Here is a 70,080-nt window from a genome sequence, read left to right as displayed (position 1 = left end):
TGAGGACTAGCAGGCGATTCATTCTGCTTATTGGTTGGACTGCTATTGCTTCCATCTGAAGCAACTGAACTGTGGTTCTTGTTATCCGCAGGAGCCTGAATCAGGAAGGTCTGGTTATTGCCTGCAGTTGCAGTTCCATTTCCTTCCCTGGCCGCTACTGCAACTGCACTCGCAGTCTGATTAAGGGATGAAACAGCAACGGTATTGCCTAAAGCTGCAGTTCCGCTTCTCAATTGGTGCGTGGAGCCGGCAGCATTCCTTGCACTCGCTCTCATTCCGTTGCCATCTCCGGCATCCGCGGAATTCGCGTTCGCGTAAGAGCCGTTGATCAGAATAGGCACTCTTCCTTTAGCCGATGTGCCATTCTGGGCTGAACCACCGCTCGGGCGTCCAGGACCAGGTCCAGACCCACCCTTCGCCTCGGCAGCGGCACTCCCCACGGAATGCTTGGCACCGGCACCGCCTTCGCCTTGCACATGATCATCGGGCGGCGCGCCGCTAGGCACCGCCGCAGTAGCATCCCCAGGAACTGGCGCTTCCTTGCCGCTGGGAGGTTCGCCGTTGCCCACTCTGCTGGGCGGAACTCCACCTCCGCTTCCCAACTGCTCGCCAGGCCGAACCGCGCTGGAGGTGGAGCCATTGCCTCGGGAACCGCTCGCCGCGAACCCGCCGCCGCTCGGCCCGGCACGCCTGGCCGCGACGCCACCACCAGGAGGCACCGTGGAGGACGAGTTGGCCGGGAACAGGGACGAGAGGAAGCCCGAGACCTGCGCGCGGTACGGCGACGCGGAGGCGATCAGGCCGTCGAACCACGCCGCGCCCGGAGACGAGGCTGGCGGCACGGGGAGGGAGGGCGCGAAGCAGAGGAACACCGCGAACCCGGCGAAGGTGAGCGCGAGGCCGTAGAGACAGAGGGTGACGGGCCGCGCGCGCCCGACGAACCCTGCTCCGCCGAGGTAGCCAAGTTGATCGGCCACGGCCACCACGCCGCTCTGCTTCCACGCGCCCTTCATCCGGTGGCGTGCGAAGGCGGGCGAGCGGGCGCTGCGGGAGTTTGTTAGGGCTTAGAGGAGGCGCAAGCGGTGCCGGTGTGAGGAGACGGCAGAAGCGAGGATGGCGAGACCGCCGTGCTGGGGGCGATCGATCAATCTGTTACACTGTAAACGCTTTTGTAGGAGGCAGTTGAGGAGGCGTCGGCGCCGGGCTAGTTGGAAGTAAAACAATATAGACTTCTATGCGGAGGCCAGAGTTGACAGAGCCGACATGGGCTACTAAAATGAACCAAATAATTTGATCTTTATTTGGAAAATCTCTTTATCCTAGGTAGTGGATGCTATTTGCTATGATTTATAAACTACTCCCTCCGTCTCAAAGAGCGAGTGGCTATGGGCTGGTACGGTTTTTTTTTAAAAAACTATATTTGCAAAAACAGTAATTTTTTTATCTCTAAATAAGCTTATAATAAAAACTATTTATAGATCTATATAGTTATAGTAATTTATACACTATTAATATTAATATTTTTTATATATTTAGTTAAAGTTAAAAATCGGACCAATGCATTCACCGTATTAAAGCTGGATAAGATACGTGTACAGTGTCTGGACTAAGGTACGAGCAAGTATGATAAAAGGTTATAATATATAAAAATCAAGACGATTTACAAGAAAGGCAAATGGAGTCCGACATGTTGAAGAGTTGAGCACTATAAGTATGCACTAAATGGTAATCTATAAGGATCTTTGCGATTGACTCTATTATTAAACTTTCTTTAAGCCGTCGTATTTAATAACACTATATATCTAATAATTCTAGGGATATCAATTGGTCGGATTTGGTGGAGCAAAAACCCGCCAGCGACTGTACCTGTAAAGTCTATCTAAACCCGCTCACAATCGCACCCGCAGGTGCAAATTTAAACCCACACCCGAACACGTAGGGTTTTAGGTACCCACGGGTTTATACTTTGTGTGCACTTTTAAATAACAATTAGCTACAAGCAATTAACTACCAACAATATTAAGTTATATCTGCATATTTTAAGCCTTCACAAATTGATTAGCAACAAAATATTTCATGAATCAATAGCCACGTTACTCATTCAAAATAATTACTGTTGTATCTTAATTTTTTTGTGCAAAATAAAGAATAAATTAAATTTCGGGTCAGATGTGGATCACCTACCGATTGAAATAAAAACTCGCACCTACACCGCAAAACTTCAGATCGAGTGCAGGTTGCACCACGTGTCAAAATCTTCACCCATACCCGCACCTGTCAGGTCGGGTACCGATGTACCGTTAGGTTTTAAGTTTGCGAGTTAAATTGCCAACCCTAAATAATTCTTTGTATAATAGTATCAATATTATATTAATATCATGCCATGTATTTATCTATATCTATATCTATATTAATTTATTAAGAATCTAATGTGGGCACATGGTGCTACCATGGCTTCACCCTCACCACGCTCAGCACCCGCACAAAAAAATAGTGTAATCATGAAAACCTAATATTTATCTATATCATGAAAAATAGTGTAATCATGAAAACCTAATATCATGCCTACAACAACTATCAAAACATCTATACCACCCAACACTTCTCCCTCGTCCCTCAGTCCCAAAAAGAATGCAAATCGTCAAATTTAGAAAAAAATGCTCATACACCCTATTAATTCTCGTTTTGGATAAAGTTTAAGTCAAACTTATAAAATTTTAATTATAAATAATTATTTTATTATTTAGTTTTGAAAACCTAATATTTATATGTGCGGATTTGTCATAACAAGTACTTTTATAAAGGTATAAATGTATTAAAAGTTTATTTAAAAAACATCAATCAAAGTGATATTTTGGAGACCGTGTTGCTGTACTAAACGACAACTAATAAGAAACCAGAGGGAATAGTACAAATAACCTCCATACCCCTCAATTAATGTTGTTTTGACCAAATCCCAAACATTCCATCATTACAATCACTCGTAATGCACATGTAGTTCTTGAAAGGGAATTAGGCTTACACCTATTTTCTAAATGATTTTGGTGGTTGAATTGCCCAACACAAATAATTGGACTAACTAGTTTGCTCTAGTCTATAAGTTCTACAGGTGCCAAAGGTTCACAATAAGTCAATAAAAAGACCAAGAAAAAGGTTCAAACAAAGAGAGCAAGGGACAACCGAAGTGTGTCCTGGTCTGGCGCACCGGACTGTCTGGTGTGCCACCGAACAGTGTCCGGTGCACCAGGGGACTCCAAGCTGAACACTTCACCTTTGGGAATTTTCAGAGGCGCTTCGCTATAATTCACCGGACTGTCCGGTGCACCACCGGACAGTGTCCGGTGCCCCAGGGGAGAGCGACTATGAACTTGCCAGCTTCGGGAATTCGCTCCGCTAAAATTCACCGGACATGTCCGGTGCACACCGGACTGTCCGGTGAGCCAGCGGAGCAACGGCTACTTCGCGCGCAATGGTCGACTGCAACGCATTAAATGCGCGCCTGCGCGCGCAGAGGAGCAGTGCATGCGCGGGTGGCACACCGGATAGTCTACAGGACTTGTCCGGTGCGCCACCGGACAGCCAGGCGGGCCCACACATCAGAGCTCCAACGGTCGGAACCCAACGACCTGGTGACGTGGCTGGCGCACCGGACTACTTATACCCCCAACCACCCCACATTCAAGCCATCCAAGTTTTCCACCTTCCAACTACTTACAAGAGCTCTAGCATTCAATTCTAGACACTCCCAAGTGATCAAATCCTCTCCCAATTCCACACAAAGCTTTAGTGATTAGTGAGAGAGATTTGTTGTGTTCTTTTGAGCTCTTGCTCTTGGATTACTTCCTTCTTTCATTCTTTCTTGCGAACAACTCAATTGTAACCAAGGCAAGAGACACCAATTGTGTGGTGGTCCTTGCGGGGAAGTTTGTTCCCGTTTGATTGAGAAGAGAAGCTCACTCGGTCCGAGGGACCGTTTGAGAGAGGGAAAGGGTTGAAATAGACCCGGTCTTTGTGACCACCTCAACGGGGAGTAGGTTTGCAAGAACCGAACCTCGGTAAAACAAATCCGCGTGTCACACTCTTTATTCGCTTACGATTTGTTTTGCACCCTCTCTCTCGGACTCGATTATATTTCTAACGCTAACCCAGCTTGTAGTTGTGATTAAGTTTGTAAATTTCAGATTCGCCCTATTCACCCCCCATCTAGACGACTTTCAATTGGTATCAGAGCCCGATGCTTCATTGGAGCTTAACCGCTCGAAGTGATGTCGGGAGATCACGCCAAGAAAGAGATGGGGACCGGCGAGAAGCCCATTACAAGCCACGGGAAGGCTCCATCAGGAGAGTCCTACAACAAAGGGAAGGGGAAGGAAAAGGAATCCCCTTCACACAAGTCGCGTCGGAGCGGTGACAAGAAGAAGAAGATGAGGAAGGTTGTCTACTACGAGACCGACTCCTCGTCGCCATCCACCTCCGGCTCCGACACGCCGTCCGTCACTTCTAAGCGCCATGAGCGCAAGAAGTTTAGTAAGATCCCCCTACGCTATCCTCGCATTCCTAAACATACGCCATTACTTTCCGTCCCATTGGGCAAACCACCAACATTTGATGGTGAAGATTATGCTAGGTGGAGTGATATGATGCGATATCACCTAACATCACTCCACAAAAGTATATGGGATATTGTTGAGTTTGGTGTACAGGTACCATCCGTAGGGGATGAAGACTATGATGAGGACGAAGTAGCCCAAATTGTGCACTTCAACTCCCAAGCCACCACTATACTCCTCGCCTCTCTAAGTCGATAGGAGTATAATAAGGTGCAAGGGTTGAAGAGCGCAAAAGAGATTTGGGACGTGCTAAAGACCGCGCATGAAGGAGACGGGGTGACCAAGATCATCAAGCGGGAGACGATCGAGGGGGAGCTCGGTCGCTTCCGACTTCGCCAAGGGGAGGAGCCACAAGACATGTACAACCGGCTCAAAACCTTGGTAAACCAAGTGCGCAACCTCGAGAGCAAAGAATGGGATGACCACGAAATGGTTAAGGTTATTCTTAGATCACTTGTTTTCCTTAACCCTACACAAGTTCAATTAATTCGTGGCAATCCTAGATATACACTAATGACTCCCGAGGAAGTAATCGGGAATTTTGTGAGCTTTGAATTGATGATCAAAGGCTCAAAGAAGATCAACGAGCTAGATGGCCCCTCCACATCCGAAGCACAACCGGTCGCATTCAAGGCGACGGAGGAAAAGAAGGAGGAGTCTACATCAAGTAGACAACCCATTGATGCCTCCAAGCTCGACAATGAGGAGATGTCGCTCATCATCAAGAGCTTCCGCCAAATCCTCAAGCAAAGGAGGGGGAAGGACTACAAATCCCGCTCCAAGAAAGTTTGCTGCAAGTGTGGTAAGCCCGGTCATTTCATTGCTAAATGTCCATTATCTAGTGATAGTGACAGGGGCGATGACAAGAAGGGGAGAAGAAAGGAGAAGAAGAGGTATTACAAGAAGAAGGGCGGCGATGCCCATGTGTGCCGCGAGTGGGACTCCGACGAGAGCTCCTCCTCCTCCTCCGACGACGAGGACGCCGCCAACATCGCCATCAACAAGGGTCTTCTCTTCCCCAACGTCGGCCACAAGTGCCTCATGGCAAATGACGGCAAAAAGAAGAAGGTTAAATCCAAATCCTCCACTAAGTATGAGTCCTCTAGTGATGATAATGCTAGTGATGAGGAGGATAATTTGCGTACTCTTTTTGCCAACCTAAACATGCAACAAAAAGAAAAATTGAATGAATTGATTAGTGCTATTCATGAGAAGGACGATCTCTTGGACTCCCAAGAGGACTTCCTTATTAAAGAAACAAGAAGCATGTTAAGGTTAAGAATGCTTATGCTCTAGAGGTAGAAAAATGTGAAAAATTATCTAGTGAGCTAAGTACTTGCCATGATACTATTGTCAACCTTAGAAATGAGAATGCTAATTTAATTGCTAAGGTTGATTCTAATGTTTGTAATGTTTCAATTCCCAATCTTAGAAATGATAATGTTGATCTGCTTGCTAAGATTGAAGAATTGAATATCTCTCTTGATAGCCTTAGGATTGAAAATGAAAAATTGCTTGCTAAGGCTAGATAATTAGATGTTTCCAATGCTTCCATTTCCAACCTTAAAAGTAAAAATGATATATTACATGCTAAGGTTGTAGAATTAAAATCTTGCAAACCCTCTACATCTACCGTTGAGCACACTTCTATTTGTACTAGATGTAGAGACATTAACATTGATGCTATTCATGATCACATGGCCTTAATTAAACAACAAAATGATCACATAGCTCAACTTAATGCCAAGATCAATGAGCATGACTTAGAAAATGAAAAGTTTAAATTTGCTAGAAGCGTGCTCTATAGTGGGAGACGCCCTGGCATCAAGGATGGCATTGGCTTCCAAAAGGGGGACAATGTCAAACTTAATGCCCTCCTAAAAGATTGTCTAATTTTGTTAAGGGCAAGGCTCCCATGCCTCAGGATAACGAGGGTTACATTTTGTACCCTGTCGGTTATCCCGAGAGCAAAATTAGGAGAATTCACTCTAGGAAGTCTCACTCTGGCCCTAATCATGCTTTTATGTATAAGGGTGAGACATCTAGTTCTAGGCAATCAACCCATGCAAAATTGCCTAAGAAGAAAACTCCTAAGGCATCAAATGATTCTAACATTTCATTTAAGACCTTTGATGCCTCTCATGTTTTAACTAACAAATCCGGCAAGGTAGTTGCCAAATATGTTGGGGGCAAGCACAAGGGGTCAAAGCCTTGTGTTTGGGTACCCAAAGTTCTTGTGTCTAATGTCAAAGGACCCAAAACCATTTGGGTACCTAAAACCAAGAACTAAACTTGTTTTGTAGGTTTATGCATCCGGGGGCTCAAGTTGGATCATCGATAGCGGGTGCACAAACCACATGACAGGGGAGAAGAAGATGTTCTCCTCCTATGAGAAAAACCAAGATCCCCAACGAGCTATCACATTCGGGAATGGAAATCAAGGTTTGGTCAAAGGTTTGGGTAAAATTGCTATATCACCTGACCATTCCATTTCAAATGTTTTTCTTGTAGATTCTTTAGATTATAACTTGCTTTCCGTTTCACAATTATGTCAAATGGGCTACAACTGTCTTTTTACTGATGTAGGTGTCACTGTCTTTAGAAGAAGTGATGATTCAATAGCATTTAAGGGAGTGGTAGAGGGTCAGCTATACTTTGTAGATTTTGATAGAGCTGAACTCGACACTTGCTTAATTGCTAAGACTAACATGGGTTGGCTCTGGCACCGCCGACTAGCCCATGTTGGGATGAAGAATCTTCACAAGCTTCTAAAGGGAGAACACATTTTGGGACTAACAAATGTTCATTTTGAGAAAGACAGGATTTGTAGCGCATGCCAGGCAGGGAAGCAAGTTGGTGTTCATCATCCACACAAGAACATCATGATGACTGACAGGCCACTTGAGCTCCTACACATGGACCTATTCGGCTCGATCGCTTACATAAGCATCGGCGGGAGTAAGTACTGTCTAGTTATTGCGGATGATTATTCTCGCTTCACTTGGGTATTCTTTTTGCAGGAAAAATCTCATACCCAAGAGACCCTAAAAGGATTCTTGAGACGGGCTCAAAATGAGTTCGGCTTAAGGATCAAGAAAATTAGAAGCGACAACTGTTGGGGACTTAAATGCTAAGAGTTAAGAACAAGGCAACATAAAAAGTGTTAAGTGTTAAAGTCCTTCGTCCTTCGAAGCATTATGTCCCTTCGGGAAATAATGAGTTTCGGACGAAGGTCATAAGAGACATACCTTCGTAAACATAACAAGTAATGACGAAGGATTCATATAAAGCATGAAATATAATATAAGCATCATCATAGAATCATTTCTATTTTATTAACATGGAAAAATAGAAATGATTTCAAATTACAAATGTACCTTCGGTCCTGAGAGAAGGTAAAAAGTACAAGCGTGACGCAAAAGCAAATGCCAAGTCAGCGTGAACAGTACGGGGATACTGTTCACCTATTTATAGACACGGGACACAGCCCTTACAAAATTACATTTATGCCCTTTACATCTGACAATAACTCTATAGTAATCCATCGAGGTCCGAATAGCCTTTTCATCTTTAAGTCGGTTTCCTTTCCTGCCACCATGCCGAAGCTTTTCTGCTCACAGCTTCGGTGCTGTATCAACCTTCGTATGCTTTGAGCTTCTCCCTCTGTGATACCGATTCGAGTCCGAAGATACCTGTTTGCACATTATACTCCAGAAACACTATTAAATCATGTTTTTGAGGACCTTCGGACGCCGAAGGTCCCCAACAGTAGCCCCTCGCAATATTAATTTGTTTGAAATAATAAATTCAGATTGCGATATGAACGAAGGCTTTATGCCGAAGGTCCGAAAAAACACCTTCCCTTTGCTAGAATAGCAACATTCAATGACAAGTGGGGTCTTTCAACTTTCAACGCATCAAGCGTATAAATACGGCCATACCGCAAACTTATTTTGCACGCTTTCTGGCCAACCACTCCTGCTCACTGATTTTTTAGCTCTTGTGCACTGTGATCTGCTAAGCTTTTAGCTTTGAAGCTTCGGCTTTGAAAATAGTTTTTTAGTGTTTCCGAAGATGTCTGAAGCTGCTAAGAAGGCTGCTGCTGAGATGAAGCTGAGTCTTGATGAAGAGAAGAACTTAGGGTTTCTTATAGCAATGTCGAAGACCAACACAGAAAAGATCACCAGGGAAATTCTGGAAGGGCTGTCTGAAGATACTGGTGACAGTGACAGTTTTGATGTGGACAGCGGTGGCGAAGACTCCGAAGATCGCCCCTGGCGACCAAGCCATTCAGTTTATGGTAAATCAACTATCAAAGAGAATCATCTTGTTAATATGAGAGGAAGGTATTTCCGGGATCTGTCCATTGTGAGGGCGGACGAAGGGGAAAAGACTTGCCCAGACCCCGAAGAAAATGAAGTCGTGGTATTCCGAAGCTTTTTGAAGGCTGGGCTGCGATTGCCCTTGAGCAGCTTCGTCGTGGAAGTGCTGAAGATCTTTGAAGTCTATCTTCACCAACTTACCCCCGAGGCAATTATAAGGCTGAATATCTTCGTGTGGGCCGTGCGAAGCCAGGGTCTGAAGCCTGATGCAAGAAGCTTCTGCAATATTCACGAATTATCATACGAGACAATACCTTGGGGTAAGGAACAGTATCACAATAACTTTGGCTGCTACAAATTTGTTTCTCGGTCTGGGTCAAGCTGCCCCGTGCCAACTTTTCGGAAAAAATGGCCCAGCGGCTGGATGACAGAGTGGTTTTATGTAAAAAATGATCTGAAAACACGAGAAGACATCAAAGGTATAATCATGCGTCCTATTTGGCAAAGCTTCGGCCTTCGGAGGCCGAAGGTTGAAATGAATGAAGCCGCCGAAGAGTGCCAAAGAGCCTTCGGCGTTGTCTGCTCTTTTATGGGAACAAGGGACTTAGTACAAGAGCATATTGCCTTCAGGGTGTGGCCGCTTGCGGAGAAATGGGAAATGCCACAAGAAACCATTAAAGAGGCCGACGAAGGTGGACTTGTCAGGTTTAAGTACACCTTTAAATTTGGAGATAAATTTATTGAGCCAGATGATGAGTGGTTGAAAAGCATTGACAATTTAAGTGATGAGCTGCTTGGGACCTACTCGAAGGCCGAAGATACTGCAATGTCAGCAGCCTTCGGAGGCCGAAAAAAGAAAAGGCTGAATCGGGTATTTGATGCCATCGGGTTTGTCTACCCTGACTATTGCTACCCCATTCGAAGGCAGAAGAGAAAAAATACAACCTCTGCAAAAGAAGAAACTGCAGCTGCTCCTAGCGAGCCAGAACCAAAAAGGAAGAAGATAAAGGTTCTTACGCATCGGCCGCGTTATATTGAACCAGCTTCGGTGCCTGAGTTTACCGGAGAGACTTCTTCGGCCACCGAAGCTGAAAAACCAGCCGAGCCAACTTTGCTGCCAGAAGTCGCAGAAACAGCCGAAGTACCAACGAAGACAAAATTGGAGCAATCAAAAATTTTGTTACCGGAAACGAAAGAGAAGGCCGAAGCGCCATTCACAGAAAAAATGGAAGAGGTAAAGGAAGCAACCGAGGACTCCAAAACATCAGAAGTTTTGAGTCCTTCAGCAATTATTGGGACATCAAAAAATGAAAAAGTGCCAGCTGCAACTCCGAAGAGAAAAAGAATGGCTAATGTGCTAGATGTACTGGAAACGATCATATCTTCGAGCACACCTCCGAAGAAGGCTGCTATTACTTTTGAAACAACAGCTGAAATTTCTGGTTCTGCAGCTCCAGAGCAAGAAATTGAAGCCGAAGCTGGGCCCTCAGAGCCCACAAAGGCAAAAACCTTGGAAAGTGAGGCAGAAAAAATAACAAAGCCAACTTTTGCTGAAGAAACTGGTGTTGTTACCCCCGAAGCATCCCCCAAAATTCGTGATTATATTTTTCGTCATGCTTCGGGGAAAAAATTATCAGAAAAAGAAGAACAAGAGGCCCAACACTATGCCCAAAGGTTGAAATATCCAAAGGGGGCGTTGATATTTAATGGCAGTGGAGAAGAAGATTTCTTGTATTGCCTCCCCGACAGCAAGGAAATTTCTGTCTGTCGGGAGATGAGCAGAAGCTTCGGATTCCCAACTTTAGAAGACGGACTTTCGGTGCTGTCAAAGAACGATCTGGCTGACAGCCTAGCTTACAACAGTTTAAAGGTGCGACAAATAGAATTCTTATATTTTTGTTGAGTTCAAGATTTTTCGTTTGTTTAAAACTATTGACACAGACATATTCCTGTCTGCAGGGCCTGATACTCAGCAATGCCCTCAGAGCACAGAAAGATGCTGAGGACGAAGGATGTACTATAGCCCTGAGCAACCTTCGTTCCGAAGTAATTGAACTGAGGAACGAAGGTCTCGAAAAAGACAAAATATTGCATTCCTTAATAAATAAAATAAAAGAAGACGAAGCTATTTTCAAAGGTCAGGCCGAAGCTCAGAAGCGTGAAATTGAAAACCTTCGTAAACAATTAGCCAGAGCTAAAGAGGAATGCATACTTGAAGAAACAAGGCGAGAACTCAGCGACCAATGGGCAAATCATTTAGAAGAAACTGTTAAAGAGCTTCGGTCAGCCAAGAAGAAATGCTTCGAGAAATCTATGGAGTGTGTCAAGAAAATAAAAACTAGCTTCGCCAGCGTTGGCGCATTTTCGCAAGAAGAAAACTTTATAAGAGGTAACCCCGAAGGTCCCCTGGAATGGATCAATCATGAGGCGGAGGCCTTTGAAGAAATTTTAAATAGTCGCGGAGACATCTGCGCTTTTTCTGGTGCCAGAGGGATTGCCACCATTTTGGAGGGGAAAGGATGTGAACATGTAAAGATTTTATCGTGGTCCGAAGCCACCTTGTCCACTGAAGATATAAAAGATCCTTCAGCCGAAGCTAACGCGGTTGGGGGAAAATTTTTCACCGACATCTGGGACAACGGTGGTAGAGAAATGGCCCAAGAAATCATTCAGAAAAGCGAGAAAGGGATTCATGAGGCTAGAAAAGTAGCCGAGGCTGCTGAGAAAAACGCAGAGCCTGAAGGGCAAATAGGTACTAACGAATAGTTTTCATTGCGTTATAACTTTTAATTTTATAGTTCGTTCGCGATCTGCAATAGTGATGTAATAATATCCCGTCCTCACTCAGATCCTACTAAAGCATCTTCGGGCCCTCAGCCTAAAGATGACGACGAAATTAAAAAGATGGCCGAAGCTATCATGGATCAGGTTGTCGATCGACTGCTGAACGAAGCTGCAGAGATAGTACTTAGGGAAGACTAAGTGCTATTGCAAAAAACATTTGATATATGATTTGTGTAATATTCTGTAATCCTGTATGTAATATACTTGTTTTATGATTCAATTCTTTACGATGCATGAAACTTTAAGCACGTACCATTTTTGAGTCTTCGACGAAAAAACACCTTCCCTTCTTTTCATGCTTCGTGAAGAAGAATTTATCATTTATCACGACAATATCCATAGTGTTCTGATAAGAAATATCCAAGCTTCGTAAAAATAATCCCCGAAGCTATGCCTCGAAGATCAATATTGTTTCTCCCTGTAACTTGGCATGATTTGCCCTTTCTCAAAGCATTTTCCGAAGATCGATAACATGCCCCCTTCTTGTGCCACATGCAGCATGATGTATGATGATTATGCTATGCAAAATGATGTGATGATGTTATATTATGCAAAATAATATTTTGTGCCGAAGATACGCACATTCCTGCAATGGAGCACAATCTTTTGTATCAATACTGACTTTTTCATTATAAGCCTCCCTTAGGAGCTTCTTCGCCTTTTACTTTAGCGGAATCAGCGTTTATTTTTCGCTGTAAGTTCTGCATCCCCTTAGGAACGTCTTTGGAACTTCTTCGCCTTTTACTTTCGGCGGTATCAGCGTTGACTTTTCGCTGTAAGTTCTGCATTCCCTTAGGAACGTCTTTGGAACTTCTTCGCCTTTTACTTTCGGCGGTATTTAGCTCTGCGTTCCCTTAGGAACGACTTTGGAGCAGAAAACCTACGCTGCGCTCCCTTAGGAACGACTTCTTGTAGCTTCGGCAAGCTTACTCTGCGTCCCTTAGAACGACTTTTTGTAGCTTCGGCAAGCTTACTCTGCGTCCCTTAGAACGACTTTTTCCTTGCTCCGAAAAATACATATCGTGGTGGAGGCAAGCTTATTCGCCCTTCTCTTGCAAATTCTTACAATTTGAACCTGTGAAAAAGATTTACTTTCCTCGTGGCAAACGACAAAACCATTACATGAAGTTTAAAAAGTGTTCTTTATTACATGAAAAATGAAACTTGAATAGAGAAGACTTCTATCAAAGTAGGATACTTGTCAATAGATGTGCTTTGACTCTGGCACAGTGCTATTAACTGTGCGAGCTTCGGACTGTTCTCTGAAATCCCGTTGATTTTGAGTATATTGGCCCCCTTCTGGCTGCTGGCCTTGTTGTAGCGGTGGTGGAGGCGGAGGTTGTTGCCAGGAAGCCTGAGGCTGACTCGCCGAAGCAACAGAAGCTGCAGGGTGATTGCCTACATATTCTGGGATGTAAGGCGAATGATACGAAGCAGTGTGCATGACCTGCTTCGGCTGAGCCTGTTGCGCGGCAGCTTCGGCTATCTCTTTTTGCTTCTGAATGGTAACATGGCACATCCTGGTAGTATGACCTTTGTTTTCACCACAGAATAAGCAAAATATTCTTCTGGGTTGATCCCCGAATCTTCCGCCGAAGCCCCTGGCGCCTCTGCCTCTTGGAGCTGGTGGTCGGAAGGAGCTTTGCTGTTGCCCCGAAGCCTGTGAGGAGTACTGTGGCCTTTGCTGCTGGCTCCCCTTATCATCATTTTGATTGGAATTATGAATTGATCTGACATGCCTCGGATAGAATCTTCCTCCGAAGCCCCTGGTCATCTCAGAAAATCTGAAGGCCTCCTCCCTTCTTTGGCGAAAATCATTGTCAGCTCGAATATATTCATCCATCTTCTGGAGCAGCTTCTCCAGCGTTTGTGGTGGCTTCCTGGCAAAATACTGCGCTGATGGCCCTGGCCGAAGCCCCTTGATCATGGCCTCAATGACAATCTCATTGGGCACTGTCGGCGCCTGTGCTCTTAAACGCAGAAACCTTCGGACATATGCCTGAAGGTATTCTTCGTGGTCCTGGGTGCACTGGAAAAGGGCCTGAGCAGTGACCGGCTTTGTTTGAAACCCTTGGAAACTAGTTATGAGCATATCTTTCAGTTTCTGCCAAGAAGTGATTGTCCCTGGCCGAAGAGAAGAGTACCAGGTCTGAGCAACACTTCTGACGGCCATGACGAAGGATTTTGCCATGACTGCCGTATTGCCACCGTATGAAGATATTGTTGCCTCGTAGCTCATTAGGAATTGCTTCGGGTCTGAGTGACCGTCATATATGGGAAGCTGAGGTGGCTTGTAAGTCTGTGGCCAAGGTGTAGCCTGCAATTCTGTTGAAAGAGGAGAAGCATCATCAAAAGCAAAGTTTCCATGATGGAGATTTTCATACCAGTCGTCCTCATTGCGGAAATTTTCCTGATGAAGCTCTCTGCGTGGAGGCCTTCGGGTTTGATCATCTTGAACGAAATGACGGACCTCTTCCGAAGCTTCATCTATCTGTCTCTGAAGATCAGCTAGACGAGCCATCTTTTCCTTCCTGCGCTGAACTTGTTGCTGAAGGATCTCCAAATTTTGAATTTCCTGATCAAGATCATCATCCGGAGGTGTTGGACTGACAGCCTTCCTTTTCTGGCTTCGGGCTTCTCTAAGAGAAATAACATCCTGATTGGGATCCAGCGACTGCAGTGTGCCAGCTCCTGTTGTTGAAGCCTTCTTCGGCGGCATGACGAAGGTGACGCTCGCCGAAGGTATTCAAAGCTCAAGAAATGGAAGTGAGTTCACCGGAGGTGGGCGCCAATGTTGGGGACTTGTTCTCAAATGCTAAGAGTTAAGAACAAGGCAACATAAAAAGTGTTAAGTGTTAAAGTCCTTCGTCCTTCGAAGCATTATGTCCCTTCGGGAAATAATGAGTTTCGGACGAAGGTCATAAGAGACATACCTTCGTAAACATAACAAGTAATGACGAAGGATTCATATAAAGCATGAAATATAATATAAGCATCATCATAGAATCATTTCTATTTTATTAACATGGAAAAATAGAAATGATTTCAAATTACAAATGTACCTTCGGTCCTGAGAGAAGGTAAAAAGTACAAGCGTGACGCAAAAGCAAATGCCAAGTCAGCGTGAACAGTACGGGGATACTGTTCACCTATTTATAGACACGGGACACAGCCCTTACAAAATTACATTTATGCCCTTTACATCTGACAATAACTCTATAGTAATCCATCGAGGTCCGAATAGCCTTTTCATCTTTAAGTCGGTTTCCTTTCCTGCCACCATGCCGAAGCTTTTCTGCTCACAGCTTCGGTGCTGTATCAACCTTCGTATGCTTTGAGCTTCTCCCTCTGTGATACCGATTCGAGTCCGAAGATACCTGTTTGCACATTATACTCCAGAAACACTATTAAATCATGTTTTTGAGGACCTTCGGACGCCGAAGGTCCCCAACAACAACGGGACGGAGTTCAAGAACTCACAAATCGAAGGCTTCCTTGAGGAGGAGGGCATCAAACATGAGTTCTCTTCTCCCTACACGCCACAACAAAATGGTGTAGTGGAGAGGAAGAATCGAACTCTATTGGACATGGCAAGAACCATGCTTGATGAGTACAAGACTTCAGATCGATTTTGGGCCGAGGCAGTCAACACCGCCTGCTACGCCATCAACCGGTTATATCTACACCGAATCCTCAAGAAGACATCATACAAACTCCTAATCGGTAAAAGCCCAATATTTCATATTTTAGAGTCTTTGGTAGCAAATGTTTTATTCTTGTTAAAAGAGGTAGACAATCTAAATTTGCTCCTAAGACTGTAGAAGGTTTTTTACTAGGATATGATTCAAACACAAGGGCATATAGAGTCTTTAACAAGTCCTCAGGACTAGTTGAAGTTTCTTGTGACGTTGTGTTTGATGAGACTAACGGCTCTCAAGTAGAGCAAGTTGATCTTGATGAGATAGGTGATGAAGAGGCTCCGTGCATGGCGCTAAGGAACATGTCCATTGGGGATGTGTGTCCTAAGGAATCCGAAGAGCCTCCAAATGCACAAGATCAACCATCCTCCTCCACGCAAGCATCTCCACCAACTCAAAATGAGGATGAGGCTCAAGTTGATGAAGGAGAAGATCAAAGACATGAGCCACCTCAAGATGACAACAATGATCAAGGGGGAGATGCAAATGATCAAGACAAGGAGGATGAAGAACCAAGGCCACCACACCCAAGAGTCCACCAAACAATACAACGAGATCACCCCGTCGACACCATCCTCGGCGACATTCATAAGGGGGTAATCACTAGATCTCGTGTTGCACATTTTTGTGAGCATTATTCTTTTGTTTCCTCTATTGAGCCACACAGGATATAGGAAGCACTACGAGATTCAGATTGGGTGGTGGCAATGCAAGAGGAGCTCAACAACTTCACTAGGAATGAGGTATGGCATTTAGTTCCACGTCCTAATCAAAATGTTGTAGGAACCAAGTGGGTGTTCCGCAACAAGCAAGACGAGCATGGCGTGGTGACAAGGAACAAAGCCCGACTTTTGGCCAAGGGATATTCGCAAGTCGAAGGTTTGGATTTCGGTGAAACCTATGCACCCGTAGCTAGGCTTGAGTCAATTCGTATATTATTAGCCTATGCTACTTACCATGGCTTCAAGCTTTATCAAATGGATGTGAAGAGTGCCTTCCTCAATGGACCAATTAAGGAAGAGGTCTATGTTGAGCAACCTCCCGGCTTTGAAGATAGTGAGTACCCTAACCATGTTTATAAACTCTTTAAGGCGCTTTATGGGCTCAAGCAAGCCCCAAGAGCATGGTATGAATGCCTTAGAGATTTTCTTATCACTAATGGATTCAAAGTCGGAAAGGCCGATCCTACTCTATTTACTAAAACTCTTAACAATGATTTGTTTGTATGCCAAATTTATGTTGATGATATTATATTTGGGTCTACTAACGAATCTACATGTGAGGAATTTAGTAGGATCATGACATAAAAATTCGAGATGTCAATGATGAGGGAGTTGAAGTACTTCTTAGGATTTCAAGTGAAGCAACTTCAAGAGGGCACCTTCATTAGCCAAACGAAGTATATTCAAGACATTCTAAACAAGTTTGGGATGAAGGATGCCAAACCCATCAAGACACCCATGGGAACCAGTGGGCATCTCGACCTCGACACGGAAGGTGAATCCGTAGATCAAAAGGTATACCGGTCGATGATAGACTCCTTACTCTACTTATGTGCATCTCGACCGGATATTATGCTTTCCGTATGCATGTGTGCAAAATTCCAAGTCGATCCTAAGGAAGCTCACCTTACGGCCGTAAAACGAATCTTGAGATATTTAGTTTATACTCCTAAGTTTGGGCTTTGGTACCCTCGGGGATCCACATTTGATTTAATTGGTTATTCGGATGCCGATTGGGTGGGGTGTAAAATTAATAGAAAGAGCACATCGGGGACTTGCCAGTTCTTGGGAAGATCCTTGGTGTCTTGGGTTTCAAAGAAGCAAAATTCCGTCGCTCTTTCTACCGCCAAAGCCGAGTATATTGTTGCAGGACATTGTTGCGCGCAATTGCTTTGGTTGAGGCAAACCCTTAGGGACTATGGTTACAAATTAACCAAAGTTCCTCTTCTATGTGATAATGAGAGTGCAATCTGCATGGCGGATAATCCCATTGAGTATAGCCGCACTAAACACATAGTCATTCGGTATTATTTCTTAAGGGATCACCAACAAAAGGGAGATATCGAGATTGCGTATATTAACACTAAAGATCAATTAGCCGATATCTTTACCAAGCCACTAGATGAACAAACTTTTAACAAACTTAGGCATGAGCTAAATATTCTTGATTCTAGGAACTTCTTTTGATATCTTGCACATATAACTCATTAATATACCCTTGATCATGTCTCTGTCATACACTATGACTAATGTGTGTTCAAGTACATTTCAAACCAAGTCATAGGTGTATTGAAAGGGAATTGGAGTCTTCGGCGAAGACAAAGGCTTCCACTCCGTAACTCATCCTTCGCCGTCGCTCCGAGCATCTCTCCGTCTTTGGTATAATCTTCACTCATGTTTTTATGTGCCAAAGGGGAGAAAGTAGTTTTAAGAGGGCTCTAATGATTCCGTTTTTGGCGATTTATGCCAAAGGGGGAGAGAGCATGAGCCCAAAGCAAAAGGACCACAACCACCACCAATTTCAAATTTTTTAGTCTTTCAATTTGGTTTCAAAGAAGTATTTTCAAATTGGTATATTATGTGTGATATAATTTCAAATTGGTATACCCTCTTCAAAATTAATGTCAAAACCCTCTTGAACACTAAGAGGAGGATTTCATTAAGGGGGAGTTTTGTTTAGTCAAAGGAAAAGCATTTGAAACAGGGGGAGAAAATTTCAAATCTTGAAAATGCTTCTCAAAATCTTATTTACTTACCTTTGACTATTTGCAAAAGAACTTTGAAAAGAATTTACAAAACATGTGGTGCTAGCGTGGTCCAAAATGTTAAAAAATAAAGAAACAATCCATGTGTATCTTATGAGTATTTATATTGACTCAATTCTAAGTAACCTTTGCACTTACAATTATGCAAACTAGTTCAATAATGCACTTCTATATTTGCTTTGGTTTGTGTTGGCATCAATCACCAAAAAGGGGGAGATTGAAAGGGAATTAGGCTTACACCTATTTCCTAAATGATTTTGGTGGTTGAATTGCCCAACACAAATAATTGGACTAACTAGTTTGCTCTAGTCTATAAGTTCTACAGGTGCCAAAGGTTCACAATAAGTCAATAAAAAGACCAAGAAAAGGGTTCAAACAAAGAGAGCAAGGGACAACCGAAGTGTGCCCTGGTCTGGCGCACCGGACTGTCCGGTGTGCCACCGGACAGTGTCCGGTGCACCACCGGACACTGACTCCAAGCTGAACACTTCACCTTCGGGAATTTTCAGAGGCGCTTCACTATAATTCACCGAACTGTCCGGTGCCCCAGGGGAGAGCGACTCTGAACTCGCCAGCTTCAGGAATCCGCTCCGCTAAAATTCACCGGACATGTCCGGTGCACACCGGACTGTCCGGTGAGCCAGCGGAGCAACGACTACTTCGCGCGCAACAGTCGACTGCAACGCATTAAATGCGCGCCTGCGCGCGCAGAGGAGCAGTGCACACGCGGGTGGCACACCAGACAGTCTACAGGACTTGTCCGGTGCGCCACCGGACAGCCAGGCGGGCCCACACGTCAGAGCTCCAACGGTCGGAACCCAATGGCCTGGTGACGTGGCTGGCGCACCGGACAATGTCCGGTGGCGCACCGGACTGTCCGGTGCGCCCGTCGACTGCAGCCTTCACCAAACGGCTAGTTTGGTGGTTGGGGTTATAAATACCCCAACCACCCCACATTCAAGCCATCCAAGTTTTCCACCTTCCAACTACTTACAAGAGCTCTAGCATTCAATTCTAGACACTCCCAAGTGATCAAATCCTCTCCCAATTCCACACAAAGCTTTAGTGATTAGTGAGAGAGATTTGTTGTGTTCTTTTGAGCTCTTGCGCTTGGATTACTTCCTTCTTTCATTCTTTCTTGCGAACAACTCAATTGTAACCAAGGCAAGAGACACCAATTGTGTGGTGGTCCTTGCGGGGAAGTTTGTTCCCGTTTGATTGAGAAGAGAAGCTCACTCGGTCCGAGGGACCGTTTGAGAGAGGGAAAGGGTTGAAAGAGACCCGGTCTTTGTGACCACCTCAACGGGGAGTAGGTTTGCAAGAACCGAACCTCGGTAAAACAAATCCGCGTGTCACACTCTTTATTCGCTTGCGATTTGTTTTGCACCCTCTCTCTCTCGGACTCGATTATATTTCTAACGCTAACCCGACTTGTAGTTGTGATTAAGTTTGTAAATTTCATATTCGCCCTATTCACCCCCCCTCTAGGCGACTTTCAGTTCTTTAAATGACACTTCAAACAAACCATTGCATGCAAGTCAAATTGTGGGGGCTCGGAAACCAATAGAAGCAATTAAAGCAAGGGGCTTGAGAAGGTTTTTATGGGGACTACTGGTTCCATATTTGCATTCTTTTAGGGACAAATTTCAAACGCTAGATTTGCATTCTTTTGAGCACAAAAATGATCATAGGACAGTCCGACCCTATAGGCCGGACGGTCCGCCCATACATATAATCGAATCAGTTAGGATTACAGGTTTCTAGCGGGACTTGTTAGCAAAACCAACGATATTAACTTGAGAACCAACTTGTAATGGGTCCGGACCTCCCCTATATATAGATGAAGGGTTACGGTCGATTCAACCCCCCACAGTTGATCCAATCAAATCTACTTATCGATTTACCTAATTTGCATTGTTATTCCAATTCCTAGAAGTAGGAGTAATCTAGCCTTAGGTTTAGATCTAGTTTAGTCATCCACAACAATCTCTCCTCGACTCTACGTTGATTAGAGACGCACCGGGCGACCTACTGTCCCCCTCGACAGGATCTTTCCCGGGACGAGTTCTAGGTTTCTTCGCGGAGAAGAAGACCCTCTGTGCCACCGCGGACAGTCCGGTCGCAGGCGTAGATCGTTTGCAAGCGTGCAGAGTTGGATCTACTCCCGTGCCCATGTCGTGGACCGTCCGGCACTGTGCTGTGTACCATCCGCGCATCCATAGAGAGCACAAGCAGGTGGTTCATTCCAGTGTTTGGCGCTCAGATCGGGACCAACACATTCTTTTCGGAACGGAGGGAGTGGGTCAAAATACCGCACGTATCGATAGATAACAAAACTAGCTCATAAGTACATAAATTTATATTATATCTTATTTTTATACTAAAATCCATAAAATTGATAAAAGTATAAAAGTAGTTACAAAATTACCTAACAAATGATGGTTTCGATTGGCATCACCTCTTATATCTTCATCAACAACATCGTATGAGCGTAAATCTATACTACTATATTAAAATGTGGGCACCTAGTGATACCACAGTTTCATCCTCTGCGCTGACACTCTGAGCACACCCAACACATCGCGTAAAAAATAGTGTAGAGCGAACACTCGAACCCACACCCCCGTGCTTCAGAAATTTGAGGTTAACCACTATACTACATGTACCTTGGTATTTAGAAAGAAACAATAGTTATATCAATCGTAGCGAAGCACGGGAACTGGCTAGTACACATATAAGTTAGTAATGTAGTTTGTAAAATACAATTAATCATTCAACAAAAGTGGTAGAAATATAACAACGCAACATATCACTAGACCTAGTTTGGGGCAATGGAGGTAACATTTTCATCCGAGACTTCAGTTCTTGAGAGTGATGGAAGATATCTTCATCTTTGGTGTTTACAAAGACATCTCGCTCAATACAAAAAAATCATCCTATGATTCAACCAATTACCCACATCTCACCCTTGTGGGCATTGAGGGTAATGATAAGTGGCCAGTGCAACAACCTTTGCTACATTGCCAAAACGCACATTCAACTCATCTTTTATAGAATTTCTAGTCCTTTTTAGTCCCTACCATCGCTACAACAAAAAATGCAAAGTTTAGCATTGTGTTTACTTTAATATTTTATTAAACAATATAATAAAAGATTATCCCGCTATATCACATCCTATGTGAATGTTGTTTGTTGGGTGGCATCCAATGGTCAAACTCTCAATATTATGCTCAAGACCCAGATACAATTTGATATAGCCTCGTTAAGCAAACCAACACTACATAGACAGATGTCTGGCATCCACCCTAATAGATCAAGATAATTGATGGCACTTTGCTTTGCTAGACCTATCAAATAGTGATTATTAGAATATTCACTACAGGAATCCTATTGATTCCCGTCGGCCAGGGTAATTCCCGTCGGCCAGGGAGAAAACCGACGGGGATAATGTAACTCCCGTCGGCTAAAACGCAGCCGACGGCAGTTAACTTAACTCCCGTCGGCCAGAAAGTAGGCCGACGGGAGTTAACTTAACTCCCGTCGGCTAGAGCGTAGGCCGACGTGAATTACTTAACTCCCGTCGGCCAGAGCTCAGGCCAACGAGGATTAGCCATTTATGAGCGCGGGTTCACCCGCGCGGACGCATTCTCTCTGTCTTCAACCCGCCGAGCCGCCATCGCCTCTTGCAAGCCCCGCCGCCGCCGCCGCGCCTCCCCAAGCCCCGCCGTCGCCTGCCCAAGCCCCGCCGTCGCGCCTCCCCAAGCCCCGTCGTCGCCCCGACCCCGCGCGTCCGCAGCAGCCCTAGCCCTTGCCCCTGCCCCATCCACCGCCGCTGCCGCCACTCCCCTACCGGCCCCGCGCCGCCCCTAACGGCCGGCCGACCACCACGCCGCCCCTGCCGGACCCCGCCGCCGCCGCAATAGCCTCCCCCGTCGGCCTCCTCCACCGCCGCCCATCGCTCCGACCGGCTCTCCGAGCACCGCCACAGCCCCAAGTCCGCTGTCACCTTCGATCGCCTCCCCGAGTGCCGCCGCCGGTCCCGACCGCTTCCCCGAGCGCCGTTGCCGCCTTGTCGTTGAGGTATACATCCTAAATTGTGAATACGAGTGTGATTATAATAGTTAAATATGTGTGTAGATGTTTATTTTCGTCGGTTTTTTATGGCCGACGGAAGTTAAGTTTCATGTGATTAGAGTTAATTTAAAATTGTTAATTGTTTATTGATTAGATTTAACTTATAATATTAGGATGTATGAAGGTTTTGATATTGATAAATTTGATGCTATTGTTAATAAATTTGATGTTCTGAAAATATTATTTAATTTAATGGATTTAATGTTGCAAATATTGTTTATTTTCGTCGGTTTTTATGGCCGACGGGTGTTAACTGTAATGCGATTACAATTTATTTAATATTGGTATTTGTTGTAAATTTGATGTTCTGAAAATGTTGCAAATATTGTTTATCTAAATTTGGATGTTGCATTATTGTTAATTAATGAATATCATGTTATTGTGTTGAAGGTGATGTTATGTATATATATATATAGTTTTACTACTTACCTATAGATGTATGTGTGACGTGTAGAAACATGAATGTCTCACACGCACTCTTTACTCGTACACACAGCCGCAATAATGGGTGATAGACGTGATTGGATGTATGAAGGTTTCAAGAAGGGTGGGTGTCACACAAGTGAATGGTTTGCCAAGACGCAGATGTTTCTGGACCATGCAGCTGCTTTGTCACAAACAGATAATATTAGGTGTCCATGCAATAAATATAGAAATATGACGAGCCACACCAAGAGGCAGGTCACACTACACCTGTGTTCGCATGGTTTCGTGCCAGGCTATAAGGTCTGGTGTCTCCATGGTGAAGATGTTGAACGAGCAGCAGAAGTAGAAGTTGATGACGATGAAGATGATGTTGATAGGATGGACCAGATGCTTGAGGATCTGCAGCCTGAACTGGCACCAGATCATCATGATTCACCTACACCGAAGGTTCAGAAGTTCTTCGACCTACTCAAAGCGTCAGAAGAGCCTCTTCACGGGCACACTGACGTGACCGTACTGGAATTCGTGACCCGGCAGATGTCAATCAAGTCCAAGTTTGCATTCTCAATTAATTGTTACAAGGAGCTTGTGGATTTGATTAGCGAGGTTCTTCCTACGGGTCACAAGATGCCCAAAGACATGTACCAGTCCAAGAAATTGCTTGAAGGTCTTGGTATGGAGTATGAGAAGATTGATGTTTGCCAAGACAACTGTATGCTTTTTTGGAAGGAACATGGCAGAGAACAGAAATGCTTAAAATGTGGGAAGTCGAGGTACTTGGAGCTTGTAAATGAAGATGGGGAGAAGGTGGTGACAAAGGTTGCACATAAACAGCTTCGGTACATGCCTCTCACTCCTAGAGTGAAACGTTTGTTTCTCTCGAGGAAGACCGCTATGCACATGAGGTGGCATAAAGATTGTACGGACAGACAAGATGGGTTAATGGTGCACCCGTCAGATGGTGATGCATGGAAGGCTCTTGACAAATTTGATCCAGATTTTGCCAGCGATGCAAGAAACGTTCATATCGGCTTGGCAACTGATGGTTTCACGTCGTTCAATATGACCGCTGCGTCGTATTCATGTTGGCCTATCATTGCCATACCGTACAACCTTCCACCTGCTCTTTGCATGAAATATGAGTTTATGTTCCTATGTCTTGTTATATCTGGTCCTGAGCATCTTGGCGTACGCCTCAATGTGATGCTTCAACCACTGATTGAAGAGTTAAAGAAGCTATGGCAAGGTGTGGAAGCCTATGATTGCTTCAAGAAGCAGAAATTCAATCTTCGTGTTGCATATTTGTTCTTGGTTCATGATTTTATGGCGTATGGTATTTTCTCTGGATGGAGCGTGCATGGTAGATTGACGTGTCCTTATTGTGCTAAAGATACAGATTGTTTTCGTCTTAGTGCTGGTGGCAAGATATGTTACTTTGATTGCCATAGATGTTTTCTACCCTTCAATCACCCCTTCAGAAGGCAGAGAAAGGAATTTAGGAAGGGCACCATCGTCACGAAGGGACCGCCCAAGCGACGTAGTGGGATAGAAATTACAGAAGAGCATATGAAACTTGTCCTAGACGAGAGTGGGAAAAGGTATCAAGGTTTTGGTGAGGAGCATAACTGGACTCACATATGTGGCTTGTGGGAGCTTCCTTATGCTAAGTCATTGATTTTGATGCACAACATCGACGTCATGCATCAAGAGAGTAACTTTTGCCAAGCCCTCATAAATACATGCATGGATTTCCCTGATAAAACGAAAGACAATGACAAGGCACGCATGGACTTAGCAGTGATATGTGATCGTCCAACCCTAGTGCTTAGAGAAAACGGAGGCAAACCAAAAGCTGACTATTGTCTGAAATCTAAGCAACGGAAAGAAGTGATGAAGTGGATGAAGGATATTAAATTCCCCGATGGTTATGCCGCTGGTTTTAGAAGATCTGTGAACTTGAAGACAATGAAGATGAATGGACTGAAGAGCCATGACTTCCACATAATTATGGAGAGGCTCATGCCTGTAATGTTTCGTGGGTACATTTCCGAAGCTGTGTGGAAAACGTTAGCTGAAGTTAGCTATTTCTACAGACAGTTGTGTGCTAAAGAAATCAGAAGAGATGTGATGGAACAGCTGGAGAAAGAGGCACTGGTGCTTTTGTGCAAATTGGAAAAAATATTTCCACCGGGTTTCTTCAATCCTATGCAGCATCTCTTTATACATCTTCCATATGAGGCTAAGGTCGGTGGTACTGTTCAGTATAGGTGGATGTTTCATATAGAAAGAGCATTAAAGAAGCTTAGAGCAATGGTGGGCGATAAGGCAAGAGTTGAAGGATGTATTGCGGAACAATTTAAACTAAAGGAGGTAGCACACTTCACAAGTTGTTACTTTGCAAAAGAACATAATGTATTTGCTCGAAAGAAAAGGTACCATGATGATGAACGAGAGATGCCTCCGTGTAGTGATCTTTCGATTTTTCAGACAAACAGCAAAGCCGTTGGTCCACCCAAGGCATATCACCTCAGTATGGAAGGACGGAAGTCTGCTTTACTGTACATGTTCACGAATATGCCTGAGGTGGAGAAATACTTTGTGTAAGACTTGTTTTCTTAAATTGTTCATATGTGAATTAGTTTATGTTATCAAATATCTCATGTCATACAATAATATTTGACAGCGAGTTTGATGAACAAAACATGAGGTGTCTCGGTAGGCCAACAACGAGAGACATAGACAAATTGCGACGCGATGGTATGCATGGGCGACCTAATTTCATTATGTGGCTTCGGGACCGTGTAAGTCTTAATTATGTGGCTCCGAGAGCTAATTTCATTTAACTAATATTACAGAATTTGCTAATGCTTTGTGGCATGATTGACAGTTTGGGGAGGAAATGAATTTGAATGATGACTTACGTCAGTTATCTATTGGAAGCATAACTGCCAAAAGCTATGGACGTTACGACATCAATGGATATCGCTTTCGTTCAAGCATTTTCGAATCAAGTCATCCTATGGCCGCCACTCAAAATAGTGGAGTCGTTACTAGGGCAACCGACATGGAAGGACACGAAGCCTGCTATTACGGGAAAATCAAAAATATAATCGAGATTACATTTGCTGGAAATAAGCCTTTAGCGCTAGTTTTCTTTGAGTGTAAATGGTATGACCCGAAGTATTTATAGGACCGAATTTGGGATGACACAGATCCAACCTGAGAAATTGCTTCAAGGACACGACACGTATATCCTTGCCCATCAAGCAGACCAAGTTTATTTCTCGACATATCCATGCAAAAAGTTTATTTCTCAAGAAAAAGCCACTCAGTAAAACCTCGTCACGCGATAGAGCGAGAGGCTGATAGGACTTTAATCATGCCACATGGAGATCAGTGAGTGTAATATATTAACTTATCTCATATAACTATTATGTGTATTATTAATGTTTTTGTGTAATGCAGGAATTGGGAGGACCTGTCCTTCGACGGCAAGGGACACCACACTCAGGTTAACCTTATGTTGGGTTCTCTTTGCCGCCTTCACTACCCTGGTATAGTGAAGGTGTCAAACGGTGATACCGAGGATGAGGTGCTCGTCAGTACCTGGGACGAGTACAAGTTTAAAAAGGAACGAAACCACACCGACAGACAGGGACTTGTGCGTAATGACTTTTGGGTATGAATTCTTTATTATTTTTGTTATGTTTCTTAATATTGTAAATCTATGACTTATACCATTGTATTTGTATTCTTTATGTTGTAGCTTCGATATCGGTTGCCTGACGGAGAGGATTACATGGGGCACGCTGAACGTGTCTTCCAAAACAATGCAAAGAAGCTGGTGAAGGATGCCATATACTATGCGAGAATTCAGGCTACAAACCTGTATTTTCAAAAGCATCCAGAAGAAGCAGGCCCCTTGAGTAAAAAGGAAGGGTCCTCAAAGATATATTTGACTGAGGATCAATATCGTGAGGTTAGTATTTAATTTGTTTTACCCTTTATATTGATTGTTGTGATTGATATAATATGTAACATTGTGTGTGCAGGTGATGGTTCCATGGATGACGCCCGTGCCTGATGCGTACTATGCTTGGTGCCGATATTGGGCTTCCGAAGGCTTCCAGAAAGCGTCAGCGCATCACAGACAATGTCGAGGAACCAATCCTAACCACAAGTTTGGCGGTGATGACATGATACGAAAAGCTAAAAGAATGGTAAGTTTGATCTAGCTATGTCGATCAGCAAATAGTACAATTTCTTATGAATGTTTTTTGTTTATACAGGAAGCTACAAGTGGCCAAAAGCCTAGTGACATTGAGGTCTACCAGGAGGGCCACAAAGGACCAGACCCGAACAACCCTGACCAGCTCTGCAGCCAGACAGCTACGGATCGCTTGGTAAGTTTTGGCCCAAAAGTACAAACGTTCAAAGTATAGAAATTCCTGCATTTGTAAGGTTGTGAATGATGTATAGGCGGCATATGGGGAGGAGATGGTTCGTCGCCATGGCCCTGACTTCGACTGGCGTCATGAACCGGTGGATCCCTCGGTGGTGTACGCAAGTGGTGGTGGCAAAGCGCATGGACGGTAAGCTCTAACTTATGAAATTATATGGTTGACACTAAATTGATTATGCAGTAATAACATTTTTTAATCACTTATAGATACGCACTCTTCGACGGATTCATTGACTCGTCGTCGGTGAGATCTCAGAGGACGGGTTCGTCTTCCCGTAGCTCATGCTCTCGTCGACCGAACGAGCAGGAGTTGGAGATTATGAGGATGCGTGAAGAGATGAGACAACAACACGAATTTATGGAGGCTTGCAATGCCCATAACCAAGCAATGTATCAAGTGAGTACACATAATCCGAACTCTAAATTATTATATTTCAATACAACATCTTCAGTAGTAACACATATGTTTAACAGTTAATGCAGCAACAGGGCATGGTAACAAATTTTCCATCGCCACCACAATGGAGCCAATTTGCAAACACACTGGTTCCACCACCACAGTTCAACACCCCTCCGCCACATATACCTGCACCTGGAGATAGGGTACGTTTCATAACTCTCGATTAATTTATACACTTGTATACTTTTTGATATTTGTATTTAACGTGTTGATATTTGCTAACTTGCATAGGTTACGCCTGAAGCGGGTGGTAGTGGGTCTGATCCCGCAGCAGGGACTGGATTTGTTGACTCGCTCTTCGCATTCCCTCCTCCTGGTGGTGGTGGCGGCAGCGGTCAAAGCTCTAACCACCCAAGTGGTGGTTATCTCTAAACACTTGAACTCGTGCTCGTTATGTTTTTAACTCCTGGACGTTATGTTTGTGTAAACACTTGATCTTAACTCGTATCAGAAATGTTTGTGTATGTTATGTGACGGATTTAACCTATAATGTGTTTGTGATGTGTATGTTCATGTGGATGATATATATGTTTGTGATGTGTATGTTTTGTGATGTGTATGTTCATGTGGATGATATATATATTTTGTCATATGTTTGTCTCTGGAGAAATATCTAATTTGGTGTTGCTGTTGCAGAATTATAGATTAACTCCCGTCGGCCCAGTTAATCCCCGTTGGTTTGACCATAGCCGACGGGCATTAATTATTAATTCCCGTCAGCCCAGTTAATCCCCGTCGGCTGACTGGGCCGACGGGAATTAATTGTTAATTCCCGTCGGCTGGTAGGGCCGACGGGAATTAATTGATAACGCCTGTCGGTTCTCCTGGCCGACGGGGATTAGCCATAACTCCCGTCGGCCATTAACTAGCCGACGAGGATTAATTATTTCCGTCAGCCGCCGACGGGAATAACCGTATCCCCGATATCTGACGCCTGTCGGCTAACAACCGACGGGAATAAACCATAAACCGACGGGAATAAGTAATTCCCGTCGGTTTAAGGCTTATTCCCGTCGGTTCCTGGCCGACGGGAATTAATTGATTTCCTGTAGTGATTTGTAGGTGCAATAGTTAAAAATAAAGGCATCAAAGTGAACTCTTAATTTTTTTTAGAAAATTCATTATATTATATTTAACATATGGATAAATAGTACCATAAAAAACATCGGAGATCAAAGAACTAGACTAGCCGGAGCGGCACCGATCCATCCTCTCGAGACGGGTAATGCTATATATATATAGCACTAGCCATTTCTATGCAGCTGCACCGTCCGCACAAGCCGAAACCTGTACAGCAGGTTGCAAAATCTGATTGAAGGAGGCAGCTACATGATCTGCATTACCGCCTAACCACAAAGTATATTAATAATCTGCAGGCGTGCAGTGGGCGGTGTTATCAAATACTAAAATAATTAAACTATATAGCTAGCAGCCGGGTGGACTGGTCCGGTTCCGATGATCCGTGCCAACTCCATAATCCAGATTAGACACGGACTACTACTGAAAACTAATGCACACGGCAAAAAATGAAAGTGAGGGAGAATAAACAAGATTCCGGCCAAAAAAGAAAGTGTGAAGGTGAGCCTAACACGTTCGAGAGACGAGGCAAGTGTTGCGATCGATTGCTGTGAACGTGGGCGTACGTGGCTCTAATAAAAGGCAGGGAGATGGACAGATGGTACGTAATAGGCCAGAGAGGGGTGAAGTGAGTTAGGTCTCAGCTCACTTGTTGGCTTGGCATGCTCACACAGGATCAGGATCCCATCGTGTCGAAGCTGCTTTGGTAAACGACCAGCCTGTTCTCCGTCCCTTTTGACTTGTCAATTAAGTTTGCCGCGAAGGGCAGGCGGCCGCATGAGAGAAAAAGGTCCACTAGCAAATGGGTGAGGTTGGCCATCAATCATTAGTACGCTGTATGGATCTCTCTCGCGCTCTGGCTTATGTGGAGATCTAGCTAGTTGAGAGCAACGGGCATGCATGCTAAGGGTCTAGGAGGTCTCCTCTCCTCAATGGCTCATCCGATCTTGAAGAGCCAGAGGCTTTAGGTACTACATTTTTTTTTCTTCTTCTTCACTACAAACAGTTTCTCTAAATAAAACTGTTTGATAGAACTTCTCCTCGATCGAAAGCTGAAGCCGAGAGAAGACATGCATGGTCTAAATAAGTTCACTAATTTAGTTGACATATTCGGTATCACAAACTTGTATGTTTTTAGTACAGAAAAAAAAAGGTGAAAACAGTTGGGACTTGTTGGACCCGTTCCATGAAAAATGGGCCCCGGCCCCGCACACCGCGGTTCGGAGATAGACACAGAACCGTACCTTAGCACCATCATGGACACTACACTACGATCCCGATCAGCCCTTTTTGAACCAGAATCATTTATTCGTGGTAGTGGTAGTGGTAGCACCCATGATCTCCTTGAAAAGGTATCACGCGTCAGCGTCACCATATATATAAAAAAAATCACTCTCCGCTATATGAGATATGTTATGGCCTACGTACAGGCGCGCAGGTATATTGGCCGCTATGAGTACAATGCAATGATGAGAGAAGCAGGTGCATGTCCCGCCGCGCCCAAAAGCTCCGATCCGGGGACGGACGAGAGCGAGACATGGAAGCCGTGAAGTACCCGAAAGATCCATGGAGTACGCCTTAAGCAAGGGCCTGTAGCTTTTAGCTTTGCTACTACCGTGTGTGGTACTGGGACCGCCGGACGTACGAAAGGCGAGGACGAGCGAAACATGCATGCCGGGTCTGCCCGGGAAAAAGCCCATGCACAGGCTGCATGCAAGCAAGCGCTGCAAACAGCGACTGAAGAAAAAGGGGTGAGGAAAAAACTAAAACGAACACCTTGTTGTTGTGCCGTTCCGGTTCCGGGCGCACACGCCGAGGACTGCCGGTAGTAACGGCGTGTGGAACGGGTCAATTTAACAAGCGGGACGAGAGGATGAGCTTCTCAGGCACAACACAAAGCGTATCGATGTCATATTGTTCGAAGTGTGGTCTCCGTTTTTCGAGCAGTTTTGAAGATGGCTGTGCTTCACAATCACAAACAGTGCTCGAATAAGCCCATTTACCTGCCCTTCGACCCTGTCCTGAAGAAATATGGTGGAACAGGCCGCAGCCCACGTAATAAGCTGAGGAGTATAGGCCCATCTTGGACTTTTAAGACAGCGCTGCGGCTGCGCTCGATCGAACCAAAAAAAAAAAGAAAGGAAAATCCACATGCAATGCAAAAGATCTCGACATATATCTTACGATCCGATGGGCCTACACGCTGACACGCCGACGCTTTTGGGTCTTGAGTCTTGACCCCATGGGCCCCGCCCGCCCGCCCGCCAAGTGCGCGTCTGCTTCGGATCTTCGTCACCGGATAAGCCACCTGCTTCCGATCGCACAGCCCTATCAACTCTCCTCGCCTGCCGTCGCCGCCTCGCGCTCTCCGATCCCGCGCATATTCTCCACCAGTAGTCCTCTGCTCCGCCACACCCACCACTGCTAGGGCGCCGCGCCGCAGGCCCGCAGCCCCCTAATCTCCGAGTGCTGATCACGCGGAAACCGATGGCGCTCCTCGCGCCGAGCCCGCGCGCGCTCCGCGTGCGGGAGACCGCGGCGGCGGCGCTCCCGCACTCATCGGCGACCGCTGCATGCTCGACCGTCGGCGGCGGGGCGGCCAGGCGGGCGCTGTGGCTGTGGGACAACGGCGGCGGGACCGGGACGGGGAGGAGGAAGGAGCACCGGGAGAGAGTCCGGCCGGAGGCGTACTGCTGGGACGTGTCCAGGCCGGTGGAGATGGAGGAGATCGACAGCATCGAGAAGCTCGATGATGCGCTCAGGTGGTCCGTCGAGAACAACCAGCCCGTCGTCATCGACTGGTACGAGAGTGCTAGCTTGTTGGTTGTTGCACATGTTGCCAGACCTGCAATGATCTCACTCTACTCCATTGACCTGTCTGGTTTTCGGATGTTGATTGTCATTAGAGTAGAATCGAGATGATTTTTCGCCTTTATTTTATCCGCATGCTTAAATCTAATATCATATCTCATCGGAAGTTGAGGCGCTGTCTATTGCTTCCAGGATGGCAGGTTGGTGTCGGAAATGCATCTACCTGATGCCCAGAATGGAGAAGATGGCAGGAGAATATCCTGAGTTAGTGTGACTTCACCTCAGCAGAATGTTTTTTTCGGCACAGTTTAGAGTTCTGTCCTATTGATACCTTAGCAAGTAAACTGAACCCGAGTTCTAAATACATACACATCTGAGATTATGAAATGTGTTGATCTGTTTAAATCACGTTTCTGTTGCAGAGTGAGGTTTTACTTCATCGATGTCAATAAAGTTCCACAGGGGGTGGTGAAAAGAGGAAATGTAACTGTAAGTCGGCAAATTCAGAGATTGTTGACAAGATAGTAGTTCATTCAAAAGGACTAAAATAATCTGACTGCCTTGCCTTTCTGTGTGCAATACTGCAAATCTACCTTCAGAGAATGCCCACTATTCAGGTGCCACTGCATTTTCTTCTGCCAATTCATTCCTTTCTTCCAAGAAACCGTGAATGCCTTGTAACTTGAAAAACATTGATCCTAAACCGTGCATTCATGTTCAGCTATGGAAGGATGGAGAGTGGAAAGCGGAAGTAATAGGAGGCCACAAAGCTTGTCTTGTGATGGATGAGGTTAGAGAAATGATCGAGAATAACAAGTGACTAAACACCCAAGTTATGCAATAGATGTTGTACTGTGTTTGATGTAAGTATAGACATCAGACGATCTCTTCATATACTAAGCTGAAATCAAATCACGTTTTAGTTTTGTACTAAGCCAAACTTGCTGATTTGAACCAAGCTTACTGAAAAATGCATTAACATCTACGATATCAAACAAATCTCAAAATACATTTCATGGTGTATTTTATTAATCTTGTTTGGTGTTTTAGTTGTTTGTGCATTTTTTCTTTTAACGTGGTCAAAGATTAAAAAAAAGTTTGACTTATGACAAAACAAAAATGGATTACAATTGTAACAACAAAGGGAGTAAAATCCATAGGATATATTGTATTTCAGGAATCAGGATGGAGGGGGGATATCTTGAATTATCATATCCTTCTTTATGTACTGGTCATACTGTATTTTGTCCGGTTCTCTTATGTTGGAACTAGATGAACTTTTATCCCAACACAACTGCACAAGTAAGGAAAATGAACACGTTCTGCAACTATGCAAGGATGGAGAATATATAGATAGCAGAATTCACAGGAAATGCATGAATTTGTTATCCAAAAGAACAAGTGATTGGATACCTGACCCGTGCAATTGATACGTAGAGATGCGTGACAATAAAAAGTTGCAATGGTCAATAAGCTAAACTTTTCACGTCCCTGTCATATCATAGCCGCTGAAGTCTATCCAGTCTGGCAATTTAATTTCTCTTCTGACTCGTTTCCAGCAAGAGGCTACAAGTAGTGGTGTATATTCACAGGAAGAAAGAAAGAGCAAGCATGTTGCTGTAAAGAATCAAATAATCCAGTGTTTCCAATTCTGCTCAACCAATATGTCTACAAGATTCCATCCAATATAGTACTACTTAATTACATAGTAACAGACCCATTTATAACCCATAAGGACCAGATGAACAACCTGCAACTGCAAGCTGCCCAGAAGTGGCGGCCATTTCAATCCTCGCGGGCAGCTTTGCGGTGCGACGACGTCGCGGCGGGCGACAACGATGGAGAGGCGTCGTCGGTGCCGACGGGGACGTCGGAGAGCGGCGCCAGCACGCGCCTGACGCTCATGGAGCGCATGGGGCGGAAGCTGAGGGACCTGAGCCGGCCGTCCTTGGAGAAGACGTCGGAGGAGCTGCGGAGGATGAGGTAGACCAGCCCCTGGACGAGCACGAACACGGCCACCTTGGCGAGCGCGTCGCGGAGCTCCGGCGACAGCGACGGGAACGCCGACCCGTCCATGGCGTACGTGGAGAGACGCTGGCAAGGTGGAGAACTGGAGACTGGAGAGGGAGATGCGTGTGGATTCGCGGCGTATGGGTGTGTGTGATCGATGAGATGATGGCGGGAGAGAGGTCGGTAGTCGTCGCCTGCTTTATATAGAGCGGCCGGCCCGGGTAGCTTCTAGTTCTAGCTCGTGGGTTTGCAGCCTGTTGCGAGTTGTTTTTGTCGTGGCCGTACACGCAAGCGGGTGAAGTGGTGTGGGTTTCGTTCGCAGGGTATCTTCCGGGCTTTGATTTGCTTAGCAACTTGCAACTTGCAAGGAAGAACAAGTCTCTGCTCCTGTTCGTGACTGTTCACGTTCTACCAGGGGGGCTGGGGACAGCTGTCAAGTTGCGCAGTCTGCTGACACTGACAGGAGGCGAGGGGAAGGGGTGGATGTGGCATTCCTCCAGCTAGGCACGAGCACGATGCATGATTTTGATCCACATCCAGCCCCCTCCGAAACAGTCGCTGTCTTGGAACACGTAACCAAACAGATTAAGCAATTGGCTTTGGGCGCAAGGCTTCGATTGGCTCATCATCTTCGATGAGTTACCGCGTCGCGGTTTTTTATTGTTTTATTTTTTTTTATGTATAAATAAAAGTGGTAAGACCCAACGGATTATTGACCCTTTTTTCTTGAAATCGTCGTCACTCGTGACTCTAACCCGCCACCGCCACCGCCACCGCCACCGGCTTTGCCTGCCTGGAAACCTAGAGAGTGGAGACGTCAGGTGGCGGTGGCCAGCGGGCTCACGCGGGTTGCAAGAGGAGCAAACGTGCCGGTGGCGGGCGGGGCATATGCCCCCAATGGCCCGTGGTGATTACTTTGACTTGCCGCGAGAGATGCCGGCAGAAACGCTTGAAGCAAGGCGCTGCAGCCTCGATCCGTTGCGGCGCGGATGGTCACCGACTGGTTTGTGGTGGTGTGCCTCGACTCCAACGTCACGACGCGTGAGTCTCACGCGAGACGTGTGAAAATGCAGGGGTTAAACCGAACAGCTTTTAAAGTATGCTAATGGTAGATTAATCCTTCTTTACATAATTGTCTGATATATTAGTATACAACGACGCTTTGGCCGAGTGGTTAAGGCGTGTGCCTGCTAAGTACATGGGGTTTCCCCGCGAGAGTTCGAATCTCTCAGGCGTCGTCCTTTTTTGTCTACCATCTTGCATTTTTTTACCCATTTTTTTGTGCCACCAACATGCAAAATGGAAGGAAAAGCAGCCCGGTAATTTTTTCCACCCATTTTTTTCTGCCTATTTTTAAAGTAGAAGTAGAAGAGTTTCAAATACAAATAATAACATACGTAGAGTATAGGAGCAGCCAGACTTCTCTAGTTCTCAGCGTGTAGGTTCATGTTAAACTATGAGCATCTCCGGTAGTTCTAAAAAAATCCCTAAAATCATTTTGAATGTTATTAACCGAAAATTATGCTCCAACAATTTCTTAAATGAGGTCATCAAATATAACAACTTTCTGAAAAATCCATATTTAATCCTCAGACTTAGTGAGTTGTTTGACACTTCCAATAACCTATTTTATGTTCCAATCACACCATAAAACCACTTGTATGCTATCCAATCGCGCTCATGTACAAATGATGTACTTGGAATAACTTGAGTTGCATCCATGCGTCGCCGTCGCTAGCTGCGAGACTCTAGCCCGCACCTCAAGAAAAGCGTGCTTAAAATTTTAGCACCGAGAGCACTCGACCCAACCTTATCTAGAGCTCTCGTATATCTTCTTTGCAGGCGTGTCCAGTGTTAAAAGAGGCCTAATAATTGATCATTCTCGCCATTTGAATTATTTGGCAACGAAAAAAAATCATCATCGAGATACAACAGAAAACTCATTTATGGACCGAGGCTGGTGCAAAGCACCTATACACGCCCTTTTGTTGTCAACGTAGGTCGTGACTTTTTTGTTTGTTTGTTTTGTTTTTGTTTTTTTGCTGCACCTAAATGGACTTTTTATATGCTTCTCTTTGCTTACTTATGCCTCCGCGGCATCGAGAGAAAACCGACGGCTTCGTCGGTACCGAAGTTGAGACGCCGACGAGATCATCACGATGACCCTTGTAGAGAGGAACTCTCATGCTTAGATGTCCTTCGTCCTGTGCTGACGCGATGCTGGAGGAGCGACATGCGTAAAGCGGTCATGCTTCTCCAAAGACCACGGAGATCATCGTCTTCGCAGCCACCATGGCAACTCTAGGCGTGCCATAACATATGATGTCTGTCAGACAGATGCAATGCAGAAATGTCTGTACAAATGAATACCATATGGTTTACATGAGTTTCTTCGCCTATGTTTAGGTTTCCAGGTCTTGGTCCAAGCTGTTGGTGGAGAACAAACCTGGCGAGTAGAACGGCTGATATGGTTCTACTCCATCATGCTTTCAGCAGCTGCTGTGAAACTTGCTCTCTGGCTCTACTGCAAGAGTTTAGGGAAATATTATGTCCAGGCTTATGCAAAGGTATGGAATTCTGCCTTGGCCGTATTACAAAAGCAGCATAGGTCGAAATTGTCATTTAAATTCACCTGCACATGTGTGCGCCATTCAGGACAGATTCTGTGGATTGTCAATTGTGCCCGTGGAGGCTGTAATACTTGTTGTGCATACCAACCGGTCCAAATCTGTATTAGAAAATGCAGGTACTTCCAGAACACTTGACATTCTCCCAAGTGTAATGCTTTATTTTTTATCAGTGCTTTATTCTTCTAGAACACTTGACATTCCAGAACATTTGACGTATTTGTCAATGGAACAATACATGATTAACTTTCCTAGGTTACTAATCCTAATCACGCTTCCGTAGTCCAAACTCCAAATCAATCTACATATGTTGAAGTGATTCAATGTCAAATTTATAGTAAATTTTACACCAAACCACTTCAACAAGTATAGATTAAGGTAAATACATGGTATCCAAATAAGCCCTCAGGGCATATTCACACAGTATTGAAGATGTTAAAACGAAAGTGTCCCGATACAATAGAACTCGCACTTCAGGGCATATTCACACTCGTTATCCTTTCAATATCCAAGAGCAGGATGAGCAGACTTGCATGTTAGATATTTGAGTGGACATCAGAAACCCGTCAGATTTCCAAACACTTGCCCATTGTTTCTTCAAACCCAGATTATGTGCCTGAAGAACCCAAAATGCCGCTCTAGCATCAATAGAAAGCTCTAGGCACAGTCAGGCAAGGCACTGCTGGCATATTTATCACGCGGAGAATATACAAAATGAGACACTAATTCGTGCTAAGAAATAGAAAACCCAGTACCAAAAGCTTACATACAGAAAACCCACACCCAAACCCAAGCAGATTTTTTTCATGATTAGATATCTTAACTGACCAGGTCACGAGCCATCATGTTTGGCCTCCGCATCCTCATGGTCATAATTCATAAATAACCCTGGGACTTCTTTAGTTTTGCTACTAGAACCCACATGTTGGCAAGCTCACTTTCCAGGAAGGCTTCCTTGTGCTTTGACTCCTCGACTTTCCTTTGGAGCTCTGCTTCTTTTTGCTCCTTCTCCATAAGCAATGTCCCTAGAGCCTTTTCCCTTTCATGGCTTGTGTTCGTATCTCTTCTGCTAGCTGGCTCGTGTCGCCTGCTCATGCTCTCCCTCCTAGTACCTCTTGGTGCATTGCTAACTCTGCGTGGAGCTGGAGTCAGACTTCTCAGCGATGACAGCTCCGTCGCAAGTTTCTCGTTCTGGTTCATCAGTTTGGTCACTTCTTCTGACAATGCTTTCAGTTCGACACCAGCAGCTGAAACCAAGCCTTTTGCATATGTACTTTCCTCCAATAGCTTTTGATTGCGATCCTCAAGTTGAGCTTTGATTTCAATGAGTTCAGACACCTTTTGCTTCAGCTCTTTGATTTCAACTGACTGAAGAGTGAAGACCATAGTGCCAATAAGATGAAAAGGTTAGCCAATAAGATGAAAAGGTTTGCTTCTGTTTTAAACTGTTGGTAAGTTTGGTAAGGCAGATTGGGCACAGCCGCATGCCCGCATGGATCTCCCTGCCCATGCAGGCCGGCCAGATTAGGAAAGTAATATCACCGAATTAGGAAGCCGGCCGGCCGGCCACAGACCGGGCCTCCTTCCCGGCCATCTTCCGCTGCTCCGGCGCGCTGCCATAGGCGCCGCCGAGCTCTCTTCTTCCCTGGCGTGCAGCCCTAGGCGCCACCACCTCTTCCCCTCTGCCATGGCTGGCTCTCTGCACCCCTCCACTGCACCTTTGCTTCCAACACTAGGCGCGGTACTCGGGAGAATCTCCTGGCCGCCAGCGCCCGCCTCGCCACCCTGGCGCGTGCAGAGCAGGCCGAGGCCGAGGCCGAGGCTGCCGTCGCTGTTAGTGAGTGTGCCGCCGCCGACGACCGCGTTCGGACGGCTCTCGATCGCGCAGCCAGAGAGCGCGCCGCTGACGACCATGTTACCCCGCCAACGAACACACTGCCCATAGCGACACGAGTCCTCCGTCTCTGACGGGGGTCGCCCCTCTGTTCACGCTGCCATGCTCTTCCAGGAGGCCACTGCCATGCTAAACGTCCACGCCTAGGTCGTCGCCTAAAATATCCGCACGACTGCAGTCTCGTCCCCACCGTTCTCATTTCTCAATCTCAACGCCAACAACTCAGTCACTTGCCTCTCACTCGTCCTCAAATTGATTCGCGGACTAAACAAGTCACTTGCCCCCGTCGGTCGTCATCTCCGGCACGGGCGTCCCTTCCCCACCTTCCTCGAAGCATGCGACGAGCTCGCCCTCGAGGAGCTCACCATGGGAGCTGCTCCTCCCTCGCTATCGACGACCCTCGTCACCAGATCCGGCGGCGGTTCCACCACTCGCTCTGGGGGCTTGTCCCAGCACTCCTCCGGGTTTTGGTTCCGGTGGCGGCAAAGGAGGCGGCTCTAGGGGCTCGTCCTCCAACAGCAACGGCGGACGCCTGGCACTGGTGTATGTGCTGAGTGCTGACCAACGCGACACGACACCGACTGGGCAGTGCTACTGCTGCCGAGTGAAGCTCTGCCCAGCTGCATGTGGACTTACCATAGAGACATGCTGCGGTTGGGCCCTGTTGACTTGTGGACAAAGGCAAAAACGCACGCCGATCCAGTGACGCCGATGCCCGCCTCGTCATCGGAGGGCGAGGCTACCGGCGCCAAGCCGCCAAGGCAATGCGTGGTGCACAGGGCCACGTCATGCGAGGGAGGCAAGGCACGCGCGGTCAGCGAAGCGACGACCAGGTCGTCGAACATCGGAACATGGCACTCTCAAGTCTCAACGCGCTATACCGACCTAGCACTGAACGGGCCTGAAACATGGATTCGATCCGGCCTGGCCCAGACACGGATACGATCTGGGCTGGAGTTTCCCTTCCTGTGCCCCCTCCGCCGCACTGCTGCCACGCGCGAGTCTTGAGCGACGACTTGGCCCAAGGGGCAGAGACGTTTCAGGCTTTTCAGTTCGCGTAAGCGAAAGCAAAATTCACTTCAGCACTGGGCAGTGGTGCACTGGCACAGCACGGAGGATGGGCATGCCAGCCAGCCCCAGCGTGGTCCAAAACGCGACGCGCATCGGTAGCGCACTGCTTGCCCCTGTGCAGCGCAGCAGTAAAGCGCCACTCTGACTTGTGCAGGATCGTTTCCCGTGCCAGACGGGCCGTACCGACACCAGTTTCGGCGCTTCTTGCTTTGCTTAGGGTGCAGCCAAGACTGCTGGTCACTCAGTAGATTCGCTTCTCGTCACTCACATGTCAATCACCATCTTCATCACTCATCATATAGAACGACGAAAGCACCTACTCCTACAGAGTAGCTGGCCCCTGGCCTGAATGCCCTCCGATCGAGTCAGTCCGAGATACGGGTGCTTGCTCGTTGCTGGACATACAGTATGTTATCTGAATATATGATGCGTTCAAACGGCCGGGTGATAAAACGTGGTCTACTTTCTAGTCCAGTCCAGTACTTCCTGCTACCTTTTTTCCCCGGGCCTTTACGTGTATTCAAAGCTAAACCGTAGTCAGTTAATTTATTTTATTAACCCTAATTGAACCAATAAGTTCATGTAACCAAACAGACAAACAGTACCAGAATCCCGCACGCCGTCGTCTCTGCAAACTTTTGCATCGAAAATGCTACCCCTCAGTAGTCAGTCGCTCACCGGCAAAAGTACAAACCAAAAAAGTAGTGCTACTTGTTGTAATCTATTGCAGTGCTCAGTGGCAAATGGAAAAGTACAGAGACAAAAATGGTAGAGGAGAGTTCTTTATTGCAGAGATAGATGTATATATAGTGTAGTACACAGGGTTCCCAAAAGGTGCGACCCTTAGGCAATAACTGCCACCAGTTGGGATTGATCACATGTGAAACTTTTGTAACACTCCCCCTTGATCAATCCAAATACATTTGATCATCTGCAAATTGTCATCCAATATTTGATCTCCTCAAAAACCCTGTGGGAAAAAATAAGGAGTATACAATATCCTTTGGATAATGAGAATAATCTCACATAGTCTCCAAAAGAAAATATGCTTGTAATCATCATGTATAAAAACCCCTGTGGGGAAAATCAATGATGAAGCATATAGCTTTGTTGATATTACCTCGTTAAAAACTTTGGATGAGAAAACCTTAGCAAGGCAAAACTCATACAAAGAAAAGAGTGTAATATGATGATTCAATACAGGTTATATATCATGGGGAATTACTCCCCCTGAACCTTGCAAGCATTTAAGTCTTCTCATACCAATCCCCTCAACACATTTCTGAAATGTAGAGTATGGTAGAGACTTTGTGAATAGATCTGCAAGATTATCACAAGACTTTGTTTGCAAGATGTTTATATCCCCTTTTTCCTGAAGTTCATGGGGATAAAACAGTTTAGGAGAAATATGCTTATTGATATTACTTTTGATATAACCTGTATCCATCTGAACAACACAAGCTGAATTATCTTCATAGATAATTGTTGGTGAGTCAAGAGAACCAATACCACAAGTTGTAAGTATATGATTCACCATTCTACGAAGCCATACACATTCACGTGATGCTTCAAATAATGCAATTATTTCAGAATGGTTGGTGGACGTGGTCACCAAAGTCTGCTTAGACGATTTCCACGAGATGGCAGTTCCACCTTGTAAGAATACGAATCCTGTTTGCGATCGGCCATTGTGGGGATCAGATAAATAGCCAGCATCTGTATACCCAATTAAACTAGGATCATTACTTCTCTTGTAAAAGAGTCCTAGATCCTTTGTGCCATTTAGGTATCTGAAAATATTCTTAATGCCAACCCAGTGTCTTTTCGTTGGGGCAGAACTGTGTCTTGCTAACAAATTTACTGCAAAAGCAATATCCGGCCGGGTATTGTTAGCAAGATACATCAATGCACCAATAGCACTGAGATATGGGAACTCCGGTCCCAATGTCTGTTCCTCATCATCCCGTGGTCTGAATGGATCTTTCTTTAAATCCAAAGATCTGACCACCATAGGAGTCTTTGAAGGATAAGACATATGCATATTGAATTTTTCCAATACCTTTTGGGTATATGTACTTTGATGTACAAGGATTCCAGAAGGTAAATGCTCAAGTTGTAGACCTAAGCAAAATTTGGTTTTACCCAAATCCTTCATCTCAAATTCCGTCGTTAAATGATGACGTGCTTCATCAATATCAAGTTTATTTCCTATGATGTTAAGGTCATCAACATAAACTGATATGATACAGAATCCCACGTAAAAGGAATTCACTCAATCGGTTGTACCACATTCTGCCCGATTGTTTTAAGCCATATAATGACTTCTGCAACTTTACGCAATACATGTTGCGCTTTGCCTTTGGATTCGGTACATCTATTCCATCAGGAACTTTCATGTATATATCAGAATCCAGTGACCCATAGAGATATGCGGTCACTACGTCCATCAACTGCAAAGATAGATGATTTTGCACTGCCAAAGATATTAAATATCGGAATGTTATTGCACTCATGACTGGTGAATAAGTTTCGTTGAAATCAACGCCGGGTCTTTGCGTAAACCCTTGTGCTACTAGCCTTGCTTTGTATCTCACTACCTCACCATTTTCATTTCGTTTCCGAATGAAAACCCACTTATATCCCACAGGGAAGATATCACGTGGTGTAGGTATTACAGCAGAGAAAACTTCTCTTTTGTAAAGCGAGGCTAACTCCGCTTCGATTGCTGCCTTCCATTTGATCCAATCCGAGCGCTTACTGCACTCTGCCATGGTCTTTGGATCTAGATCATTTTGAAGGTCCTCAGCAATCTGCTCGGAGAAATATATGTCGACATAGGTAGCTTTTCTATCATATGTTTCACCAGTCTCAACATAGTTGATGGCAATTTCATCAATCCTTAGAGACTCATCAGAATTTCCCAAATTGGTGTGTCTAGGATTTTCCGATGTCCCAGCCTCGGTTATGTGCACATCCGAGCTGGGTTGTGGATCATCACAATCCACATGATACATTGTATCATATTGGTGTCCTTTTGCATTCACTAATGTTCTTTGCTTCTTAGCAACAGAACAGCGCTTATTCACCATACTTCTCCTCTCTAGGAGTTGAGTGGCCTTATTCGGTACTTCCACTCTTTCTGGTGCATTCCTAGCAGGAATGAATGATTTAGTGACACCTTTGTAATTAGTGAATGCATCTGGCAGTTCATTTGCAAGTCTTTGCAAATGTATAATTTTTTGAACTTGCAGTTCAGTTTCTGAAGTACGTGGATCAGAACCTGGAACACATTGAGTATTCCAATTTATTTCCTGGCATTCTTTTTGGTACTTAAATTCTCCCCCTAATGCCGGGAAATGTTCCTCATCAAAAATAGAGTCAGCAAAACGGGCTGTAAATAGATCCCCTGTTAAGGGTTCTAAATACTTAATGATCGATGGAGATTGAAATCCCACATAGATCCCCACTTTCCTGTGTGGGCCCATAGCTGTTCTCTGAGGTGGTGAGATTGGAATGTATACACAACATCCAAATTTGCGCAAATGGGAAATACTTGGAGGATTTCCACGTACCATTTGTATTGGGGATGTTGAATGATATGCAGTTGGTCGTAATTGTATAAGGTCAGCAGCGTGCAGAACTGCATGACCCCAACACGACGAAGGCAATTTGCAATTCATCAATATTGGCCTTGCTATGAGTTTAATCCTCTTGATTAGTGACTCAGCCAAACCATTCTGGGTGTGGACATACGGTACCGAGTGCTGTACTTGAATCCCCAGTGCCATACAATAATCATTGAATGCCTGAGATTTGAATTCAGCAGCATTGTCCATTCGGATTGAACTAATCCGATGTTCAGGAAAATTTGCCTTTAACTTGATAATTTGAGACATTATCTTGGCAAATGCATGGTTGCGTGTTGATAGTAAACACACATGTGACCATCTAGTAGATGCGTCAATCAGTACCATGAAATACCTGAACGGCCCAGAAGTTGGCATAATGGGCCCACAAATATCTCCTTGAATCCTTTCAAGGAATTTAAGCGGTTCAGCTTTAATTTTGAGATATGATGGTCTCAAAATAAGTTTCCCAGTTGCACATGCGGTGCAAACAAAATCCTGAGATTTGGGAAAACTTGTTGTGGGCAGATTATGGCCAATTGAATTGTCTGTAATTTTCCTCATCATCCCTACGCCAGGATGACCAAGTCGATCATGCCAAATTTGGAATGCATCAACATCTTGGAAAATTACCTTATATGCAACATGTGCATTGCTCTTAATATATGTATAGTACAACCCTGACGTGAGTGATGGAATTTTCTCGCATATGCGTTTGCCATATTTATTCGGCTTTGTCAAGAAAAGAAACTCTTCTTGATTTTCATCATGGGTTTCAATATGAAATCCATTTTGCCGGATATCTCTAAAACTTAGGAGGGTACGTGTAGAATCAGGATACAATAATGCATCCTCGATCACAATTTCAGTACCCATGGGGAGGGTAATAGTTGCTCGACCAGAGCCAACTATCACAGCATCGCGTCCGGCGATGGTCAAAACTTTCCCATCTCTTTTCTTAAGAGTCTGAAAGTATTTGATCTCCCTAAGTATAGAGTTTGTGGTACAACTATCCACAAGGCATAATTCCTCTTCCGTCGAGTTGTCATCATTATGCATCTATACATAAATAAAAATTCTGAATAAGAATTTTATGATGCAACTTAGTACTATACATAACATGATATTAAATATCACAATGTCGAAACAATATTACAATAATGGTATGGTGACTCATCCAATGAGTTCGCACTACTCACAGGACCCAACACTGGTCTGTAGAGTATGTTACATCTCAACACATGAGATTGTATACCTCTACTTATTACAACAACATTATAAAGACAGTATAGAACAACAACACAAGCCACAGTGATCATGATCAAATCTCCAAGCATGAGAGATTTATGCCAAATCTCCAAATGGATCCTTTGACATATACTCAATGATCATATCATCAGATTCATCTTCTTGTAGAAGTGGAGGCTTGTTGTCAACCACATTGAGGTGCTCTTTAGCAAGAGTGTTCTTCAGGTCACCAAAAGCCAGTGAAGAACTTCCAACCTCAATTGGTGCTTCAGTAGAATTGAAATGAGCCTCAAAACCAGGCTTATCAGACTTTGGCTTCTTTAGGGATTGTTGATACAAAAGAACAAGGTGCTTAGGGCAAGTGCAGTCCCTAGCAAAATGGCCCTCAGTACCACATTTAAGGCAAGCTCTGTTGCCCTTAGATGGTAGAGTCTTGCCATTTCCTTTTCCTTTTCCTTTACCTTTCTTGTGGAATTTGTTCTTCTTGAATTTGCGAGGTACAGGAGGATTCTTGAAGTTTTTCTTGAATCCTTTCTTATTCTCAGTCTTATGCACATTGAAATGAACCTCAGGCAGAGGGGCAGACCCAGGAGGGCGCTGCTGAGCATTCTTTAGAAGAAGCTCATGATGCTTTTCTGCTTGGGTCAATGTGTGCATGAGTTGAGAATATTTCTGGAAATTGCTAGAGCGATACTGCTGATGCAATATCCTGTCCTCTGGAAGCATGGTAGATAGAGTCTTCTCTATCTTGTCTGCTTCAGAGGGCTCTTTCTCACAAAATTTCAATTTAGAACAAATGCTATGAAGAGCATGGTTATATTCTGCAACAGATTTAAAATCTTGCAGACGAAGGTGGTTCCACTCATGGTTGGCTGACGGCCATATGAGCTCCTTCTGCTGTTCATATCGCTCTTTGAGAGCTTTCCACAAGTTATGAGGGCATCTCTCCATAAGGTACTCTTGCTTAAGGTCCTTATGGATGTAAAGCCTCAAAAGGAAAAGTGTTGTGTTCTTTTTAACCTCATTCACTGGATCAGTACCAGTGATGGGTGCTGCAATTGCATCAATGATCCCACGAGAAGCAAAAGTTATTTCAATATCTGAAGCCCAAGTTGGGTAGTTATGCCCATCAAGGGCGAGTTCCTCGAACTCTTTGGTTGACATGTTCCTACAGTCATTACCATGGACATCCATTAATTTACGCATAAATTAATAGTCACAATGGTGATGTTGTAAGCTCATTATGCAAAAATTCTTAAAAATTACATATGTAACGAGTTTCTTGAAGGTTCCAAACCTTCCCATGGAATAAATACTTTAAATTTTAGTAAGCATAGTATAGATAATCCTCAAATTAATGAGGTAGATCTAGTAGTGGGCAAGAAACTTGCTGCCTAAAAGCACGGTCTCTGGGCTGATAAGTTCCCGGAGGAACAAACCGCAGCCAATGCTTAGGTCTCCACAACCCATGCTCTACTAATTATCAAAGTAAAATTCACTAACTCTTACATGTGATATGAGTTGCCTGAAGGTTCCAAACCTTCCAATTGAATAAATACCTTGAATTTTAGTAAGCATAGTATAGATAATCCTCAAATTAATGAGGTAGATCTAGTAGTGGGCAAGAAACTTGCTGCCTAAAAGCACGGTCTCTAGGTAGATAAGTTCATAAATGAACAAACCGCAGCCAATGCTTAGGTCTCCACTACCCATGCTCTACTAATTATCAAAGTAACATTCAATAACTCCATATCCTGTTATTTTGGATAGCACGTATAGGTAATCATCCCGAGGGATGTAGACCTCATAGAGATAGGCATTCCAAATGCTGCCACAAGCACGGTCTCTGGGCTACTAAATTCTAAAAGAATTTAGTGCAGCCAATGCTTAGGACTCTATCTCCTTATGCTCTTAATCCAAAATAATGTAATTTCATTTTTGCATAAGTTTTATTAAGTATGAACTTAATAAATGCTATATTTATATGCAAACATAAATGAATGCGTGAATCATAGCAAGTAGAGATATGTGTATTATTGATGTAAAACAAACAATAATTCACGAACTAAAATCTGCTATATTTACAATAAAACAGATATGTCTTTACAATATATGCAGTCTAAATCACGAATTTAGACGCCTAAGATAACTTTTGAACTGAAAATGCATATAAAACGGAGTCTGTACTGAAAATCAGAATTAAAAATGGTAAATGTAGACCATTTTTGGGCTCTGAAAGCAGCCCAGGCGGCCTGCCAGGCGGGCCAGGCAGCGGCCTGGTGGCCTGCACGCCGGCCCAGCCAGGCTGGCCTGCCCAGGCGGCCCAACAGAGGGCCAATAAGTCGGCGGCTAGGGTTTCAAAAGAACCCTAACCGCCCAGGGACTTCAGCCGCCGCCGCCAGGGAGGTTTCTGGCCGCCGCCAGGGAGCGAAGGTCTCCCAGCCGATGCCCACGCGTGGGGCTACACCGCGCCGAGCGCGAGTTGGCGCGCGCGCCAGGTTTCTTTGGCCGCCTCGTCAGCGGGAGCACCCCGCCGCCTGCTGGAGCCCGCCGCGATGGAGGATGGGGCCTGCGGGCTCCCCGTGCCGGTCTCTGCACCGAGCCGCGCGTCCTGGAGGCCGCGCCGAGGCACCCTGGTCGCCTGCGCCGAGCGCCTCCTGGGCCCGCGCCGAGCGGCTCCTGGGTCGCCCGCGCCGAGCGCCTCCTGAGGCCGCGCCGAGCGCGCCTCATGGGGGCTCGCGCCGAGGCTCCATGGTCGGCTCGTCTGGCCGGCCAGGGGTCGTCCCGAGCGCCGCCAGCCGCCGGGCGCTGAGTCGCCAGTGCGCAGCCGCCGGCCACGGGAGCAGCGCCGAGCACCACCAGTGGGCGGCGCCGAGCGCCCTTGTGGGGCCCGCGCCGAGCGCCCACGCCGGGAGGCCCGCGTCGAGCGCGCAGACGCATGCCGCACCGCTCCCCACCCCCTCCCCCCAGACGGCCGACGCGACGGCCGGATCGAGGGCCATTAGGCCCGTCGATTGGAGGAGGAAGATGAGGCCACCCCACTTGGGTGATGGCCGGTGAAGATGATGCGGCCTCTCGGGGCATCAACAGCGCGAGCAGGCTGCCCACGACGGGCAGCGATGGTCCCGACGACCACGGGCGCCGGTGGAGATGGCGAACGACGAGCAACTGCCGCTGCAGTGGGCGGAGGCGGCGGTGGTGCCTCCAAATCGACGTCCATAGGAGCGGATGCAGACGATCCCACGTCAACCACCGGCACCGGTGGCGACGGGGATGCAGTGGGGAGTCCACACTCCACCACCGGCAGCGGAACCACCGCTATCCATCCATGGATAACGCAGAAGTGCACATTTTGCACTTGCACACGGCGTTCAGGGATCGCGTGCACCGGTGGAAGCGCTGCGGCTTGCCCAACGGTGAACGCTTCCAACATCGCATCATCAACAATATGAAGAACTTCGCGCATACGGCGTATGCGCATGGAAACGGTATGCTCCATACCTTGCTGTTGATGTGCAGATCGATTTTGCTGTTCTTGTCAAGAACAGCGTGTTCTTCCTCTTCCCCTTCTCTGATTTCTCCCTTGAGACAGTGCTGATAACGTGTTGTAATCTATTGCAGTGCTCAGTGGCAAATGGAAAAGTACAGAGACAAAAATGACAGAGGAGAGTTCTTTATTGCAGAGATAGATGTATATATAGTGTAGTACACAGGGTTCCCAAAAGGTGCGACCCTTAGGCAATAACTGCCACCAGTTGGGATTTATCACATGTGAAAGTTTTGTAACACTACTAACGGAAAGTTCTCGGTGGTGTGGGTTGACTTTGACGTCAGAGGCGCGCACGGTCCCATTGCATACTGTGTTACAGGCGCGTCAGAACTCATAAACACATGCATCCATTCTGCACCCTTTAATTTGCAGCTGATCGCGTCTGACTGACTCATCCGATGGCTGCAGTTCGCCTTATTTGGTTTGAAGTGGACCGAGTGAGGCCGGCGTCATGCCGCCTTTCATCTGTGTCTATGCACCCACCTACCCGATCGGTCTCTGCTTCCTCCCGCCGCCGGCAGATGGACACGGCAGCCCGCACCGCAGGCGGCCGCGCTGACGGCTTGGGCCAGCGGACGGCGGGGGGATGCAGTCATGCAGATGCGCGCAAGGTGCACGGGGTACGGTCGGTCGACGGCGCATGGCTAGTACAGGAACAGTGTGGAAATGGCAAGGGGAGGAAGATACTGTAGCATCCTATGCTACGAGAGACTGCAGCACGCGTCATCTCCTCCCTGAACCGCACATGCCGCGGCTGACAATGGTGCGTGGGGGGGTGTGGTGGGTGCAAGCTTAACTGCGTGCATGATCGTCGTCTGATCGATCTGAATCTGATCTCTCTGCCTGCGTATGGCTTTGCACTGCCCAAGTACAGCGCGCGCTGGTCCAGCCCTGGGGCTGGGGCTGGGGCTGGGAGGCGCGCCCGGCAACCACTGCATGCAGCGGTGGTGGTGGTACCCGCCGCTGCTGAGCTGGGCGCGGCCGCCGCAGCGGTGGTGGTGGTACTGCGACCTGGTGCAGCCATGCTTGCGTCCACAGCTTCATCGTCAGTGACCTGTAGCTTTCTCGGTGTATGCATGTCGCCATGGTGGGCATCATGTGAAGCTAGCCAGCAGATGCATGCATGCTGCCGGCTGTGATGTGCACGCATGCATGCGCCAGTTCGATAGGTTAGCCTTAGCCATGCATGCAGCAGTCCTCATCGTTCCGTTTGGTTTGTCCGCTCCCGCTGGTTGCTGCCTGAGGCTCCTTTTGTTGGGTCGTCGGCGGTGCAAACGCATTGCATGTCGCGAGATGCATCAGCGATCATGCACTGATGAGGAGCAGACATTGGGACACCGGAGGCAGGAGTGTGTGAGTCGTACAAGAGCCACCTAAATTGAATTCCGGAAAATGAACTGTGCGTGTCGATCGTACAACCTAAAGCTGTGCATGACATCGTCCCAAGCCAGCAGAAGCAGGCCATGCATGCCTTTGAGTGCTTATTAATTCATGATGTCCGGCCCTAGCCTAGCTCGTCGTCATTATTTTTTTTCGATGCAGGGGTCTTGCTACATCATTCAAGTTTGACAAAAAAAAACGGCATCTACTTTTTTAGTACCCCAAACAGAGGCATATTACAGACATACGGTCCGTAACAAAATTAATTGGTCATTATCTAGTGTGATTATCACTAATCCTTTCTTATAAAGTTAAGTCGAATTTTGACTGGTCGCTATTGTAGAAAAAACGGTATCTTTATTACTACAACAGAAGTAGTAGTTGCCTTTTGTTTTGTACCTGCCTGACCTGATGTCTGCTGTCTGGTATATATAAGGATGTGACACAGCCTTTAATTAAGTGATGTGACGTGACTAGATCTAAGCACAATTGATAATACCTAGTGTTGGTGAAAACCTGATCGTTACTGTAACTAAACAAAGTGCATTTCTTATTTGTTTCTATTCCACTTACAGGGAGCTAGTGTACTGTTGAATACAAAATACATATAATAAAAAACACAACCAAACCTTTCTCTCCGTACACGGCAGAAAGACGAACACACATGCTCCTTGCCCATCAATTTTTTCCTCTTTTAAAAAAAATCTCCGTGTCAGCGAGCTGTTGCTATCGACATGCCTTTCTCCTTCACGTGCCCGAGCTGCCATTAGTAAATTATATTACGCATCTATATGAGGAAGCTGAAAGTACATGGAACACCTGGCTCGTGGGCAACAGCACATGCTAAAAAAGAGCCCGTCTCTGTACAAAGCAATTCAGACGGACACGCACAGTTGGGCCAGGGCGCGAAAAAGAAAGGTCATGTACTACATTATTATGTGTGCATCGGCCGCCCCCCCCCCCCCCCCCCCCCCCCCCCCCCCCCCCCGCGAGGGACCATCTCTGTACTGTACGGCAGGCAGCGTTGGTTGGATCCATGCTTTGTTTAGCCCATCAGTCAGATCCACACATTTCCAATCTACAGTGGATGCCAGTTCTTTAATTTTTTTTCCTCCCCTGCAGTTTCTGGCTAGGCCCAGTTCTTCCTCTCCCACATGATGAACATGGAAATTCGCATATTAATGATAATATCCTAAACAAGCGTATGTCTTTACTAATCCCCCTTTTCCGTCGATCATGAGTTCACGACAGAGGAAGAAGTCCGCGTTGGTAGAGCTTGAATTTCAGACACGTACGTCAGGGAAAAAAGGGTACGTAGAAACGATTATTTAGAAAACTGTTGAGAATTGCATGCACTCGCAACTGCTAATCCATCCACAACGGGAAGGAGATCGGAGACCTAATATATAGTGACAAACAAACAAAGAAAGAATTACAGATGGAGGTCCAAGCTAACGGTCTCCTTCTGGCGGCCCAATTCGCACCTACCTAGCTTCTTCTTCTCCGGCGACGTGGACGAGCACGACGAGAGCGAGGGCGAGGGGGACAACAAGCCCATCGCGTCGTCCTTGCATGCCGCCGCCTCCGCGCCAGCCGGCCCAGCGGCCAGGACAGCCGCCGTGCCACCACCAGCGCCGTGGCGGCGGCCGGGCACGCCGAAATTCTCCATGGCGGTAGTGGTGGTCGTCGTCGCAGCGGGGGGCGGCACCCTCCAGAGCCCCGGCGGCACCGGGCTACCGTTGATTGGCTGCGACATGGAGCCTGGGCCTCCGCCGTAGGGCCCCGCGGGGCCGGCGCTCGTCCACATCGGGTAGCGCGCCGGCGGCGGGGGCGGCAACTGCAGCGGCGCGGGGTAGTCGAAGCGGCCGCCGCCGCCGCCGCCGAGGTGGTGCTGCTGCTGCTGGTGGTAGTTGAAGAGGCCGTACATGTGGCCGGGCACGTAGCGGTGCATGGCGAGGGAGGCCTGGAGGTGGGCCCGCTTGGCGTGCTGCCGCTCGCGCTTGTGCGCGTTCTGGTGCCCGCCCAGCGCCTGCGACGTCGGGAAGTTGCGGCAGCAGTAGTGGCACTCGAACTTCCTGTCGGCGCCGCCGCTCTTGTTGGCTCCGTTGTTGCTCTCGGACGTGATCGAGCTGCCGTTGGCGGCGTCGGGGGAGTCGGCGGCCGCGCCGGCGTCCTGGCGGTGCTGCTGCTGCTGCTTGGCCTGCCGCTGCTGCTGGTCGTCGTTGGAGAAGTCGCAGCCGAAGAGCCGGATGGTGGCGTCCCTCGGCTGCGCCGGAGCCGGGGGCGGGGCCGGCCGGATGAACGGCAGCTGCGAGAAGGAGTCGACGCTGCGCACCTCCTGCGGCTTCGCCATGGCCGCCGGCTCCGAGCTAGACGCTGCCGCGTGCGCCCCCCAAGAATTCTAGCTTAGCTAATTAAGGTAGCCGCTCGTCGTAGGTTGTGAGGCGACAAGCGGCAAGCTTGGTAGTATATATTTCTGTGTGTATATATGTGGGTGTGAGCTCGAGAATTTGGCTACGAGTTGGTGCGGTTTTAAGGGGGCGGCCGGGATGGGCGCCGTGACTGAGGTCGGATCGGAGAGCAAAGAGACGCGGGCCGGGGACCATGCAAGTAGGAGCCAGCCGATCGGGAGAGGAGACGACGACGACTCTAGGCTCGCCTAAAGCTCCCTGCCTCTCGCCACCAAGTACAGATGCATGGCAGTTGTTGCAGCTGCTGTGGTTGTGCCCTGGCTGGCCTGCTCTCGCTCTGCCGGTGCGTGTGCTAGCTATATAGCTATAGCTATTAATAGTCTCCTCTCATCCTCTGCTAGCTAGAAAATGTGTTAAGCAATTTTTTGTTGTTAAAAATGGCATGCAAGCTAGCTCAGTCTCCGCCATCTATCCATCGCTCTCCTCAGTACGTCCTCTGGATTGGCTCGAGGGTTTCTTTATGGGAGGTTGGCTTCTTTGGAACATATTGAGAGGCGCGGAGGCCACTGACCACAGGCCGGTGGTCCTCCTGGGGACGGCGACGTGCTTGCCCCTGCCTGCCCTTGTGTGCTGTTGCGTACTGTCCCGCCGCTGCTCATGCATGCTACATGACTACTGCATGCCAAGTTGTTGGAGCATGTGAACAGTTGCAAATTGCCACGTACGTACCTCTGATCTACTGGGTGGGAAAACCGCGAACGTCTTCTACTACCTTTTCTCACCCTTCTTCTTGGTAGAGCTGGTGATCGACCACAAGTTCCTCTCTTCAAATTTTTGCCGCGGGCTTTAATGCTTGGACGGGACTGCATGTATCGGCGAGCATTTTCAAGTCCAATGGCGCGTAAAAGCTAGCCGTGATCCAATCCAAGTGCAGTGTCTGCACTGCAGACATTTGAGCCTGCAGGGTACGTACGCGCGCGCGGTCGTCCGGCCGTCTGGGTGAAGTACATGCATGGCCAGCATCTACCGGTGTACATCGTCATGGCGACAGTGGAATAAAATCTTCTGCGTCTATCTCTTACGTTGCTGGTGCAGCTAGGCTTTTTACAGGCGGGCAGACGGATGGATCATGCATGGATCGATCGTCGCCGCCTGGGGCGGCCGGTCCATTTACAAACCGTCTCACCCGGCAGGGTAACCCTGCGCGGCCTGACACGAGTTCGTTGTTGTGCGGTTAAAAAAGGCTCCTTCGTGCATGCACGGACGGACGGGATATATGCCTGAGCCGCATGCTTGTCAGCAAAAGTAGAGCAGCATGGAGACGGGCCGAAAAGGCGTGGCGACGAAGAGAGCACAACCGCGCTGCGATGCGATGCGACGCGACGCGACAGACGAAAGCGGCAACACCTTCCCTTCTTCTTCGAGCGGTAGCATTAGCATATGCCTGCTACGGCTCGGCTGTACGTGCACGCCCTCCAACGCCAGGCAGCCGTGTGTACAGTAGAGCGCGTGCGTCCACGGCGACGGCGACGCGCTCCCCCTGCTGGCGGCAGCACTCCGGTGCGCGCCGCTGTCGCGGGCCGCGCTGCCACTCGATCTCACCTCCCCCTTCCCCCCTTTGCCCTGCAGCCCCACGCCCGAGATCTTGCAGGCGACGGCCAAATATTCTCGACCGGGACGGAGGCTCCTGTCGTCTATCTCCAAAACAACCGAGTATTTTTTTTATTTATTTAGCATTATTCGAAGGCTAAAAAACAGTCACGGGCGCGCGCCACGCAGGCTCTACGGCGCGAGACGCCCTCGCCACCACACGATCGCTAGCAGCGGCAGTACTGAACAGCGACCAGTGTGATAGGGGGGTAGCCGGAGCCGGTAGATATGCCTGTCAGTCAGGCTGGGCAGGAAAGGATTGACGGAGAGGTACGGTTGCTACTTGCTATCACGACGAATCCATCCATCCATCCATCCACCATGTCGTCCCGGGTGCAATTATTCTTCAGTAGTCCGGTGCCGCTCACCGTGGGGCGCGTGGGCAGGCAAACTGAAAACCTACCGCCCGACCGACCCTTTTGCTCTCGTGTGTGGGTGGGGTGGTGTTAGTGTTACTTACTCGTGTAGTCGTGCGCAAGAGTTGCTGTGGCTGCATCGGCTCCGTAATGGTCATACTTGATTCCCAGAGGAAGACATGGCATGTCATGGCATGCATGCTAGTATCGGTAGCAATGCAACGACGACCGAGGCTACTACTAGAAAAAAGGATTCGTGGAGACGCGTTTTTCTTGCTGTATACATGCAGCCATGGCCCAGGGAAAGAGCCTGCAAACCGTGCTAAGGAAGGTAGATGAATTCCCGCTGGTTATGCATTGGTAATGTTCATCAGGGGGGCTTTGTGAGAGAATTCTTGTTAGTTGCATGGCCATATGCATGTGAACATGTCTTTGCTTGCTTTTTATGCTACGCTAGCTTTTCTAATCACTTGTCGCCATCACATCATATGCCAAAGTCCTCTCCCAATTAAAGCCAGCTAGAGACAGTGCTCCAAAACAGCCATCGAATTCCAGCTCTATTGATGGAGCTCCCTGTCCCCTTTAGCTTTTAGATGAGACTTTGGATGCTGCTGCTGCTTGGGACCAGACATGTATGGAGCCGCCCGGCGGCCGGCCAGTTCATCCTTGGACTCTGCGACCAGAACTTGTCCGCGTCCTTCCTTTTTTATTTCTTCTTCTTCTTCTGTGTGCCCCAATTTCCACAGGTACGTACGTACTGCCGTGAGTCATCGACGTTAGCATGCATGCAGCACACACCATCAGACAAACAATTAAGCATTTTCATCTCAAACCATGCATATGAATTGAAGGGGATGGAGTGGCTTTAAATCTATAGCAAGTCAAAATTTCTTTTAATCCCTTTCGATCCATCCATATACAAAAGACTAGCTCTGGGGGCGTGATTGATTTGTGCTAATTATTTTTTTTTAGCCTAGCATACCTTTTAATCCCAAATTAAGCCAACCGGGACCAAAGGACTATGCTCTCTACTAGTCTCAGATCCATAGTCCTGCTAGCTGGTGAGAAAACCAGGACGAAATCCCTTCCCCAACCCAGACTAGAACTTGTTTCTCATATGGCTATAGCACTAACTTTTAGCTGGTAGTAGATATATATGCATGGAGAAAAGAGACTGTCGTAGTAGAAAACCATGAGAGAGACGTGTCGTGGGATGTACGACACTATCGCTCAGAACACCCTCTCTCAATAATACAAACTAGTTTCCTCAGATGATAAACACACACCATCGCGACTGACAGACGACAGGTGCTGCCGAGCGAGGGATTATTCCATCGTCTGCTGGAAAACACACAACACCGGCCACTGCACTTGCTGAGACTGAGAGAGGGGTCCGGGCGGAGGAGGAGGAGCTGAGGTTTGCATGCTGACAACTGAACGAAGGGAGGGGCGGCCGGTGTGAAGATGTTAATGCAGATAGGGATGGAGGGGGTAGGCTTTTCGGTGGTGTTCCTCTCAAAGCATAAATACGGGTCTGATCTTGTTGTCGGGCGGGAGATCTCCACTCCAACCCTGCTGCTATCTAAACCTAGGACCACCTCAGCGCTGGGCCACTGGCGCTAGCGCCTCGCTCTGTCCTGGTCGAGCTCGCCAGCCACCAGCCAGCCAGCCACCGCACCTCGAATCCTCTTCAGCTTCAGGCGCAGCTGAGCCGGCCCCGCCCTGCTCTGCTCATCAAGACAAGCAGGGATTCAAGAAAGGGACCGGACCGTGCATGGTGGGTGGTGGTGTGTGCTCACATGATCCGGTGGAGCGAAGAGTTGGAGATATTTTATTGGCGAGCCTGTGTGCGTCGATTGATTGGCCCGGAACGGAAGAGCCATACGAGACACGGTTGCTGTGGGGGGGTAGTAGTAGTACAAGGTTGCCTTCAGCGATCGAGGGGTGTTGTGTTTTTGCCTGCCCGTGGATGGGAATTGCTATGCCCAATTATTCCGGGATTCAGGCCGGCAGGCTTGCCCAGAATTAGACGAAATGGACAAGCACAAAACTGGCCAAACATTGGCTACCGCGCCTACCGGGAATTTAGTATAGAATATCTTGTATGTCTATAATAATTGGGCTGAGTGCATCTCTCCCCTCTCTCTTTCCTTCGATTCACTTTTGCTGTGCCCAGTATCCTTGCACACATTCATCAAAGACTCATTCTGTCCTTTGTTCGCAGTTAAAATTTCAAATGTTTTGACGAAAAAGAGAGACGGGGTATAAAAGGTTCAGAGCAGGGACCGCCTGCCATAGTCCCTCTCTCTGTCTCTTAAGAAAAAAAAAGAGAGAGAAGATGAATGAGCTGAGACACAAGTAAATTACCCTCTGTGGCCGGTGCAGAAACAGGTGCACGGACCGTCCTTCTGAACATGCTCTGTTCCGACTTCACTCGACCTCCTCCAGTACTCTCCACCAAGGTCCGTGCCTCTTCTGCCCATCCCGGGCCGCAGCAGCACGCACGGAAACGGTGACAGAGATGCCCATGCATGCATGGTCACGGCCTCGTAAATTCCACCTTCCGAGCAGTACATGTACATCCCTGCGCCCCTGCGGCCGTACGTCTCGTACGCCCACGGTTCCCGGCCAATCTGTCGACCGCTCCATCTCCCGCCCGACCTGTCGGCGCCGCGACTAGTGAGTACTGAGTAGTGAGCTAGAACGTGCGCGCCTCGCCGTCCGGCGGCACGCGCGCGCACTGCCGTTGCCGTGCCCATGGCGGTCGTGTCATGTCGGCACCGCTGCACCTGCACCAACCATCCGTTCGGTCGCGCTCTCGCCCGCCCCCGGCCCGATGGACAAAATATCCAGGCGATGCATGTCAGAGCGCACGGTCCTCCGTGCCGGCCGCCGCGAGCACAGCGCCATGACGACGCCTGCTGCTGGCGGCTCCAGCGCGTGGTACGGCGTACGTACTCACGCGCGCCGTGGGCGCCGGGCGAGGCCAGGGCGAGTTCGTATATATGTAGCACGTACGTACGCATAGCAAGCAGCGGTACATGCCACGCTCTGGCGGTAAATAATCCCGTCGACGTCGAGCTACCGCGCGCGCTGGCTGGGCCGTGGACGCGTACGGAGGAGCGTCGGCACGGCACGGCACGTACGGCGGCAGATGCACATGATGTGGATCAGTGGATGTCGCCGCTAACCACACTATGCATGGCAGGAGACACACACAAATTAAAGGAGCAAACGGGCAAGGACATGGGCCCTCCCGCCGGTTCCTGGCTCCTTTGTTTTTCTGGCAGTACCAGAGGTAGCTACATTCTTGCAGATCGATCGAGCGTCATGTATTCATAGCTTGTATTCAAATTGCACCTAACTTGCGTTTGTACATATATCATGCATGTACTTATTGTACACACCAATAAAGTTTCACTCTCTATCTCTTGTTATCCTTGTTGAGAACGTATCTATGTAACCAGACTAATTGCACCTTTATTCACGTGTCTTGGTTGCTCGGTTGCACCAATTAGTCTACCAGGCCTTAACTTCTATCCATATGTCAGACGGTCCGTGTGGCGCGGCAGTTCGGTTTAACTGTATCAGGATGATTAGCGTGGTCAAACCAATTCGCTTTGGAAAAAAAAACCCTCTCTTATATAATTTTTTTGAATGTTCTGAAATAAAACTAAAAAAATTAGAAAATCGCCATCATGAGTTGTCAGTTGGGGCTCCTGCACAGTGCAGGATATATATGTCGGGTTGGCGAATTTTGGTCGCACGAGAGCGACGCCACAGCCGCAACACCACACGGCGACACAGCACAACACAAGCTTGCTAGCTAGCTTCCCTCCCTCTCGGGAGAACATGGCCGACCGATGGTGCATGCACGGGGTGCAACAAGCCAACAACAGCTGACAGACAAGGTACGTTTTGGCCGTCTATCTTGCATTGTCTTAGAGTGCGTTTGGTTGTGATGACATAATAGAATAGGATATGACGATTCATTAAATAAGGTTGTTTGGTTCAGGGTCATGGACTATCCCAGTGTTGTTTCTTAAAATTGGAGAGACGAGAGAGAACGCGAGATGACGTTTTGGCCGTCTATCTTACATTGTCTTAGAGCGGTAGTCCTCTGTCCTGCCTATCCTCAGCTGTCCCGCAACCAAACGCATCTTATAGTACGTCATAGGCTCTCTCCTGCTAATACAACTAGCTAGAAACTATTTAGGAGCAGTAGTACTTCACAATAAGCTAGCAGTAGGCCTATTAATAGTTAATTAATAAGGCCGCGTTATTGCATTATTAGCGTCTGAAAACCGTCTTGCTTTGACTGACAGATTGATGCCATGGGTGGTGTGCATGATGTATTCGAACAGGGAACTCCGCCTGCTGTCTGCTGCCGTTGAGATGGGTGTAGCCCAACCACAACCACAGTTAGCACCTGTGTCTCTGTGTGTCTCGATGGATGGATATGGATGGCGACGGTCCATGTGCGTGTGATCCGACCCCGGCCGGACGTACGCTTGGGTTTGTCACATGCATGTAATGTTCCACTAGTGCCCAGACGTTGACGCGACGGTAGCCTCGGATCACGCAAACCTGAAAGCTAGCAGATCTTTCAGGAGCAGTAGCTTGGCCCTGTCTATCGCGCCAGACTTTTTTGTGTTTTTGTTTTCCTGCTCCCCATCTTCGTCCTCTACATATATATAAAACATGCATGATTGCATATATATAAATGGTAAAACTCGCAAGGGTTATATATAGCAGGAAGGAACTGCGCTGCGCTGCGATCTCCATCAGGCTGACGACCATCATCAATGTTTGCAGGGGGTTGTCTTGCTCGCGGGCTCTCCTTTCTTCTTGGCATCCGTCGCCGTCGTCGCGCGACGTGACGCCGGCCGGTGCCGGACGCGCATGCATTTCCGCGGGTCCTCACGATCGAACCGCGCGCGCGCGGGCATCGCCGTCGCGTAAACGTCGGAGAGGTACGTGGGTGGAGCGAAGCCGATGGGCCCGAATTTTTTGTATTTTAGCCCTTAAACAGAAATAAATTTACGTTTAGACCTAAAAAAATTTTAAATGTAGTTTTGGACCCTTAGCTCGACGCCATAGCCTATGGCGCCGAGGTAACACAGCTCGGCGCCACAGCCTATGGCGCCGAGCTTCCTGACGTGACAGTCCCGCGTGGCACCTAGCTCGGCGCCACAGATCTTGGCGCCGAGCTAGGAAAAAACCGCAAGCCGCCTTCTCTCTGCGCGCGTTTCTCCTCTTCTTCTCATTCCAAACCTACGCCGCCGCCGGTGTCCACAATCGCCGCCGCCTGCCACGTCCCAGCTCCGGCTCGCCGCCGCGAGCCCCGCCCGACGTCGCCCGAGCTCGCCGCCCGCTCGAGCTCCCCCGAGCTCGGTCGCCGCCGCCCGCCCACTGCCGCCCCGAGGTCGCCGGAGCTCCGCCCGCCCGCCCACTGCCGCCCCGAGCTCGCTCCCCACGCAGCCCACTGCCGCCACCGCCCGCTCCGTCTCCGGTAGCTCCCGCCCCCATTGCCGACCATTTTTTTTAATTTCTTAATTTGTAAACTAGTAGTAATTAGTTAGGTATCCACTTATTTATTATTTAGTAAATAGTTAGATATTTTGTTGTTATTGTTTATTAAAATAGTTAGCTAGTTTGTTGCGTAGTATATTGTTAGTGTTTAGTAAATTCTTAGTGATTATATAGTTACCATTTTGTTTAGCGCATTGATATTACATGTTTTCTGTGTTGGCAACCATCGTGTTGTCGTTTATTCGCAGGTTCTATAAACATCACTTTACAGGGGAGGTGCTGCCAAATTTTTTACTGACAATTGGTTTTTTTGTACGTAGGTGTTCGTCCGACTTGACCTTCTCCACCTACACTGGACTCGTACGCGTTCTCAGGTATACATAGTTTTCGTACATTATTTATAGATTATGTAATTTCGTTTGATGTGTTCATTTAATATTTACTGTATAGTTATTAGTTAATATATATTTATTACTTAGCAAGTTAGTAGGCTTAAGTATGTAGCCATTATTGAGTTAGTAATCCATTTTTGCAATAGATGGACAGCCTAGTAACACTATACCATGGAGGAAGGGTGGAGATAGATGCTTATGGGAGTGTTACTTTTGATGGTATGAAGATCGTGACCATGTTGTTCGTTGAAAGACCATCTTTTGACCAGCTTTTGGCTCGAGCTTGTGAGGAGATTAGTTGCGACATAAACGACCCTAGAATATCAATTCAGGGTTTGTTGTCCCATATTACATATGGAACAGTTGTCCGACGGTTGATCTCCATTACCTCAGAAGATGATTGAGTGATATATTTAAGAATTGTGAAGACGATGGTTCCACCATGTTTGGATGTGGTTGTTCAAAAGTTACCTGTTAGTCATTGCGAAGGTCCAGTCGGGTTATCTCCACAAATGCCAAATTCATCTCGTATTGAAGCTCCTTTGGTAGAGCTTCATGAAGAAGTCGTTGTTGTGCCCGATGCTCAATCGGGTCCGCACGAGTATGGGATTTCTCGTCCTATTCCCGGCGTTTGTGGGGCTTCTAATGCGGTGGTACCCCCCAAGAGATCCCATTGACCCAGGATCCAGTTCACGATCATCCTAGTAAGTGTCTTCGACACATTGTTCGTATCCATCGTTATTTCGTTTGATTAGACTTTTTAATGTGGTTTTTCTTGCTACGACCCGATGCAGGATCTCCACATATCGATAATGCTGATGTTCAGATTGATGTGCCTGTGTCATATAATATGGACAACATATGCAGGGCATCCAATAGTGTTGATGTTCAGATTGAGGATGAGGAGGAGCCATATGAGGCTGCACGGGCCGTAGATTCTGATGATGACCGTCCGATTCAAGAAATGACCGACCAAGAAATTGAACTCATAAGACGTTTGTGTCCGGAGCGAGACCCTGCAGTACATGAATTTAGCAGTTTAAGTCATTCCACCCGTGCGTATGCTGAAGGACGTGACGATGAACTGCTAGAGGCTCCGGATAACGCCGACAGCATTGAGATTAAGGTTGGCTTACTTTTCAAGGATCTGCCTACACTGAGACGATGGCTACAGGAATATTCTGTGAACCGGAAGAGGCCGTTCAAGGTGAGACATTCGTATGCACAGCGTCGTTACACTGTTGTGTGCGAGGTGCCAGAATGTAATTGGAGGGTATGTGCCCGAAGGCAGAAGGACATCGGAAAGTTTAAGATCACCAAAATTGTAGGTCCACACACTTGTGCCCAGACAGAGCTGAGCTCTAAGCATCGTCAGTTGACATCTACCCTGATTGCGAAAAGGATATTGGGGATATTGAAGGGTCAGCCAAACTTGAAGGTGAAGTCAATTATGACCATGACTTCGGAGCTGTTTGGTTACAGGATCAAATATGGGAAAGCATGGAGGGCAAAGCAGCGAGCATGGAAGATGATATACGGGGATTGGGAGGAGGGTTATGAGAAGTTACCAGCATTGTTCAATGCAATGAAAGCAAAAAACCCAGGCATGCATTACGAGTACATCCCCAAACCTAATGAATGGAGGAACGACAAAGAGATATTTTTTCGTGCTTTCTGGTGTTTCTCGCAGTGCGTAGAGGCCTTCAGGCATTGTCGTCCCGTGCTCTCTATTGATGGTACTTTTCTGCTTGGGAAGTATAAGGGCACATTGTTGGTTGCCATATCATGCGACGCAGACAACTCACTGGTTCCTTTGGCATTTGCTTTGGTGGAGAGGGAGAACAGAGATAGTTGGTCTTGGTTCTTGCGGCTTGTACGCATCCATGTCGTAGGCCCTGGACGCGAGGTTGGTGTCATATCTGACAGACACCAAGGTATTCTTAATGCAGTGCAAGAGCAGATTCCTGGCTACGCACCCATGCACCACAGATGGTGCACTCGACATCTAGCAGAAAATCTTCTTCGAAAGGATCATAGCAAGGCTAACTTCCCCCTTTTTGAGGAGGTATGTCGTCAGTTGGAGGTTTCGTTTTTCGAGGATAAGTTGAAGGAACTAAAAGATGCAACAAATGCTGAAGGTAAGAACTGGATTGCTGGATTGCTGAGGGAACCGCAGAAATGGACAAGGGCCTACGACGAAGGTGGCTGGCGGTTCGAGTTTCAGACTAGCAACATGGCCGAGTCATTTAACAGTGTGCTCAAGGGTATACGGGGCATGCCAGTCAATGCTATAGTAACATTCACTTTTTATAGGCTTGTGGCTTGGTTTAATGATAGACACGCGCAGGCCAAGGCAATGCAGACCCGAGGGCAGAGATGGGCACCTAAACCAACATCACACCTTAATAATGCAAAGGAACGTGCCCATAGACATGAGGTACAATGCTTTGATGAGGAGCTGGGTAAATACGAGGTAACAACACTAGGCGGCATAACTTCCGACGGTGAGGTGCGACCTTCGAGGACACATGTCGTGTTACTTGATGCATTCTTGTGCGGATGTGGTAAACCTAGACAATACCATTTTCCATGTTCTCATTATGTTGCGGCCGCACGTCATCGTAACTTTGCATTTGAGAGCAGAATACCTTCTGAGTTCAGTGTAGAGAGCTTAGTACGTACCTGGAGCCCTCGTTTTGAGCCATTTCTTGATGAGTCACAATGGCCAACGTACACCGGTCCGGTATACGTTGCTGATCCAGCGCATCGATGGGACAAACGTGGTAGTAGGAAAAGGAGCCGGTGCAACATGGTTATGGATTAGGTTTCCGGTCGCAGTAGGAGAGGACGAGCGTCCCCCTTTCTCGTGGACCCAGAGCAGAATGAATGCGGAAAATGCGGTAGACTTGGCCACAACTCACGTACATGCATTTGGACACTTAGTCAGGTGTGATATATTTTTGTATACCCTAATTTTATTCTAATATGTCGATATTTTTGTTACACTTTGTACACAACTTATATTCTAATATGTTGATATCTTAATTTGCAGGATGGCGCAGTTCCACTTGCTGGACCCTCACTACGACGAGCACCACAGGGGCCGTCTCACCGCAGAGGGAGAGGTAATATTTTGTACATAAATTAAATTTTCGAATTAATATGTGCGACCTATATTTGACTAATGAAAATTCTTTTGATTGCTAGGTGTTGCCCGTTCTGCGGGTCCGGACCCACGACCGGTTTCTGGAGGAGATGAGGTACGATGAGAGGTACACTCCTCTCCTACAGAGGGCTGGCTTGGACGTCTTATCGTACCAAGTCCGCCGTGGGCTGCCCACTTTCAACCCAGCGGCGTTGACGGCTCTGGTCGACAGGTAAAGACTTCTCTAGTTGTTTAATATTTACAATTATCAAATCTACTTTGCATACTAATGATTTTGTATTCTTTTGTCTTCCAATAGGTGGCGGCCAGAGACTCACACTTTCCACCTTCCCTGCGGTGAGATGACCGTGACGCTTGAAGATTGCTAGAAGATTCTTGGTCTCAGCATTATGGGTCGTCCAGTGACCGGTCAGGCATCACCAGGCGGTTGGAGGCAGAGGGTGGAGGCCTTTCTTGGGAGACTGCTTCCGGATGAGCTACGAGGTAGCCACAACACCGGAGTCCCACTGACCTGGCTTAGGCAGAGCTTTGGGCAGTGTCCACCTGGTGCAGATGAGCAGACGGTTGGATACCATTGTCGAGCTTGGATTCTCCATCTCTTTGGTTCAGTTCTTTTTCCAGACGCGACAGGCGACAGCGCGTCATGGATGTTTCTGCCCTGCCTGACTGACTGGGATACGACCGGAGGTTACAGCTGGGCTTCAGCAGTGTTGGCCTTCCTGTACAGGCAACTTTGCGAGGCTTGTCGTCGTTCGTCGAGGACCGCCAGCTGCGAGAGCGATAAGCTCACTCAACCTTGATGTGTCATCCTCCTCTTCTTCATGTAATCCTGCCTCTGCGAGGGCGATAAGCTCACTCAATCCACATGTGTCGTCGTCCTCCTCCTCCATCAGCTCAACCGTTGCCATTTTATCCTGAACATATCTCGCATGCGCCTCATCGGCCAAATAGTTTACGCCGCTTCCAATCTCTGCAAATATAATGAGAAAATTAAGTTAGCAAAGTCAGGATAAATAAATTGTACTAACATAATTATAATATCATTTATCTCACTTACTTCCCTTGAGGCGATCAGCAAGATTATCCAACATCTGTTTCTCGGCTTGAGCCGCTTCCCATTCCCTTGCATCCTGTGCTCTCTTCTCATCTGCCGCCTTCAACCTCCTATACTCTGCACGCTTCGGGCTATCATAAAAGGCAGATTTTGCTTCCCTACGCATGTCGCGTATGCGATCGTTAATGTACGAATCAACGAGTCGAGATCCACAACGCATCTTCTGTCCCATTATTCTCTTGGACTCTATTATGCGCATCACCTCTCCTTTGTCGTCGTAACTCTCTCAACTGCATTTCCTCGTCTCCTACAAAAAAATAGTAAGTACCGCTATAACATTACATCTGGTGCAGAAAAAATACCAACCTCATCGTAATCGACCATATGTCCACAAAAATATCCAACACCAAGCTCCGAAGGAACTAATCCATACTTAGCTTCAATACCACATTTGCAGAGTACTGGATCAAATTTGACCTCTTCTGCCGCCCACCCCATGTATCTCTTTTCCTTTACCTCTGGCTCTGGCCAATGGGACAAAGGACCATACAACCACTCTCTGAAACGACACTTACGCCACCCGTATGGCTGCAAGAGAAAAAATTAGTAATTTATTGTAAATAAAAACTAGTTTATACATTTAGCGTATCAATGGGCTCACATAATCAATGTTCGGACAACAGAACTGCTTGTCATAGTCTTCGTCGATGACAGCACGGTCTCCACAATCGCATCGAGGCGGTGAGTCCATCCGTCTTTCTGTTGCTACCTCCTTCTCCTCATTCGTCATTGGTGGAGGATTCGGGGGAGGAGGTACCCAACGCTTAAAACGCTCATGACTGGTCTTTCCACTCAACCAATTAACGAAAAGAAGATATCGAGGGTCAAATTTATCAGGACCATCGATCCACTGGAAAAAGAAACACCTCTCATGTCCCTAAAATAATGGAAAGATGCACTATTACATATCTACAAAAAAATGAATGCGAACAAAATTAAGTGATAAGTCATAAGCTACGTACGTCCAAAGTGCCACAAAGGTAGTAGCAGCGAGCAGCCGTGTCTGGATGTTGTGATTGATGTACCCAAGCCAGTCTGCCACAGTCACAGTTAGGCACGGGGAGTTCAGGAGGAACAGGAGCATCCTTACTAGATACGTCTGGATATAACTCCCGAGGACGACCTCTCTTCTGCCACAACGCCTCTCGATACATGTCTTTCATCTAATAAACGATTATAATTATCACTTATACCTAATATGCTTTATAATAAGTTTACACAAACTAATAATCGAAATGATAATATAATAGGTGTATACAAATTATTAAACTAAAAACCTAATATACAAAACGAATCAGTTCGAAATCATACCTTGGTCTACGAAGTGAACCAACTCAAATCTTTGAATCCAGGAAATTTTTACGAAGTTTGGAAATGGGATGAAATGAGCTGCTCTTAGCCAGCCGCGCGGGCGTTTTTATAGGAATTCGTAGCTCGGCGCCAAGATCTGTGGCGCCGAGCTACGAGGCCGCGCCGCCGCCACGTCAGCGCCAGGTCAGCCCTGGACGCAGCTAGCCGTTGCGGCCACGTCACAGCTCGGCGCCATAGGCTGTGGCGCCGAGCTGTGTTACCTCGGCGCCATAGGCTATGACGCCGAGCTAAGGGTACAAAACTGCATTTAAAATTTTTTTAGGTCTAAACGTGAATTTATTTCTGTTTAAGGGCTAAAATACAAAAAATTCGGCCGATGGGGTCGCGCGCCGCCCACCACCGATCCCGTGCAGTGAGCCGCGTTCCGTCGTGGCCGATCTGGGCGCCTTACACGTACGTCGACGTCGGTCCAGCACCCGGGGACCAGCAGGGTGTTTTCGCCCCCGCGTGAAAGGCACACAGCTCTTGCGGCCGGCCAGGGGGCGCGTTGAAACGGAGCAAAAGAATCGCGAGGTGTTGCATGCATGTTACCGCTACCGCGCGGGAAACGGCGACGTCGCTGTGTGAGTGTGAAGCTGCCATGACCGGGGAACGCGATGGCAGACAGATGGATCGCTGTCGTCTCAAGTTGGGGGAGGAGTCGCATCAGGATTGCGGCAGCCCACGGCAAGCAGCAGGAAGCCGTACGTACAGCGGGCCGGGCCGGGTGGCTTTCAGAGCTCAGGCATGCATGCTTTATTTGTGGCAATGCCTGTGTTTCCGACAATAATGGCAGATGTGAACACTCTCCCGTCTCTTGGAGGATGGAGCGAGCGAGTCACGGGGGCGTAAAGGTGACTTTCCGATGTTTTGTTTCGTCAGAAACTGGAAAACAGGTTGATTAGCTCGCTTATATATCATGCTTTGACATGTCAATTAAAAAAAAAAGACCTCGCTGCAATTCAGAGCCATTGCTTGTGAGGCCAAATCTTCTTCCTTATTAATGTAAAGTTATAAACCTTATGTGCCTGATTCGCTACAAAAACAAACCTCTTCTGTGGGCCGCTTATGTATGCATGGCCTACTATATATATATCAGATTCAGATGTCAACAGGTACAGACACTTCTTTATTTCTTTCCAAAGTAGTATATATGCATATATACTTTTAATGGCCGCCAAAGAAAACTACGATGCATTAAGCCAACAGATTACAGTCACTGCATTCCTATTTCTCCTACTAAAAACTAAGGAAACGAAAGTAGCTCTAACCACCGTAGTAAGGCCCTGTTTGGGAGAGCTCCACTTCAAGAATTTCAATTTCGTTTGAACTTCTTCAACCCAAACAGGTCCAGCTCCACGAGCTTTAGTTTTAAAAAAAATCGAAACTAGAGGCCCGTTTCATGAAATTCATGAAGCTCCTTAGAGGGTGCTTCAAAAACACTGTTTTTATATCTCCTCATGAAGCTGTACGAAAATTACCCACCATGCCACTGGTTACGCAACATACAACTTCCGTTCTCTCTGGCGACAACCCACTAATCATCAAGGGTAATCAAGGAAACCCACACAAATCAATTGTACTATAGAAGTTGGAGTCCATATACAAACCAAACGCTTCTGGAACTCACCTTAACAATTTGCTGGAGTTGTTTTATAGTGAAATTGGAAAACCAAAGCTGAAGTTTTTGAAGCAAAACTCTCTCAAACAGGCCCTAACAGTCGCATTGCGAGACTGACAAGTAAAGTGTGCATTGACACAAGAAATACATGAGTTGGACCACTGAACACCACATACTACTAGGCATGTGTTCACCTAACCTAAATAGTTAGTCACCTATAGTTTAGCCGTTTATTCAGGGCAGGCTAAACGCCCGATCAAACGGGATGACCGATGGACAAAATAGATACAATATACTAGCATTTAAATGGATTAAGAGCAGTCATCTAACAGAGGAGAGAGGACTAGAGGAGCTCATCCAAAATACGCCGAGTATCCGTTGGTTTGCCGACGAGCTAGGAAGACTGGCGAGCGCGCGGAATTCTCTGGAGTACACGTTCGACCTATTCCATACATGAATTCAGAGAACGTGTGTCCGTTCCGTTGTGTTGGCACACAATTCTCGAAGCGCAAGGCTTGGACACGAACTCATCCATCTAAAATTATTCTCGATTTCGAGCATGCCTCATGGCAAGCGACACCGCCGGCCTCTAGGAGGATACTAGGAATCTAGGATGTCACACAAATCTGAACGTCATCTCGGCGTCCCGCTGCCCTGTATGGCAGTTTCACTGGGCCGCCGGTGGCGGCGACAGCAGCGATGGCTTGCATGTGTAGGAGCACCAGCACGCGTCGCGAAGGCACACGCCATTGCCCTTGAGCTTGATGAAGCAGTTGTCGTGGCACGCCTTGTGGTTGCGGACGCAGCCGCTGTCGGCGAGGATCTTCACACACGTGTTCTCTGTCGTCGTCGGGAACTCCTCCAAGCTCGGCGCCGGCGCCGGCACCGTGCAGATCCCTGCAGGGAGAAATGGAGATCAGATCACTATACGGTATTGTCACCAGCAGTCCTGCTTATGGGTAGTTACCTGTCGACAGCACCGCCATCACCATGGCAAGGACGAGGAGCACTGCTTTGTTGTAGGTTCTCATGGTCATGACAGACCGGTGTGGTGATCCTAGTTCGGGATGCACACGTTAGATAGTTATTGATAATTCTGGATTTCTGATGATCTGCTCGGTTGAATTGGGGCAGTTTTATAGTGTAAATTCAAGATCTGATATCACTATTTTCTTAACTGGTTTCATTCAGATAATCGGCTTGTAGTAACTGGTTGCGAGATTCCCGTAAAACTTGAAACGTTCCAGCAATTTTCCCTTTTTTTGAGAATAACGTTCCAGCAAACTGTGGTTCTTGTCGATAGGCTTATAGAATAGTATAGATACTTCTTTCTTTAGGTGTCAAGCAGAGTTTAGATGCTTTCAATTACTGCTAAAAACATGATTCATTTAACCAATGTACTATAGTTTTTACATCCTAATTCCTGCTACTCCCTCGGTCCACGAAAAGTCTTAAAAGGTGTTAAGCTGTCTGTAGTGTAATCTAGGCTCTCAAAGTTTCCAGAAATATGTTTTTTTTAATATCAACTCTAGCAGAATATCTACTTAGGTCCTCAAAATCAAATTAAAGGGCTCAAGGTTCAGCCAGGTCTCTACTAAATTTATAAAGAATCAAACAGTCTAAATTTGAAGGAAACAAACAGTCTAAATTCTGACTAAATCTATATTAAAATACAGACATTTGTAATAAAAAGTAGCATTAGTTTAGTTATAGAATCTATTTTTAAAATAAATTTATTTGAAGACATAATATTATTTAGGGAATTTTACATTTGTGGCCTCAGTGATGCCATCGTCCTCAAATTTGACCGTACGCAACAAAACTGCTCAGATCTAACCACGACAAAGTGCACTTGCATCGGTAAAAGGCTTGGACGCCGTTGCCGTGAGTGGAGCGCTGCCCCGTTACTGCACATGGGTCCCACATGAGCATAACTTGGATTCCAAACCCTCACTCGAGCGGCAGAAACGGATCGGGAGGGAGAAATCCTCACCCGACCGCCGCCAGCGCCGCCACCGCAGCCCCTCTCCGCCGCCGCCGCTGCTGCCCCGGCCGACACGAGCCCGCCGCAGCAGCAGCCTCTCTCCGCCGCCGCAACCTCTCTCTGCCCTCGCCGCCGCTGCTGCCCCGGCGCACGACCTCTCTCCGCCGCCGCGCCGCAGCCCCTCTCCGCCGTGGCTGCTGCCCCGACACGGACGCAGCCCGCCGCCGCCGCCGTGGATCTCCCCTGCCAGCCTCTCCTCGTCGTGGCTGCTGCGTCTTTCCACACGGAAGGCTTCTGGTAGTCCTTGTTTTCATTCCTATACTCGTTTTCATTCCTATACCCTGCAACGTAGTGATCACTTGTACCCTGCGTCGACTATGGCCTTCTGCAGTGCGTCGGCCTTCTGGTAGTCCTTGGCAGTCCGCGTCCTGGCCCGCTCTGCCGCACTGCACGTACGATGCCCCGTTACTGCCTGCCTCTTCACAAAGTGTCCAGCAAGATGCCGCATGCATTCCCTGTACTCCACTCCAGGGAACACATGATCCACTGCAACCTCCAAACCTTTGCAAGCATCTGTGTGTATGACCAATCCATTAGGAAACCCAATGACATGTCGCAGATTCTCCATAAACCATGTCCAGCTCTCTGATGATTCAACCTCCAAGACACCATAAGCAACTGGATACAACCAATTTTGCCCATCTATAGCACAAGCAGCCACTAACTGTCCTGTGAATTTGCCGGTCAAAACAGTTGCATCCACCGCCAAGTATGGCCTACAACCATCCAAAAAACCCTTCCAACAAGCCTTGAATGAAACAAATACTCTCCGAAAGCATTCCTTCTCCATAGTTTTACCTTTCACATTGTACACTACTTTGTGCTTGTCAATCTGCACAACACTTCCAGGACAAGCCTTCTCCACTTCGGATTTAAATGAGTACAATAGTTGAAAACTTTCCTTCCATGGACCATAGATTTTATCAAGAGCCATTTGTTTCCCATAGAAGACCCTCATGTAAGGCACTTGAATGTTATGCTTCTCATGAATCTTCTTAATAAGTGCGGTTGGACCAATAAAAGGATTTTCTGTCACCCACTGTAACACTGCATCACAGCACCACCTGCTCTTGGCTGCCCTCTGCGTCACTTTTCTTTCGGCACTTGGGCATGTGTGCGGAAAAGGGTTGACCATAACTTGAACAATAGTGTTATTCCTCATAGTGGAGGCATGCATCCTCCACTTACACCGCTCAAACCAACAATGCACAATGTATCTCTTGGGCGAACTCTTGTCAATGATAAAGTCGTATTCCCCTCTGATGCAATAGGTTGCGAGTGCATTCCTACAATCTCTCATGGTTGGAAAAGTATTGCCTTCTTCTAGACTTGGATTTTCTCTATCCCAATCAACAATCAGTCTATCCTCATCTTCTACATCATCAGGCACACCCATGGTAAGGTTCTCCTCCCTCTCTTCATCATCG

The 70,080-nt window shown here is 47.0% G+C and overlaps 7 protein-coding genes and 1 non-coding gene across 8 annotated transcripts in view; 4 read left to right on the top strand and 4 right to left on the bottom strand.

Annotated features, from left to right (window-relative positions):
- The window catches only part of LOC103654216 (protein trichome birefringence-like 1), a 3,257-nt gene extending 1,992 nt beyond the window's left edge, over positions 1 to 1,265 (bottom strand). The window contains exon 1 of the mRNA XM_008681044.3: positions 1 to 1,265. This exon is cut by the window's left edge and continues 291 nt beyond it. Within this exon, the coding sequence (XP_008679266.1) occupies positions 1 to 1,013 (1,013 nt within the window). The 5' untranslated portion in view covers positions 1,014 to 1,265.
- A 29,832-nt stretch (positions 1,266 to 31,097) lies between these two features.
- Positions 31,098 to 32,606, top strand: LOC100284788 (thioredoxin-like 5). The gene is made up of 5 exons (NM_001157683.2): positions 31,098 to 31,601; positions 31,804 to 31,875; positions 32,034 to 32,100; positions 32,211 to 32,228; positions 32,333 to 32,606. The coding sequence occupies exons 1-5, from the start codon at positions 31,288 to 31,290 to the stop codon at positions 32,429 to 32,431; spliced, it is 570 nt and encodes a 189-aa protein (NP_001151155.1). The 5' UTR covers positions 31,098 to 31,287; the 3' UTR covers positions 32,432 to 32,606.
- A 469-nt stretch (positions 32,607 to 33,075) lies between these two features.
- Positions 33,076 to 33,794, bottom strand: LOC100277186 (uncharacterized). Its single transcript, NM_001291598.2, has one exon. It carries the CDS (start codon positions 33,685 to 33,687, stop codon positions 33,397 to 33,399), a length of 291 nt encoding a protein of 96 aa, NP_001278527.1. The 5' UTR covers positions 33,688 to 33,794; the 3' UTR covers positions 33,076 to 33,396.
- A 983-nt stretch (positions 33,795 to 34,777) lies between these two features.
- TRNAS-GCU (transfer RNA serine (anticodon GCU)) lies at positions 34,778 to 34,859 on the top strand. The gene has a single exon. It is a non-coding gene; the product is annotated as a tRNA-Ser (tRNA).
- Positions 34,860 to 36,845: 1,986 nt separating this feature from the next.
- LOC103654212 (kinesin-like protein KIN-7D, chloroplastic) lies at positions 36,846 to 38,165 on the bottom strand. The gene is given in 2 exon segments (XM_008681043.3): positions 36,846 to 37,131; positions 37,134 to 38,165. Coding segments are annotated over 2 exon segments (552 nt in total). The 5' UTR covers positions 37,635 to 38,165; the 3' UTR covers positions 36,846 to 37,080.
- Positions 38,166 to 50,338: 12,173 nt separating this feature from the next.
- Positions 50,339 to 51,935, bottom strand: LOC100275474 (uncharacterized). The gene has a single exon (NM_001149539.2). The coding sequence runs from the start codon at positions 51,368 to 51,370 to the stop codon at positions 50,450 to 50,452; it is 921 nt and encodes a 306-aa protein (NP_001143011.2). The 5' UTR covers positions 51,371 to 51,935; the 3' UTR covers positions 50,339 to 50,449.
- A 7,357-nt stretch (positions 51,936 to 59,292) lies between these two features.
- On the top strand, positions 59,293 to 63,406 carry LOC109945596 (protein MAIN-LIKE 1-like). The gene is made up of 4 exons (XM_035967455.1): positions 59,293 to 59,340; positions 62,411 to 62,483; positions 62,566 to 62,735; positions 62,823 to 63,406. Exons 2-4 carry the CDS (start codon positions 62,412 to 62,414, stop codon positions 62,890 to 62,892), a joined length of 312 nt encoding a protein of 103 aa, XP_035823348.1. The 5' UTR covers positions 59,293 to 59,340; position 62,411; the 3' UTR covers positions 62,893 to 63,406.
- A 3,232-nt stretch (positions 63,407 to 66,638) lies between these two features.
- On the top strand, positions 66,639 to 67,764 carry LOC100384660 (uncharacterized). The gene is made up of 2 exons (XM_008679477.4): positions 66,639 to 67,508; positions 67,573 to 67,764. Exons 1-2 carry the CDS (start codon positions 67,223 to 67,225, stop codon positions 67,662 to 67,664), a joined length of 378 nt encoding a protein of 125 aa, XP_008677699.1. The 5' UTR covers positions 66,639 to 67,222; the 3' UTR covers positions 67,665 to 67,764.
- Positions 67,765 to 70,080: the final 2,316 nt, after the last annotated feature.

This window comes from Zea mays, chromosome 4, assembly GCF_902167145.1.
Source record: "Zea mays cultivar B73 chromosome 4, Zm-B73-REFERENCE-NAM-5.0, whole genome shotgun sequence".
NCBI classification, from domain to species: domain Eukaryota; kingdom Viridiplantae; phylum Streptophyta; class Magnoliopsida; order Poales; family Poaceae; genus Zea; species Zea mays.
This window is presented reverse-complemented; position numbering and strand designations above follow the sequence as displayed.

What these genes read in the sequence shown, in the direction of transcription:
- LOC100277186 (NM_001291598.2), bottom strand. Translation starts at nt 33,687, where the DNA reads ATGGACGGGTCGGCGTTCCCGTCGCTGTCGCCGGAGCTCCGCGACGCG.
- LOC109945596 (XM_035967455.1), top strand. Translation starts at nt 62,412, where the DNA reads ATGGCGCAGTTCCACTTGCTGGACCCTCACTACGACGAGCACCACAGG. An exon ending in GTCTCACCGCAGAGGGAGAG is followed by an intron (nt 62,484 to 62,565) that starts GTAATATTTTGT and finishes TTTGATTGCTAG; the next exon opens with GTGTTGCCCGTTCTGCGGGT. An exon ending in TTGACGGCTCTGGTCGACAG is followed by an intron (nt 62,736 to 62,822) that starts GTAAAGACTTCT and finishes GTCTTCCAATAG; the next exon opens with GTGGCGGCCAGAGACTCACA.
- LOC100384660 (XM_008679477.4), top strand. Translation starts at nt 67,223, where the DNA reads ATGTCACACAAATCTGAACGTCATCTCGGCGTCCCGCTGCCCTGTATG. An exon ending in CCGGCACCGTGCAGATCCCT is followed by an intron (nt 67,509 to 67,572) that starts GCAGGGAGAAAT and finishes GCTTATGGGTAG; the next exon opens with TTACCTGTCGACAGCACCGC.
- LOC100284788 (NM_001157683.2), top strand. Translation starts at nt 31,288, where the DNA reads ATGGCGCTCCTCGCGCCGAGCCCGCGCGCGCTCCGCGTGCGGGAGACC. An exon ending in CAGCCCGTCGTCATCGACTG is followed by an intron (nt 31,602 to 31,803) that starts GTACGAGAGTGC and finishes TATTGCTTCCAG; the next exon opens with GATGGCAGGTTGGTGTCGGA. An exon ending in ATGGCAGGAGAATATCCTGA is followed by an intron (nt 31,876 to 32,033) that starts GTTAGTGTGACT and finishes TTTCTGTTGCAG; the next exon opens with AGTGAGGTTTTACTTCATCG.
- LOC100275474 (NM_001149539.2), bottom strand. Translation starts at nt 51,370, where the DNA reads ATGGCGAAGCCGCAGGAGGTGCGCAGCGTCGACTCCTTCTCGCAGCTG.